The sequence below is a fragment of the Apium graveolens genome, chromosome 6 (genome assembly GCF_009905375.1).
Source record: "Apium graveolens cultivar Ventura chromosome 6, ASM990537v1, whole genome shotgun sequence".
NCBI classification, from domain to species: Eukaryota; Viridiplantae; Streptophyta; class Magnoliopsida; order Apiales; family Apiaceae; genus Apium; species Apium graveolens.
In genome coordinates, this window is record NC_133652.1 from 272,074,032 (window position 1) to 272,146,120 (window position 72,089).

Below are 72,089 nucleotides of genomic sequence, written 5' to 3' on the forward strand. Positions count from 1 at the left end.
CATGGACTTCATCAATTATTCTGAGAAGATCAATCTGTCAAGCATGAACAAAAAGAACCTGAGGAAAGAATGGTCCTTTGTTTTTGATTCAGTGATAAAGGCTTTCACTTGCAGAAAGTCAGAGTTTGACAACATATCAAGTATTGTCCAGAAGATGGTCTACTTAATGGCTCACAACAAACATATAAATGTAGGACACTACATCTTCGAAGAATTGAGCACCAGGATAACAATGTCATTAACATCAAGGGGTAAGGAAATATTTCTTCCTAGATTCGTTATGTCTACTTTGAACTATAAAGTAAATGACATACATTTGATAGATGGTATAGATAGATCATTAATAGGCAATTGTAAGCAAGTATCCAAAATTCTATTTGGATCACTAGTTACAAAGAACAAGGTAACTGTAAGTCTCAAATCACTCCATTCATGATGGAAAGGTTTAAGACTCACCCTTACCCCATGCCTGACATGAGGACAAATGCTCAATCTAGTACAACAATGGTCCCTGAACCCGTGGAAGTACAAACACAGGAACACCAACAGGGACCTTCCAATGCTGAGACATTTTCTTCTATACCTGTAACTACTAGGAAGCCAACCACTTCATCATCTCAAAAGGATGAATTGAGTAAAAAGAAGAGAAAGCAGACACCTTTACCAATTATAAATGAGAGTGGTGAGGAACAAACTGAACCTGAGTCACCTTTGGTCAAAAGAAAACCAAAGAAGGCTAAAAACTTAGAGTTGACCACTCAAGCCACCTCTGCATCCTCTCAAAAGGATGTAGTTGTAAACAAGGGATAAAAGCAGATTCTAGAGGCACCCTCTCAAAAGGATGTCTCTATTGAAAAGAGCATTAACCCAAATGCACCTTGTACAGAGTCTGCACAACCATCATTTGAACAAATTCAAGTGTATGGAAAGAGAAATAAGGATGGCATACACAAGGAGAGCACATCCCTTGAAGCTCCATTATCTATTCAGGGGGAGCTGCCAATACTCACTTCTGATCAATAAACTTTAATCTCTAAAATTTCTTCTTACACAGCACTTGAATCTAATTCTCAAGTGCAACCCCACTCAAGTGACTTTATTCAAGAAACCTTGCTCACCACCCATACACCAAATTTTGACGGTGAGAGGCTACTAGCTGGGATAGACGTTGATGATACCATCACAAACATGTGAGATTCATCAGTTTTTACTAAGACCCTATGGTGGTTACAAATACACCTTTATGTACAAATCAGCCTTCACAAGCTGTAAGGTTTGAGGGTAGTACTTCTGAGGGGGAGCTATCTAAATCCTCTCCAATTCAATTGGAGGTTCCTGTCACAGGAACAACTCCCCTCAAAACCCTAGCTGAAATTGCACTAACAGTTGAAGCTGGGAGTACAATTGTCAATGACCCTGCTATGGGAGAGGCAAGAACATCCCATTCATGTGATAGTGCTTTGCAAGAAGCACAAGGGTTTGAGTCTGGTGCACATGACAGTAGCCCAACCAAATTCTCTCCAATTCAACTGGAGGTTCCCACCACAAGTGGAGAATAACATCCTGTCATAACCACAAAGTAATCTGTGAGTAAAACTGTGACTCCTGTCACAGGTGGTTCAGTCACACTATCTCCTTCTCACCTAACCAATCAACCTTCCACTTCTCAACCACAAGGACCTAACCTCATATCCCAATGGATACAAGAAAGCTACATCTCAACCTTCCACAGTTGATGATCTCATGGTAGACCAAATTGGTGGCCTTGCTCAAATTTTTCAGCAGCTTCTCACATCAAACATATCTAATCAAGACTACCAAACCATCATGTTATCCTACCAGACAAATGTTGAAGAACAATAGGCCAAAATTGTTGATAAAGCCGGTCAAGATGCTAACTGTGATGTATGGCTAGACAAAGAATTTATAATTGAAATGGATATTGTATTAGCCAAATTCAGGGAGGAGTATTTAACCATATTGGGGAACAATGCTAGATCCTTATCCCCACAGGAAGTATATGATGCAGTGAATGAAGTATATAAAGCTCAAATCAAAGCTTTCCACAACTTTGGAAAAGCACTTCAAATTACTCTAACTGGGCATCAAGATAAGATTATGAGGATGGTTAGAGAAAAGATGGACCAAATCATTCCCTCACGGATAGAGATCAAGAACAAATTCACAACCTTTACTGATCAAATGTTTAGGTATGATCTAATTGTAGTGGAAACTAATGTCAAAAATCTGAGAACCTCATTTATAGCCCTGCAGGACCAAGTTCAAAATCATATCACTCACTCTAATGACTCAAGACTGAAGCTGGATCAAATGCACTCTAGCGGATACACTCCTTCGGCCTTGCTCATGGAAGAAATTAAGAAGGCGGTGCAGGATACTTTTGGGGCCTCTACTTCCCCCACATCTCACTCCTCATCAACCATGCAAATTCAAGAACTTCAACAGCAAGTCTCTTCTCTCCAAACCTCAAATGACTCACTAAATGCATAAGTACAAGCTCTCACATCTTTGGTGCAAAGTCAACAAACAGACATCAAAACCCTGGTGGACTCTCACAAGCATCTCTAAATACAGAATTCTGTAGCTTTAGCAGCCATCATGGGGAAGCTTAATATCCCATTGCCCTCCCTACCTGAAGATGTAAGGCCAGAATTACCAACTCCCCTATGCATACCTGTCACCAAGACTAAGGGGGAGATTAAAGTTAGGATTCAACAATCCAAGGATTCTGGTAAATCTAAATCTAAAGAGCCTATCACATTAATTCAACATGGTCAAAGTTCTTCACAAACTCAATAATTTCAAGATGTGGGAAAAGACAGACTCAACAAGGTTGCAGAAGGACCAAATCAAGATCAAGAATTTAGTGAACTTCTTGCAGTCCTGAGGATTTCTCTTCAAAACAACTACATCATCTACAAAAGAGCATTGGCCAAGACTATCAACTTTATTATGGCGGTGGTTATGAATGTTAATAACTACTTGCAGAAGAGGATTGTTGTCAATATTAATGATGGTGGTGTCGACAGATGTCTTCAGGTGTCTATTTCAAATCTCAGAACTCTAAGGGCATCTGAGCTAGATGTAGTGATTGACACTGTACATGTAGTCATCATAGAGGACACCCAGTTGTTTCATGAGCTCAAAAATGCACAGATAGCAGCTTTTCCTGAAGCCTATCTATATCCAAATAAAGGGGTGGCCTACATCTGTCCAAGAACCAAACAATGCAAACAGCTTATTGTTCCAAAAAATTATGTCAAATCAAAAAAGAGGCTGATCATGACTATTCAGTCTGATCTAAAGTACAAAAAGAATAAGAAGGCTGAAGATGTGAAAATGATAAGGATCCTGGACATGTATCTATTGAATGTTGATATCATGTTGCCAAATCTGTAATTTAATTTAAAAGATGACAAGGATGATGATGAGTAGAAGCATGATGAGCAAAAACCTTCTGGCTCAAATCCAAGTCAATCTTCTAGAGCAACTGGCAACAAAAAGAAGGAGAAGAAAGGGGATGAAAAGAAGAAGGAGGATGAGAGGAAGAAAGGGGAAGAAAGGAGAAGGAAGAAAAGGCAAGATGGCTCAGAACCACAAAAACAATCCATATCAATCCAAATTAACCAAGCTCAACCCTTGAAGCCAATAAACTCAAATACTAAACCACCTCATACCTCAAAGCCTAATTACTTGTACAAAAAAGCTGCTAATTCCTTTCTGAAAATACCAATCACCTCAAGCCAAACATTTCCCAAGAAAATCTCAAACCTAACTTCTGTTAAGCCATCAACCAAAATTCACTACAAGTATGTTGGGAGAAAATCAGAGAAAATGCAAGTTACTGAGAGGGCCATCTGGAACTGCTTCAATCAAAGTGATTTTCTACCATTAAACTGGTGCATCTCAGATGAAAACTACTTTCAACAATTATCTGAAGAAATGGTCAGAGTTTGGGTTGTAACATTAAGGGAAATAAGAATCTGCTATTAGGATGGATCCTTCATATTTATTGGCAGCAACTTAATAGACACCTTTTCACCCACAGAGATCAAAAGAGTGATAAGCTTACTGAAGGATAAGGATACTGCAACTAAAGCATGGAGGCCTGTTTTGGCTGAATGGTTGGTAGAAAGGGAAGAAATAAGAGCAAGAAATAAGGCTGAAATTGAGGAGGGGAAAAGAAAGTATGATGAGGAGATAAAAATGTAAATTCAAAAATCTGAAGTTCTCAAGAAAAAGGGTTGAGCAGAGTCACTAAAGATGGACAATTTCTAAATGTCAAAGATGGTAGATTCTCAAGGTTTAGGATTGATTTATTAAGTGGATACTCATTACATGACAAACTCATACTTGTAGAAGTTTTAAGGGGGACACCAATCATAGAAGAACTGGAAATTCTTGTAAACCTAAAGGACCTCATTAGAGAAGAAACAAGAGATGATACATTTGTCTGATGTATGTATCTGTCAAACTTAAGAAATCACCTATTGTATAAATGTTGTATTTCTGTCAATTTTTCATGTAAAGTTTATTTGTCCATTGTAGCTTGGGGTTAGTCTTGTTAACATGCATGAATTTGTGATAAACAATCTTCTCATAAATTGGGGGAGATTGTTGTGCAAGACATGCCTGTACTTTAATAAGACTAAGTTAAAATTGACAGCCCTAAGTAAGTTGTATGATAATCTAAGTTTGTGTTTTGTATTGTATCACTTAAGTCTGTAAAAGTGTAAATAGATTAAACTGGAGTATTTTTCTGTAAACAGTCTCAAGCCTAAGAATGAGCTCCGGAAGAAGATCATGAAGATCATGCCTCAGAGAAAATGTGAAGAAGTTTGGAGTTGAATAAATCTGTTTTGGGAAAAATATTCAAAGTCAAGAAATCTACAAGTCATAGATTAAGTCTTATAGAGAAGTCATTCGAGAACTCCAGAATGACGTATCGAGAAGTCAAGAAAAGCTCATAGAGAAGTCTCAGATATATAGACAAGTCAATTGAAGACATGAAGATTGGAGATATCGACAAGTCATTTCTTCACTAGAGAACTCTGAGATATCGACAAGTCAAAATATCACTAGAGAACTCAGAGATATCGATAAGTTAATTCTACATGCAAAGAAATGGAGACCTCGATAAGTCAAGTTCATTCGAGAACTCAGAAATCTCGATAAGTCAAGATCATACTCGAGAACTCAGAGATCTCGACAACACAATGTCACATTCGAGAACTCAGAGACTTCGATAAGTCAAAACAACTAGAGTAATAAGAGATCTCGATAAGCCATTATACTTAATGTCGAGTTCTCTATATACCAAACCGGAGATCTCGATGTAAAACTCAAGTACAGAATGCAGATCAGTTAAATGTCCAAGATTATCAATCAACAAACAAAATGAATCACTAATTTAAAAAGTCTATAAAAAGCAGCTTGAAGAGTACAAGATCAAAGGCCAAGATTAATTGACAAAGAAGAAGTCACAGACATGCATGATTTGCAAAGATATACACTAAGCCTGAAATAGAAAGTTTTAGTTAACTTAAAGTAGGGTTTAGTACATGATATTCTATGCTGTGTAAAACCAGCGGTTACTGTTCTATAAAGTAAACATTGAATGCTTTATTTCAGTTGTAACAAATAGATCTAAGATCTTGTAACTCTCAAGAGAGAAGCTGAGTTCTTAACATACCAAGAACCCAGAAATTTGTAGCAAAACACTAGCTTGATTTATATAAAATTAAGTGAGTTTTGAAAGATAGTGTGTTCATGTGCATGTTTTATTATTCCTATTAAAGCATATTATCTCTACAAGACAAATTACTTTGTTCACCATTCATAACAGTTCAAAAAGCCATTATAATTGTCCAAAACACATTCACCCCCTCTATGTTCTATTCATTACCTAACATGTGTTTTATATTAACTTAAGTAATATATAAACTCAAGTACGATACCGACTAACTGAACAAAAAAAATATAATATTTTGACGTGCAATACACGAATGTTTTATTTTTTATTTAACAAATATTTATTAATTTGAAATTGTTAAAAAATTAAATTAAAGTTCAAACAAACAAAAAAAGTACTGATTATCATTTGATTTTATTTCAGTTTTATCTTGATTTCTATAAATCAAATTTTAACGATTTTACGGCCCACACGAAGTTCACAAAATCATTTTTAATTCAGTGATGGGTTTAAAATTTTATCCAAATAGTATTATCCACAATTTAAAGAAAAAAATAATTACGAAATTTTATTTATTATTCAATTCAATGAAAGATACGTACTTTTTTTGGTTTAGATCATTAAAATGGTAGAAAATTATATTCAATTGAGAATACAAACTTATCATTATTTATAAAATATTACTTTATTTTAGATCCAGGGACTATGATCAATTTGTTCAAAATTCTAACAATCCATATTAAATTGGTAATAAAGTACCATAACTACAAAAAATTTGATAGGATCCCTTATGTATATTATATAATATAGAGGTTTTTTCAAAAATATGTTTTTTATTTGCAAAAATATGATTTTTTTTAATTTTAAATTACAAAAAATATGATTTTTACATTTGTTTTTGTAAAAATACGATTTTGCAACCCGCAACAACCAGAGCAACCACGCTGCAAGCACAAATGCAACCCAATGTAAACTCAATTGCAACTAAAAAAATCAGTACTTTTTAAGTTAAGTTGCATATTTGGTTGATTTTGGTTGCAAACGTATTTTTGTAAAAAAGAAAACTTAAAAAATAGTATTTTTGATTATTTTTTTTATAATATATAAGGATATAATTTTGAGTTAAGAGTTCATATAAAGATGATATTGGAGATACTGTTAGTACTTCCTTATTTAATTTTCAATAATAAAATAATCATTTACCTCCTAATTTTCATCTTTTTTCCATGACCCTTTGTTACGGGAATTTAAATATATTATTATTATCCATACTAATATATTAAAAACGAAATATTAAAAGTTTGGTTGTCGGTGGTTGTTGGTTATTGGTGGTTGTTGATCATTGATCACTCAATCCAGAGTCGTCAGATAATATCGACAAGAACCGTTAGATTTATTCTTAAAATTTAGTACTCTCTCCGTCCCTCCCAAATGTTTACATTTGGGTGGGGCGTAGAATTTAAGAAAAATGATAAAGTAGTGGAGAAAAGTTGAAAAAATGAGTAAAGTAGTGAGACCGATTAATATTATATGTATAAAGTGGGTATAATGGAGGAAAGCAGTGAATGTAGTTAATTTAAAAATTATAAAAACTTTACTATTTTTGGAAAATTTTGAAATGTAAACAATTGGAAGGGACATCCCAAAAAGGAAAGTGTAAACAAATGGGAGGGACAGAGGGAGTATTATTTAAGAGGTATAAAGTTCAAATTTTGGCGGCAACATATTAAAATTATAAAAAAATTAGTATTTTTTAAGAAATATAAGGTTTGAATCCTTGGGCAACATATTAAAATTATAATTTATAATATATAATTATAAAAACAACCGTGTATCGCAGCATATCTTTCTTCGGGATCAGAGCCGTGCACGCATTATATAATAGTATTTATACAGACTGTATAAGAAATATTGTTAGAGTTATCATATCCCATCCTAAATTAATAAGAGTTTTAAGGAATATACCGAGAGAGACTGTTGTTGACCTGCAGACTCTTGGACTTGCTATTATAAGTTTCTAGAAAGACACGTACTAGTAAAGAAAACTGTGCTTTATTGTAACTAGCTAGTAGTTGCTAGTATTGGCCCCAACTAAAAATTAGTTGATTTATTAATTGTTGATTGTGTAACCTGAACGGCTTTGCACTTTGCGTGTTTTGGGCGAAGAACTAGACCCCCTGTGGGAGTTTAATATGAATTGTAATTGCTGAATGTTGGTTTCTGTGGTTTACTTTACATCAAAAGAATGTTGGGTTTTCATAATAAAGTATATTTAGGAGAAGAATCATGAATTACTAAAACAATTGGCGTTTATACAAATAACTAAGCGAATGCTTGCCCTGAGGCCACATGCTGTTGACGAACTCCATCTAACCCTTCGATCCTTGGGTGACCTCCCGATACCAAGGGAGGCTACTTGATACTTGCACTCATTCCACTAATCCAGCGTATATCTCTTTCTCGATAATAAAAGGATGACAACTCCAAATAAGCTGCTATCGGATATCTTTTACTCAATAATAATGGGATGAAAACTCGAAAATATGATGTCGATGGAATATTTATTTCTCGATGACAATATGATGAAAATTCGAAATATAATACTTCAATATTTTAATATTTATGATTTAAAAAAATTTCGGCGTGAGCGAGAGTTAGACCTAAAAACTTGAATAACAAGCGATAAGCCCGTTAAGAAAAAAATTAATTTTATTGCCTAATTATAGCCTAATTTTGTAAGAGAAAATCCACTTGCTATTTAAGGAGTATTAGATTTATACATAATTGCATTAATGAAGTGTTTATGAATAGCTGAAGAAGTGCAGTTTGTCCTGAGTAATTACACCAAAATTACTGATTAGACTTTATGTTTTATAAAAGTAACGAGGCACAGACATACGAACATTATTTATTACACTTATCACTAATTAAATATCTCCTATCACATAATTAATAATAATAATCAGGCCTGGGATGATCAACTCCATCAACATTCCTCAGCCAGTATGTATATTCAAAGGATGCTGCATTTTCTGGTACATCTTCAATCACTTGTTCATGGCCTTTCGGAACATAAATTCCGGTACGAGCATCAGGCATCCAATACGATGTCACATTTTCATCATCACATTTCGACATTGATACATTATTATTCGATGATCTCTCTGTTTCATCTCTGATATGATTGCCAGACAGTTTGCTCATGTAACACCTCATCGACTTGGTATTCTTCCCCCTGCAGAATAAACAAAATCTGATGTAATCGAATTCGAACAATTTAGAAGCCTACAGGAGCTGCTTGCTTATTCGTACTTGCTTGTGTGCATGAGTATAGTGTACATAAAAAACATACAAACTAAGAGTAAGCAGTAGCAGTATGGATTGACCTGGAACTTAGGAACCTCGTCGCGACGAGAGCTGCAACTCTAACCATGGCTTCAAGTTGTTAAAGAAACAACTGCAGAAGGTATAAGCTACACTTTGATGATTTAAATCTCTACAAGAGATGTTGATAAGCCATAAGTTACCAACTTATATATAGAAAAACCTATCAGAGTACTTGAGTAGAGTACATCAGCGTACTGTAATCACGCGTTAATAAGAATAAATTCTTGAAAATGTACGAGAAAAAGCACCTTTCAGAAAAAGATAGGAGATTTCAAAGATTTTAGCTTTTTTCTAGTTTCGTGTTTTGTTAATTACCCTCCACTCAAACAAAGAAGAAGACATAGAATGGGGACTGATTATTCTAGGAGATTTAACATGTGAGATCACAGTGAGTTTGCACTGTTTCAGGGGAAGAATGTGCACCCTGTCCTGTCGCAATTCCAGTCTAACATCTGCTAAAAGAATATAACAAATTTTACACATTTTCAATTTTATGCTCGACAGAGAATATAATAATACTGAAGCTTTGCTTTCTGTTCAAATACATGAACTTGCGTGAGAATATAATCAACTTCGTACTATTTTTTGCGTAAATATTTTATAAATTTTGCCTGTTCATGCTCGTGTCATATACAAAGCTCATTATACGAATAAATTTAGAGTCTCTCGTGTTTTCAATCTTTATTACTGCTTCTTTATTTTGGTCTTTGTATTAATAGTATATTTTTTGTATTTCATTCTTGGCTCAGTTCCATTTCTTCCCACCAATAGAACAATGATACTCCATCTTTTTTTGTTTTGCTTTAACTTGTAAATTTGTTTGATCTCTAATTTTAACACCATTAAGTGCATACTCTTTAATACAATGTGTTATTGAGCAATTTGTTCAACTGGAATGTAAAAACATTGTTACCATTACCGGGTAAATCATTCAGTACTTCCTCCGAATTTCAACTCATTCTCCATCTCATTCCCAATCCCATGAACAATCCCAATGGAACATTTTAGTAATTTCTGGAGATAATTGAAAGAAGCTGCAGACAGAAAGAACATACGAAACGAATGTGCAACCACAAGCAATGGCTGAACTGCTGAAGTCTGATTCCCCGGTGTAGCATATAAAGCACAAACACACACTATGAAGGTGAGTAGAGTACACCGGCTACATTTCACGGGCAATGTAGCAGTATCAAAACTTTTTACAGCATGTGCAATGTCTACACTCAGTAGTTCTTGTTTACATAATAATTCCATAGAAAGACATAAGATCCACTCCGTACAACATCCTTTCCGATAAAAAGTAACAGAAATGATCTCTAGTTTATCTATAGCAACATCAGAACAATGAAGCAACATCAGAAGGAAAAAGAAAATTTGTAAACCAGTAAACGCGCATCTTAACTTGTCTGGTGTACGTATTAAAATGTTACTAAATACTGGCATATGAATATTATACACAGCTAGCGGACATTGTCTCATATGAGTTGAGAAGCTGTTTACTACAATTTCAGCCCCTTTACAATATGTAAGTGTGTCAACTAATGAACAACAATCATTTCACGGATTCATAATATCATAGCGAGATAATGCTAATGATTTTCAACATCTGAAATCGCCATCAAGCGGACATAGAAACATGTCCAGAATTTTTTCTGTATATACAAAAAACCATGACTTCCCTATACACCAGTAGTTCAATAAACAGTAGGTTTGGGTAGTTCCCTGTGATACTCAATCTGCATAAGCTAGTTATACGGAACAAGACTGACATCTGGGGCTCCCTTTCGAGTTTTCTATATACCAGTAGGTTTAGGAAGATGTCTACTTCACGTTTTCATCTTCAGTAGCAGCAACTGCGGATCTCTCATATAAGCGGTACATGAAATTTGATTTTGACATCTGGGGCTCCCTTTCGAGTGTTCTTATAACATCCTTCACGGAAACTACCCTCTTCGGAACCATCAGAAACTGGTCTTGGCGAGTCCTTTTTTCAGTACCTAGAGCACAAGGAACACCTTTACCCTCAAATTCTCAATTTACTAAATAACACTTCTTGCCTATGGATTTCTGAGTATAAGCTTATTATTCAAAGTTAATAGCTTTTTAGTTGCCTCGGTATTATGTATCTACTGCAAAGTGCAAACTACAATTTTGAGTCTTTATATGTCTCAATAATTCTGTCTAAAAAAACTAATCGTGATTGCCTGGACGAAAACAAGAACAATGGACATAAATAAACTGTAGAGCAGTGGTATATATACAGTTTAGGCTTTCCACTATAAAGTACTAGGATCTCAGTTTTACGTCCAGAAAGTTTAAATCTCTTTTAATCAACTTCCTGATATTTTTGCACCAAGTAAACTTCAGTAAAACATCTGACTTATTTTGTTTTATATATTAAACAATTATATGTAAAATATATTGATCTTTCAGTAACTCACCTTTTCCTCGAAACTTTTGTGTGGTTCCTTTTAAACTCTTGTTCATCAATTCACTGGGCTGATCACCTACTCCAGGGTCTTCCTCATGTTGAGCTTTTCTGCTTAGCAGCTTCCATTTTGATACGAAGTCATCTCCACCAAGAGATGCCCTGACAGCTTTATTTGTTCTTGCAGCTGTTTCTAGCCTCAAATCTGTTCCTATTTTCTTCTTTTTTGACTGGAATATAAATTTGAAAGAGGGGGGAGGGGTGGTACTTCAGTAAATGACAACCAAGAAAGATTAATGTATTCTGATTTAGATTAATTTAAATGGGGAGCTTTTCTTTAGCATTCATACCAAGTTTAAGCCTTACGAAAGAAACCCATGTAGAAACCGTTTATAAACCAATTTATTCGTCTTGGGAAGTTTCTCTAAACAAATTTCCAAGCTGATTGCTAGAAAAGGAATATCTATACATAAACCTTAATTTATGTTGTATTGTGTTTATCTATTTTTACCTCATAAAATAAGAAAAATCTCATGAAAATGTGCATTCCTCTCTCCGACCATCTTACTTGTATATAATTCTAAATTCTATATCATAAGGTCATCTTTTTCACTCTCATCACAGTTAATATAGTTCACTCTTCCCTTCTACCTATAGTTTGTTCAACAATCAAGTGCATCTCTCTTTCTGGTTCCATTCCAATCAACCAAAAAAAAGTACCAGTGTCTCTTACACTGCCTTTAGAGAAGATTTGTACATCAGTAGTAATAATTCCTTGGTTGTGGTCAGCAAAAAGAAAAAGTAATACCTTGGTTGCTACTGAGCTTTTTGCAGTCTTGCCTATCTCACCATCTGCTGAGCTTTTTGCAGACTTGCCTATCTCACCATCTGAAATATTTCTGTTTGGCTATATTCGGAAGCATAAAATTAGTCGATTTTGTAATAAAAAGCAAAAATATATAATATAGATTCATGTTTCAATTAACACTGTTAACCAAATGTGTTCAAAGGTGCACATATCACTCACGGAAAGATCAAATATCTTTATTAAAGATGCACGGTAACCATTTACAATTGTAACAGTGTTCCTACCTTTTCATCCTGTGGTTCCTTCTGGTTCTGACATTTTCGGTTCATTATCATAATATGACGATGAATATCTGATGTAACAAGAGTATGGTGCCTTTTCTTCTCGTAATCAACTCTCTGCAGAGACAACAACTAAGTAAGACAAAAAGCATGTTTTATAAGATTAGTTTCTTGCGAAAAGAAAAATTGATAGCGACCTGTTTTGACATCTTTATCATATTTCTGATCAATCTATCCATCATTTCCCCAAGTCCCTGATGATTTAATGAATAAGAAGTTAGAACTAGACTCCAATAGCAATTGTAACACTTTAAGGCATAAGAAATCCTCTCACCAGCAAGAGGCAGTTCTCCACATCTTTGCTTACTGCTTTAAGACCACATTTAGATACTGTCACAAGCAAGGCAAGTGTTCAATTAGATTTTAGTTAAAAGCAAATACTCTAACAATTAAGCAAGACTGGAATCAAAACAACTAATAACTGATATTATCCAATTTAGCCCGCAGAAAAGATTTTGATAGAAACATTTCTTCTTCCTGGTGTACAGAATATTGACGGTGTTGCAGTGATGTTGACGCCTTATTTCCTGCTGCCTTAGAAAACAATTGCTCTTGCTCCTCCTGATAAAAAAAGGATTTCATTAAATAAGTTTTGAAGTAACTTCAGTAAGGAAAATTTTCGGTGATATACATACGTCCAAGTCAATTTCAGCACAAGCAGTAACGTCGTTGAAATTCTCAAATTGGTGAGGAGCAACTACTTCAGCACTAGCATAAACATCTTTCACATTCTCCAATTGGTGAGGAGCAACTACTTTGGATGACTTTTGTCTTTTTCTGTTAGAATTAGGAAATACACAAGAAAGTCGTAAAGGCCAAAATTCATAAATACATGTACGATGATAGTCCATATGTAGCGAATTGTGTGTGCAGAGTGGTTAGGCTGAGAGAGCTTAACAACTTACAGTCTTACACTCTTAAGTCTTAACAAATGAACAAAACAGAATAGATTGAAATACCTTTGGATTTGCATAGAAAGATCAAATTCTTTTAACAGATCCTCTTTACTAAAACATCTCTTTGGAGCCATCTCTTCCACAGCTTCAGAACAATCGAAATAGATTCCTAAAAGAACATCCACTATACAAATTTGATAGTAGATGTATCATAACAAATTATGCAGGTCCTTCCAGTTGAAATAACGAATAACAAATTATGTGATCCAAAAGAACTAGCCATATTCCGCAACAAAAATATTCATCAATTCAATCCACAAACAGTATCACCAAAACTATGAAACAGAATTTACGAGAATATTTAAAATTTAGGAAAATATCGAGAACCCGAGAAAGTTAAATTTACAATGTTAATAAAACCGAGCAATGTCAAGAAACACATATCTACAAAAACAACTAAATAACAAGCCCTAATTCAAGAAACTATGCAACTTTCTTTTCAAAAAAAAACAAGAAACTTTGATAAATTTTATTTCGCGCGCACACACATACACACATCAGATCAAACAACTAATAAAGTAGAAAATTAAGAACCAATATATTACTGGAAATTACAGAAACAAGCAAGCAAGTTACATAAATTATATTATATATGTGCAAGAACAGGGTAAATGCACTCAAAATCATATAAATATATACCTGTTTTCGAGAAGAACAATTGAGGGGTACAGATAATCAGAAATGATGTATGTAATTGTGTTTGATAATTGTGAATTTAGAAGTGGGAAGGATCAACGACTGAGAGAGAGAGAGAGAGAGAGAGAGATTCAGTAACAGTGAGTTGCCTCTTTTGTCTTTGAATTTTGAGGTATTTATAGACCTTCTTAGTCACCGACTTTGTTTAATCTAGGCCGTCTATTTTTCAGTTCATCTAACGGTCGATATTATAGCATTTATGTCATTATGCTCCATAAATTTTGTACGCATTTATAGGCTTGGGCCTCACGTTTTAGACTACCTAGTTTACTTTACTTTTTGACTTAGTTACGGTATTTTATCTGACAATTATCTCATCTCTCGTATTTTCTAACTTCATTACACTTACCTCAAAATTTCTCATATTTTAAAATTTAAAATATAATAAGTATAAAATTAAATATAAAATGACATGTCATATTCTATCGATTATAACTCAAGCAAATGTGAACATGTAATCAACCCGGGAATATTAGGAGGGATGTTTACTAATAAAAATATTTTTCGTTTCACAACCAAATAATATGGAAGCATGTATATTACCATTTATCAATAATATTACCTAACAAAAATATTAGATAATCTCGCAACATTAACATCATATTATTTTATAAGAATTTTTAGTACCCAATTATATACGGCAACATTATTTTTAAAATTAATGACTACGTTATTTTTTAAAAAATAAATAAATAGGTTTATATGCCTTATAAAACGTGTATCGGTTTTTAACCAATCTCAAGTGTGAGCGAGAATGGAATTCAAAAACTGAGACGACAATAAATAAAATCTTATCACTTACTCGCTTATAACGCCCACTAAGTTATTAGTTACTTATTTCCTCCCTCACAATGAGTTATTAACGCATGAAACGAAGTGATCGACACATATTTAACACTGCTAGAAAAAGTAAAATAAACATTGCCTCTTTTACATCGGTTGCTTATTTCAACGATGTAAAAAAGTATTTTAGACATCGGTTTTGAGCAAGCGATGTCTTTTGTGCTTATAAACATCAGTTTGTTAGAAGAACCGATGTTAAATGTCTGTTAAAAAAAATTCAGCAGCGCGCCTTCCCCATTCCCCCTAGCCAAAATTTCATTCCCTCTTAAATTTCCCCCGTTTTGCCTTCGTTTATTTTCAACTCTTCCCCCTCTTTTCAACTTTATCCTCAAATATACATTTAAAAAAACACAAAATCAAAAATCAAAACTATCAAAACTCTCTCTCTGACGGAAGAACATCTCTCTCTCTCTCAATCACTCTTACTTCCCCTCTCCACCCATCTTTCTGAACTCTCAACGTAGAACCCTAAATTCAAAACCCAACTTTCCAAATTGAAACCAAGAACTCACAATTAAGATCCCTAATTTGAATTATATCTTTCAATTACATGAATCCTAACTCTTGTTTTCAATAAATCGTTCGACTTGTGTTACCTAGGTGTAGATGAAGTTCCAATCGGCCTATCTATGTTGTTATATATCCTTATTCCGCTCGAATTATTAAGTGGTTTTTAAATTTCAATTTTTAGTTTTTTAACAGATTTGTTGTTGTTTTCAGTTATATATATAACTGATTGTGTCTCTTTTTCTTTTATTTTTATTTTTATACTTTTGTTTTAGTTTTTTTGTTGTGTTTTTATTTTTTATTGGATGTGAATTATAAAGAACTAGTAGTGCTCATGGTGATTACTATGAAGAAAGCCCGTTGCCTGTTATCTGGGACGCGTTACCTTCAATTACGGTCGTCGGAGGACAGGGTACTCATATTTTCTCCTTGTTTTTAGCTCTGTCCATAACATTATCGTTATATTCAAGACGAATCTATGAGCTATGATAAGTCAGGTTTATACACCCGAACCTCGCTGCCGAATACTTGTATTCTTACATTATATATATAGAGAGAGTAAATGCACGAGATAAACACAATTTATTGTGGAAAGTTTGAGGTAATTTCTTGGAGTTAATATATTATATGTTCATTTGACTCTGTTTTCATTCTTAGTTCTGTAGTGAAGAATTTGAAATCAGCAAATACAATATTTTCCTTTGTGTGGTGGATCTTTGGATTTTATTGGTCTCCCTTGATGGGCAAGCTTTAGTTGAGCAATCCCCTCAGCTCTATTGGCTCTATTGGTTCGTTTTGATACTATTTCCTTAAATTTGAACTATCATAATAAAATCTAAATAAGTGATTATATGTGATCTTAACGCAGGCTTTGTATAATATATTGGCTTTTGATGTATTCTTTATTGTGTTTTGCGTGACACTGGCATGCATCATTGGCATTACGGTTTGTGCTGCCTTCCCTGCATCATCGCTGTCTTGTATGCTTTGGTGGATCAGGTGAGGTGTTTCTATGCTTAATTGATTATTCATTATGTCCATTTTTCTGATATCTTACTTGCAACCTGAAACACAACTTATATTGTAGGTGGAACCTGAAACAGCTTCCTTGGCCTTGCGGTATGCATCAGATTTGGCAGTATCAATAGAGTCCATGCTATCAACTTATTCACATGAGGTATCTTGATGTTTCAGTTAGCATTGTGTGGCCTGAGTGGCTGATTAAGTTCTACTACGAGATGCTGAATTTCCAGTGAGTTTGAGGCCTGGGGCACCTCCTTTTCCGGTTAATGCTGAAGATGTTGTTCCATATGATATCAAATCAGTTTGGTGACTGCTTGTCATATTTAACTGTTTGAAACTTATTAATTTATTGTAAATTTAATAAGTCATAATAAGGAGATGCTTGAAACTAACATTCTGCTATTATTTGCTGAAGCCTGGTGGCTCTGTTAGATATATTTGATAATGTCATGGATAATATATTTTATGTTTAGCTTTCAGATCTTGTGTAAACAGGATAGATCAGTACTTAACTGTTGATCAGTACTTATACTGGAAGTCAGGACTTAAGGATATCAGTATTTATATTATCAGGAGATAATCATCAGAAGATAGATATCAGAACATAAGTGCTGAAGGACAATCAGATAAGGACAGTAGCTGATTAAAGGAAAGAAGATCGAGATAAACATAAGAAGAGATATGCATGAAGAAGGAATTCCGTGAAGAATGGAATACTTGGAATAGAAGATATCTGATTGATATATTTTAGGAAGCAGAATTATATTCCATATCAATTAGCGATTATCTTGTAACTGTGTAGTATATAAACACAGGCATAGGGTTTACACTATAAGTGTTATCATTATCGAAGTTATTATTATATATAACCCTAGCAGCTCTCGTGATATTTGTTCATCACTGAGAGGTAACAGTTCCATATTGTAACAGAGTTTATTGTTTCAATAAAGTTTGTTTTCTGTTACTTAAGTTCTTTAAGTTCGATTTGAGTGTAATATACACTATATTCACCCCCCTCTACAGTGTGTGTGTGACCTAACAATTGGTATCAGAGCATATATGTTAACATACATACAGTTAAAGATCCAAACACAATCATGTCGGACACAGAAACTCCAACTAAGCCTACTAAAACTGAGGAACCACCGAAGACACAAATTCAGAGTCGGTATGAGACCATCAGAGTCCCCATACTGAGACCATCTGAATATCCCATATGGAAGGTAAGGATGACCATGTTCCTGGAAGCAACAGATCCAGAATACCTTGATAGAATCAAGGAAGGTCCTCACAAACCAACCAAACTCGCTGTTGCAGTTGCAGGTGAAGCAGCAATGACCGTACCAAAGGAGAAGAGTGATTATACTGTTGAGGACATATCATCAATTGCTAAGGATGCTAAGGTACGACACTTACTGCATAGTGCCATTGATAATGTAATGTCAAACAGGGTAATCAACTGCAAGACTGCTAAGGAGATATGGGATGCTCTGGAAACAAGATGTCAGGGAACTGACACAATTAAGAAGAACAGGAAGACAATACTCACTCAAGAGTATGAACACTTTGACTCAAAGACTAATGAGTCATTGAATGATTTATATGATAGATTTGTCAAACTTTTGAATGATTTGTCATTGGTTGATAAAGAGTATGATCTTGAAGATTCAAACCTTAAGTTCCCGTTAGCTCTTCCTGAATGCTGGGATTTGAAGGCAACGACAATAAGAGACAACTACAATCTTGATGAAACAACTCTTGACGAAATCTATGGAATGCTCAAGACACACGAGCTGGAGATGGAACAAAGAAGCAAGAGGAAAGGAGGAAAGTCAAGGACAGTTGCTCTTAAGGCTGAAGAAGAATTCCCCAAAGCAGCTTCCTCAAAGAAAGACAAGGGTAAAGCTCTTTTCATAAAGTCTGATACTGAGTCATCAAGTTCTGAGAGTGATGATGACTCAGACTCTGAAAGCTTGCCTGAGACTAATGCTGATGAGGAGATGATGAAGCTGTGTGCTCTTATGGTGAAAGGAATCACAAAGATTGCATACAGGAAGTTTAGGAAGGGAAAGAAGTTTTCCAGGAAAAGCATAAGTTCTGATAAGAAGAATTTCAGAAGATCTGAAGGCAGAGGAGGAAAGTCTGACAGAGGAGATTACACCAATGTTAAATGCTATAACTGTGGTGAGAAAGGCCACATATCTCCTGAATGCAAGAAGGACAGAGGCAAGGCTCTTGTCACAAAGCAGAAAAGCTGGACATACACTTCAGACTCTGAAAGTGAGGAGAACTATGCATTGATGGCAAATGCTGATAAAGAAAGTGATGAGAGCAGTTCTGAAGCTGCTGAAACAAAGATACCTCAGACTACTTATGCTTTTCATACTGATGATATTAATGAGTTGAGAAGATATCTTACAACCATGTTTGTTAGTTATAGAGATCAAACCTTAACATGTGAAAGATTAACTTCTGAAAATCTTGTTTTTAAGAAAAGAAATGATTTCTTAGAAAAAGAGTTAGTTATATTCCATCAAACTCAGAAGGATAGAGATGATGCTTTTTATGTTAGGGATGAAGTGCTAAAAATGAATGAATCTCTAAAAACTGAGTTAGGAAAAGGAAAGAGAGATAATCAGGACTTGGACTAACTCTGGCAGAACAACTCAAAATTTGCTAAGTAGTGAAAATTGGAAAGAGGGCTTAGGTTATGGAGAAAATAAGAATGATAAAGGAACTGAAGAAATTAAGCCTGTTGTTAAGCAAAAGCCAAAGTTAAAACCTGTTAAGTTTGTAACTGTAAAGTCCGATAATGAGAAATCAGAAGTCAAAGAGGAATTAACTTCTGACAAACTAAAACAGGAAAAGACAGCTGAAGTAAATATAGGCTTAATGACAAAGAAGCATCTTAAGCATAAGCTGAAAGATGTCAAGAATGCAAACAAGGTAAAATCACCTAGGAAAAATAGGAATGGAAAGGAAGGTGTGAATAAAAGCAATGATTATAAACCTGTTCCTGATGCTCCTAGGAAAACATGTCATAACTGTGGAAGTTCTAACCATCTGGCTTCTTTTTGCAGGAAAAATAAGAATATTAACTCCTTACCTTCAAAATTAGGAGTTAAGAGTCAGTCAGTTAGATACAAACCACAAAATCCTTGTTTTCATTGTGGTAGTTTATGGCATTCCATTTATACTTGTAAGGAGTATCATAGTTTGTACTATGATTATTATCAAATAAAACCTTCTTTGAAGAAAGTTTCCATTGTTCCTTCTAGTATAAATTCTGATTCAAAGTCTGATAATGTAAATTCTGATAAGAAAAATGTTAACATAAACTCTGATGCTAAATCCGCTGCAAATGTTAACAAACTTAATAAGGCCAAAGGATCCAAGCAAGTCTGGGTCCTTAAAACTAATAATTAGTGGTCTTTATGATTGCAGGGCAACAGGAAAAATATTCTAGTTCTGGACAGTGGATGTTCAGGTCATATGACTGGAAATAAGGCCCTGCTATCAGACTTTGTGGAGAAAGCTGGCCCAAGTATTTCTTATGGAGATGGCAACATTGGAAAAACATTGGGATATGGCAATATCAATCTTGGGAATGTCATCATTAAAGAAGTAGCTCTGGTCTCAGGACTTAAACACAACCTTCTGAGTATAAGTCAAATCTGTGACAGAGGTTATCATGTTGATTTCTTTGAAGAACACTGTGAAATTGTGAGTAAATCTAAAGGCAAAGTTGTTCTGAAAGGATATAGACGTGGTAACATTTATGAAGCTAAGCTTTCAACAAGTACTGATGGCTCTGCAATCTGTCTGTTAAGTAGAGCATCAATTGAAGAAAGCTGGAATTGGCATAAGAAACTCTCTCATTTAAATTTCAACAATATAAATGAACTGGTCAAGAAAGATCTTGTGAGAGGATTGCCAAACACAGTATTTGCTCCTGATGGTCTTTGTGATTCATGTCAGAAAGCCAAACAAAGAAAATCTTCATTCAAGAGCAAGACTGAATCATCAATTCTTGAGCCTTATCATCTTATACATGTTGATCTATTTGGTCCAGTAAATGTCATGTCTATTGCAAAGAAGAAGTATGCGTTGGTCATAGTGGATGAGTTCACCAGATACACATGGGTGTATTTCTTGCACACAAAAAGTGAAACTGCATCTATCTTGATTGATCATGTCAAACAGCTGGATAAAATGGTCAAAGATTCTGTGAAAATTTTAAGGAGTGATAATGGCACTGGGTTCAAGAATTTGATAATGGAAGAGTTCTGCAAAAGCCATGGAATAAAGCAGGAATTTTCTGCTCCTGGAACTCCACAGCAAAATGGAGTTGTTGAAAGGAAGAATAGAACTCTCATTGAAGCTGCACGTACAATGCTTGAAGAAGCAAAGCTTCCAACCTATTTCTGGGCTGAAGCTGTGCAGACTGCTTGTTTTACTCAAAATGCAACACTCATTAACAAGCATGGAAAAACACCATATGAGATGGTGAAGAAAAAGAAGCCAAATCTGAAATATTTTCATGTATTTGGATGCAAGTGTTTTGTTCTCAAGACTCATCCTGAACAGCTATCAAAGTTTGATCTAAAAGCTGATGAAGGAATCTTTGTTGGATATCCACTTTCCACAAAAGCCTTCAGAGTCTATAATTTGAGAACAAAAGTGGTCATGGAATCTATCAATGTCTCTTTTGATGACAAGAAGATCACTGGTCTTAAAGATTTCATTGACCATGATCAGCTGAGATTTGAAAATGAAGACTCATATTCTGATACTGAAAATCCTGACAGTCTAAGTCCTGATACTACAAACTCTGACGGATTAAACTCTGATGTTATTGAAACTGTGGTGACTATGTTAAAGGAAGATGCACCTATGCAGGGGGAGCATACCCAAGATCCTACCACATCTCAAGAAACATCAGAACATGCATCTGGCTCTTCAAGTTCTGATTCGTCAAGTTCTGATAAGCCAAGTTCTGATAGTGCTGAAAATCTAAATACTGAAGAATCCAACTCAGAGAGCATAGTTTCAGGGGGAGCATCAGAAAATGAAAATAAAGATAGCATGGATCATGGGGGAGCATCCAGTTCTAGAGAAAACATTCCATCTGCAAGGAAGTGGACAAAATCACATACACCTGATTTGATAATTGGAAATCCTGATGCAGGTGTCAGAACTAGAACAGGTACTTCAAATGAGTGTCTATACAATTCTTTTCTCTCTCAGACTGAGCCAAAGAAAGTAGAACAAACTCTTCAAGATGCTGATTGGGTGCAAGCAATGCAGGAAGAGTTGAATGAATTTGAAAGAAACAAAGTCTGGACCCTAGTGCCAAGACCAAAGAATAGATCTGTTGTTGGTACAAAGTGGGTATTCAGAAACAAAACTGACAGTGATGGCATAATTACAAGGAATAAGGCAAGGCTGGTTGCAAAAGGATACTCTCAACAGGAGGGAATTGATTATGATGAAACATTTGCACCAGTTGCTAGGTTAGAAGCCATAAGGATATTTTGGCTTATGCTGCTCACAAAAAGTTTACTGTCTTTCAAATGGATGTGAAAAGTGCTTTTCTCAATGGAGAATTGGAGGAAGAGGTATATGTTGAACAACCTCTAGGTTTTGTAGATATCAAACATCCAGATTATGTCTACAGGCTTGATAAAGCACTTTATGGACTTAAGCAAGCTCCTAGAGCATGGTATGAGACTTTAGCTCAGTTTCTTCTGGAAAGTGGATTCAACAGAGGGACAATAGACAAAACACTGTTCTACCTCAACCATGGAAAGGACTTACTTCTGGTCCAGATTTATGTTGATGATATCATTTTTGGATCTACAAATGACAAACTTTGCAAGAAGTTTGCCAAACTAATGCAGTCAAGATATCAGATGAGTATGATGGGGGAGCTTAGCTATTTTCTGGGCCTTCAAGTCAAGCAGAATGAGGAAGGCACTTTTATTTGTCAAACCAAGTACACCAGAAACTTGCTAAAGAAATTTGGAATGCAAGATTGTTCAAGTGCATCCACTCCAATGGCCACTGCAACAAAACTGGATAAGGATACCGGTAAATCGTAGATATTACTGACTACAGAGGTATGATTGGCTCTCTACTCTATCTAACTGCTAGTAGACCTGATATCATGTATGCTACCTGTCTTTGTGCAAGATTTCAAGCAGATCCAAGAGAACCTCACTTAATAGCTGTAAAAAGAATCTTTAAGTATCTTAAAGGGACAGCTGCTCTGGGATTATGGTATCCTAGAGAATCAGATTTTAAACTAATAGGTTACTGAGATGCAGATTTTGCAGGTTACAAAATTGACAGGAAAAGCACAAGTGGAAGCTGCCAATTTCTTGGAGGCAGATTGGTTTCTTGGTACAGCAAGAAACAAAAGTCAATTTCCACATCAACTGCAGAAGCAGAGTATATTGCTGCAGGAAGCTGTTGTGCACAGATTCTTTGGATGAAGAATCAGTTACTGGATTATGGGTTAACATATTTCAAAATCCCTATTTACTGTGATAATCAAAGTGCTATTGCTATGACAGGTAATCCAGTTCAACACTCTATGACAAAGCACATCAGCATCAGGTACCACTTCATCAGGGAACATGTGGATGAAGGTACAGTGGAATTGCATTTTGTTCCCACAGATCAACAGTTGGCAGATATCTTCACAAAACCATTATGTGAAGCTACTTTTACAAGATTGGTAAATGAACTTGGAATGGTTTCAGGTTCTTTCTCTAAATCTGCTTAGTCTTGTTCTGTGTTATCAGACTTTATGCTCAGTATTTACAGAATTAATCTCATTGTATATTCTGTGCTTAATTGATACATGTCTTTAAGTACTGACTGTTGTCTGATATATATTTCTAAACTCTGGTAAGTGATATGTCTGTTTAAGTAATTATTCAATCCTATGAGGATAACTGTGCTAGATACTGATCTAGTAGTCTTCAATAAACAAATGATTCCATGGAAGAAGTAATTATTTCAGTGGAAATCTTATGACACTAGCAAATTCTGATAATTGAGCTTAGTTAAGTTCACTTTGTATATTTTATTACTAAGTCACAAATTAGAATAATGCTACTCATCTGTTAAGTTCTGATACTAGTAAAACTGCTGAATGCACTAAGTGCTGATAGACCTCTCTTATCAAAAGAAAAAGCAAAAAGATCAAAGAATAAAATCAGGTACTCCTTTGAGATCTAGAGTAAAAATGTGGAAGGGACGACCCAAGTGCATTGCTGGTATTAAGTAAATATGCATCAGAAAAGCAAAATATTTTCTTGGTGACTTTTCACACTCTATGATTACTGGAGAAATACTCTGAAAATAGCATAAATTCTGATAAACAGTCGTGACTCACTTACACTGAGAAGCCACTGTACAATAGAATTTCAAAAGATGCATAAAATTAGCACAAAATAGGTGAGGTGGACTCAAGCATAAACTCATTCTTCAGTCGGTTTCAGGACAATGACAGATCTTTAGCAAAATTTTAGTTATGCCTTATTTCTAAAATGTACTGCAGTGAATCAGACTTTACTCTTTGTCTGTTTTTAGCTTAATGCACACACTAATCACTCCATCTGAATGATGAAAATTTCTGTGGTGGTCTATGTTATTTTAGATAAAACAGTCAATGTGTCATTATTGCACAAATTCTGAGGACAAGTTCTAAGTTACACGTTCTGATGATTAAGTTCTGACGTTCATAACTCAGAACTTGTATGAGGATTTACTAAGATGGGCATTCCTTTTTCGAGTTAAGAAATTATGTTCTGATGACTGTTAAGTTCTGGTATAGGTCTAAGTTCTGATTTCTCAGTCTAATCCTTTACTTGGCTTATCTTTGAATAAAATTTGATAACAGTCTCAGTTTGTACTCAAATATGTTGAAGTGGAAGATTAATAGTCACTATGATTAGGATTAATGGTTTTGTACTTGAACAGTCCACTATTTCTTGTGTCTTGTGCGGTCTAGACCATGATTCCTCTTTCCAATGACTGTTATTCTTTTTCAAAGTCTAGGGAGACGAGGTAGAATTAATTCTACCTGTCAGCATTAAATATCTTTGCGTCTCTTGGCATTCTCTTGCCTATATAAGCAACCACTTCACATCAGTCTTTCCATCACATTCTTCTCACACACTTATCCTCCTTCTTCTGTCAAAAACACAATGGTTCGATACAACATGTTTTTGAACACACAAACCTTCACAATGGAGCTCAGTTGTGCCGAGTGGCAGCAGGAGTGGCATATAACAGCCATTCCTGAGGAGATCTGGGACTCTGTCCCACAGGAGGTGCTGGCTCACCTTCTATTCTTCGAGATGGATTACCATCGCCATCTGGAGCGCCTGGAGGAGGAAAGGCGGGAAGCTATCCGTCAGCAAGAGCGAATCATACGACTCGCCATCTTGTTCGTCGAAGATAGGAAGAGGAAGATGACTTAATCTTGTCTTCTTCCCGTTCTTCTTCATCCTCAGCTTTGTCAGGCTTCTTAGCTAGGACTAAAGCTGTTGACGTTAGGATTAGAAGCTTAGGGAAAATCTTGTATAAGTATTGATGTAATTTCCATTTCATAAATGTATTGACTTGATATATTAATGAAAACTGTTTTTTCTTCAAGATTGTGTCTCTGAGTTATTTTATCTTGAGTTGATAAATCCTGATTGATATTCTGATGACCATTTAAATTGTACTTTTCAGTTAAGTTTTGATTCTCTGTCAACACTTATTCATCGACTTTATCTCGGTCATTTTTAACATGATTTATTTTCAGAATATTAATGTTGCAGTGACAAATAATTCAATCAGTGATAACGGGTTAAAATTTGAATTGTTTCCCTTGATAAATGGAACAGTTTTTCCTTGAAACTCGGCAAATGGGTAAGTCATGATTACTGTTTTCTCGAGCCCAGTAACTATCCGTTATTACTGCATATCTGACAGGTGTCCAACGGTAATATTTTTTTTGTATAAGTACAGCAGAGAGAAGATTTCTTTAATCTTTTTAATTTCTTCATCTTCTATCTCTCTTCTTACTTTTACTCTCCTTCACTTTACTATTTCCGTTGTTTTCATACAGATATTATATCAAACACCTATCAGGCATACTTAACTCTAAATTTTTTCACATGGGACCAAAGGATTTAATCATTGATGGAGCTAAGTTTGTTCCAAACAACTATGCTGCAATTCTTGATCATGCTGAAGCTCCATCTGAATTACACTTTGTGCAAGATCTTCTTGCACATAGTGAGGTTGGGTATGCCTTAACTCACCCTGAATTATTTTCAAGTCAACAAGTTCTGAGGTTCTGGAGGACTGGCGTTTTTGATGATGGTGGTAACCGTGGAACTCCCAGTATTATCTTCCAAGTGGGTGATTCATCTTTTGTAGTCACTCCTGGTACAGTACGCAGGGCTTTACATCTTCCAGAGGATTGTACTTTCTCAGTTCCAGAGGACTCAGCCCTTCGGGAGTTAATGGCTGAATTGGGATATGAAAAGAGTCTGACGAAACTTGGACAGTTGAAACGGGCTAATATCAGAAGAGAATGGAGTTTCTTCTTTGATTGCATCACCAAAGCTTTTGGGAACAAATATTCAAATTTTGATACTATCCCAATTCTGAGTCAGCACATAGGGTATGCTATTATTCATCAAACTCATTTTGATTTTGCAACTAGAATAATTGGTTTTATTGGGGATAGGATGACAGAGGATAGAGATGTTGTTTATTTTGCTAGATTCTGTCAACTTATTTACACTTACTGTACTGATGAACCCCAGTTAGTCAGCACTCAAACCCCACCTTTTAAGGTTGCAAAAAGGTACTTTAACGACCTGATAAATGCTGACACAAAGAAATCAATGGTGAGACAATTACAGATCCCTCAGTCTGTAAAACAGATTCTGGTAAATGCTGATCCTGTTACTTACAAATCTGTTTACTCAAATGTTCAACCAACTCACCATAACCAAAATCCATCAACCTCAGTACCTACCTCTCATTCTACTCAACCTACCCTCAGAACTTATCTCAAATCCTATCTCTCCACTTCACAGACTGCTCAACCTTCTTCTTCAACACCTATTGTGAAGCCTACATCCTCTAATCCAAAGAGAACAAAGACTGTTCCTCAAACACCTCAAAAGAGGAGGAGAATTACTTTGAGAGATGAATCAGATTCTGAGGATCAGATTCCTTCTTCAGAACCTGTGGTAGATGAAGCTGAGAAGGCAACTTCTCAGAAGGATTCTGCAATTGGGGGTTCTAGGCTTCTCAAGAGGCTAAGACGTATGACAGTTCCTGAAACTCCCAAGGAATCTAACTCAACAAGGAAGTACAAGAAACAGAGGGCACAAAGGCCAGTTTCAGATGATGAGGAGGAAGCAGCTAAGGAAGGGGATCAGGAATCTCTGATCTCACAAGACAAGGAATTTGCTCCAGTCACTTCTTCTCCATCAACTCCATCTCAGGAAGCTGTATCTGACAAGGCTAATTCACCTTCTGTGTCTCTTGTTGATCCAGGCACAAGTGCTGAAATTGATATTCAGAACCTGGTTGTGCCTGAAATACTTTTCTTAGAAGCTCCAACAGCAAATAATCCTTCCACAACACCTGTTACTGATGCTGTTCAAACTCCTGAGTTATCACCAACACCTTCTCTGCATCAAAATGCTGATGATCAGATTTTAGGTAAGCATCAGGATATGGCTGTTGATCAGAACTTAGTATCAGATCAGCAATTAGAGGATGCTGAAGCCTCCATTGCTACTCACACTGTTGTCTTATCAGATGATACTGATTCTCTAAGTTCTGATGCTGCAAATGCTGGAGATACTGGTGAGGCTGCTACAACTGTAGATGCTGATGAAGCAGGTCCTTCAGGACATACTCCTCCACTGACTCTTCCTAAGTCTGAACTGGTAAAGGAGTTTGTTATCAGGGATGCACCAGTACCTTGGAGTGAAACTCCTGCAGGTCAGGAGTGGACTAAGGAATGGAACTCAGTTTCATGTGTTCCAAATGCTTTACATCTTGCTGAGCACTTGACTAAAGCTGATGAAATGTTACATTCTGATGATTTTAAAACCCAGCTTAGAGTCACTGCATTGAGTACTAAACATCTACAAGGTCTTCATTCCAACACTCATGCAGAGCTACACAAGATTCAGGAGAACTTTATCAAACAGGAACAAGTTTGGAAAATTGATAAGAAAAAGTTCTTCCAACCTACCATTGACAGGGTTGCTTATATTGAGAAAACTCAAGAGAAGCAACAAGCTCGGATTGATCAAATTCTGACAAATCAAGCTTCTCAGCAATCGCAACTTACTGAAATCCAGACCTCAGTGGAACTACTTATCTCTCTTTTATTACCTGCTGATGCCAAAAAGGGGGAGAAGGTAATTAAGTCCAAATGCAAAACCAACAAGACACTGCAAGGAAAGGATGATGGAAAAGATGACCAAGGAACCTCTGGAATGGGTAGTGGTCATAGTCAAGGTAGAAGGTTTACATCAAGACAAGCTAGTCACAGAACAAGTTCTGATACTGGGAAAAGAATAAGTTCTGCTGCTGGTAAAAGGATAAGTTCTGATGAACTTCTAGATCTTGATGAGGAAATGTCAAGACAGTTATTTCTTCAAGAAAATCCAGGGATGGACTTGGAAAGTTTAAAGGAAGAAGAAGCCAGACTTAAATCAGAGAAAGTCACATCTAAATCTGAAGCTTCTGGTAAAAAGTTACTTCCAAAACCTAAAGGCATTGTGATCAAAGAAAGGATACATACTGAAGAAACTTTGGCTAGATCACAACCACAGATAGATCCAAGATCCAAGGGTAAAGAAAAGGTTGGTGAACCTATCAAGCCTTATGTACCTCCTGAGGAAGAAGAAATTACTGATGGAAAAGATGATCTTGCTCTGACTTCAAGAAAAGTTCTTAAAACAACCTCTGACATGGCTCAAGTTGTTCAGAGTCAAGAAATTGTAAGTTTTGATATTCAGAAGAAGCAAGTAACCTCTGACAGTGCTCAAGTTAACTTGATATCAGAAAATAGATCTAAAACCCTCCTACCAGGATTCACTAAAGCAAAACAGACTCAATCTTTGAAGACTACTCCAAGTGGTTTTGAAGCAAGAGTAGTTACTGGAAAGGAAGCTAGAGATAAAACTGGATTGGGAAGTGCTGATGAAAGAAGAGTACATAACACTACCGATGATCCAACTTCCTTGAGTGAACCAGGTATTGGAGCAACTCCTGAGAGATTGAATCAACTGGAATCTGTACAGATGGTTTACCATACCTACTTGAAAGAATACATCATGTTGTATTTCATGACAGATGGTAGGGTTTATCATATAAGACAAAATGTCATTCCTTTGAAGTACTTTGAAGAATTGGAGCATGTACTTTTCTTACTTCAAGTGGATGACAGAATAACAGGGACTGCTGCAAACTACTTAAAAGAATAGATTCAGAGACAGAAAAGGCTTTATTCTGTTAAGTCTGACAGCAGATATGTTCCAAAGTACAGAGATCACAATGGTGATATTGTTGATATGAAGCCTAATACTGCACAGATCAGAACGTATCTTGGTATTAAGGGACTTGAATTCAATCTTGAATCTGACAAAGCTTATGTTATAAGACTAGATCAGGAGTTGAGAAAAGCAAAGATTAATGATCTCAGAGCTGCAATCTTTCAAACTGGTGAAGATACTGCAGAGCTTAAAGGTGTTAAAAGGAGAATAATTGATGAACTAAGATATGCTGAGAAATGTTTGTTGAAGAACTATCTCAGAACAACTCCTGACATCAGAGAGATCAGAAGATGATGAAGCCAAGTCGAAGATCTACAACTGCTTAAATTCTGATATTTATACAGATTGAAGTTGTTATCAGAAGTTGAAATTGGTAAAACTTTAAGGACTGTAAGTTGTAGTTATCTAGTCTATTTCTCATGCATTTGTACTTAATGTTTTTGACATCATCAAATATCTGTTTAACTTGTATATTTTGTTAATTTACAAGTTGGGGGAGATTGTTAGATATATTTGATAATGTCATGGCTAATATGTTTTATGTTTAGCTTTCAGATCTTGTGTGAACAGGATAGATCAGTACTTAACTGTTGATCAGTACTTATACTGGAAGTCAGGACTTAAGGATATCAGTATTTATATTATCAGGAGATAATCATCAGAAGATAAATATCAGAACTTAAGTGCTGAAGGATAATCAGATAAGGACAGTAGCTGATTAAAGGAAAGAAGATCGAGATAAACATAAGAAGAGATATGCATGAAGAAGGAATTCCGTGAAGAATGGAATACTTGGAATAGAAGATATCTGATTGATATATTTTAGGAAGCAGAATTATATTCCATATCAATTAGCGATTATCTTGTAACTGTGTAGTATATAAACACAGGCATAGGGTTTACACTATAAGTGTTATCATTATCGAAGTTATTATTATATATAACCCTAGCAGCTCTCGTGATATTTGTTCATCACTGAGAGGTAACAGTTCCATATTGTAACAGAGTTTATTATTTCAATAAAGTTTGTTTTCTGTTACTTAAGTTCTTTAAGTTCGATTTGAGTGTACTATACACTGTATTCACCCCCCTCTACAGTGTGTGTGTTACCTAACAGGCTCTACCTCTTGCATTTTTTGATGTTCTGTATATAAAAAACCAGTTTTCAATGTCAGAATGATGGAATGATGGGTGACAATCGCGAGATGTCAAGCGATTTCAGGCTTAATTCACCATTAGTTTTTAATGAATCCATGTGGGAAAAAGTATTAGGGGTAATCATTTATCTTTAATTACAAAAACTCGTGTTTAAGATAGCATGTGTGGAATTATTTGCCAGCTGCTGGTTTAGGTGTTTGGAACTAGCTAATATAGGAATACTTGTATATAGACAAAAGCATATTGGCCGAGTCTTACTGAATGCTTGTCCTCTTCTCGGACCTTTAATTGTTCTCTTATATATTTATATGTTGTATATCTGTTATGCTTAGCAGATCTGAGGTTTTTTTCCTACGCTTTGATGCAGCCTCCACGCTTTGATGACAAAGAAACTGGAGAGCGGGTTGCAGCACCCGTGATATCACTTATCAGTTGGATTGGTATGGACTGCATTCAGAGGAGAGGTTCATTTTGTGGAAGCTACGTCTATGGCGGGGAAGGGTGACCAGCATCTCACTGGTCAACTTGGTGATGTTATTAAAGAATCGGCGCAGATTGCACTTACTTGGGTAAATCTGTTGCATTTTTTTATGCCAAGCAGATGCATATATATATATATTAAGCTAACATTTTCCCAGAAAAGTAAATCTGATCTGAGTCTTGGTCAATTTTTTTATTAAGAAAATACGACAATAAGCATCTATTTATAGCTACTTGCAAGTTGTGGTACCATATTCTAGACATGACATAGCAATTCCAAATATTTTTTGAGATTATGGCATTTTATTCCAGATCAAGAGAGGATTTAAGTTGTGTAAAACTATTGTGTGTTTCGGTACAGTAATGGTATTTTGGTATTGTGTATAATGCCATGAAGTAAAAATGGTTTCACTCGTAGATAAGATACTCATTTACTCATATTAATGTTTTCTATGTGTGGTTCTGGATGCGTGTTTTATTATGTCATGTCATGTCAGTGTCATATATATTTTCTCAGTGCATAATTTATTTGCAACATCACTATAAAGTTTCAAGCATAACAGATCAACTACCAAAAGATGTATAAAATTACTTCACATGACATATACTCTTTCCTAGTGTGATTCTTAATTTAGGTAAGATTAAGGGCCACTGAGCTTAAGTTCGCCGCTACGAAGGAAACAAATCTGTTGGAAGGACGGGATGTTCACATTCATTTTTCTGCTGGTGCGATACCTAAAGATGGTCCCTCTGCAAGTGTGACCCTTTTAACAGCCCCGGTGTTACAGTTTAGTCATACAAAAGTAAGATCAGATACAACAATGACAAGGGAAATGACATTATGAGGTTTAGTTTTACCTGTTGGTGGTGTTAAGGATAAGGTGCATATTCTGCCTGTTTCTGTCTACTTATTAACCTTTTATGGTTGCCCGTGATAGACGCTCATCTTAGAGAATAGAGTTAAAATTTCTAAATGCCTAAACTGATCTCTTCTTGTCGCATTTTTACAATGCCTTCATTATGGAATTAGGCAAGTTTGATATAAGTTAATATTGCTGTCTATCCGACCAGTTCAATTATTCTTTATCTATTATTGTTTCTTTCATTTAATACCAGGTTTTTTGCTTGAGTATAGATTGTTGAATCCCAAGATTGGCCTGCGAATACGAAGTATGCTGTATTGGTTTGTGCCCAAGCCTATAGAAAGGTGGACCTCATCCAGGATTTGTACAAGAGCTGGAAGAATCCAAACATGGGAGGGACTGAAGTACACGGTGGCACGATAAGGTACGCACACATCAATACAAATGATAGAAAGAAGAGTTCTGTTATTCTTTCTTCAGAATAGTAAAGATATAAATTACTTTGGTTGTTATTTTTTAAAATAGATATCGGATTGTTATTGTTGTATTTTTAAAAATTATAAGTTTCTGGTTTTTCGTCATTGTAAGACTTTATCATCTTGATTTGGTAATGATAACTGAAGTTTTGCAACTAAAAAATATATTAATTTTGAAATGTGCATTAAGAAAAAAAGTACATACATCATTGCAGTGCAAAATGATGTCTATCAAAGTTTAATACATCAGTTTTAGTTGAACATTTACATCAGTTGCATCAAACAAAACTAGACATCGGTTTATGATCAATAGGTATTGGTTTGAAATAAAGAACCGATGTCAAAAGTTATGTTTACATCGGTTTATCTTTTAAATCGTTGTTACTGGTATAAGTAACATCAGTTTAATGAGTAAATGGAAATATTTTTCTTATCTCACATATGTTTAAATTGATAAAAATATCATATTATGATAATATATGAAGATTAGATATGCATAAGAAATTTAACATCTTTAAAAACTGATGTTATACGTCTTCTTTAACATCATTTTAAAACCGATGTTAAATGGGGGGTCTTTAACATCACCCACGAAGACATCAGATTTTTTTGTTCATAGACATCAGTTTTTAGCCGATGTCTATTCTACTTTTTCTAGTAGTGTAAAGACTAAATGTCAATAATAATCAAATCACCATTGTAGAAGCACAAGAGATAAGACCAATAAAGAATAAACAATACTTGAAGAAGAAGACATACATTCAACTTGCATTATCATTTCTAGCCCAGGTACTTTTATAATGAGAGTAATAAGACAAAAGCAATTAACAACCTTGTCCCTTCATACAATGGGCTTAACATGATAACAAACATAAAAGAGTAATTGGACTAGAGAAATGCATAACAACCCAGTGGGCCTTTAGATGATAAAAATATGATTTTCCTCCTCATAATACTCCCCCTCAAGCTGGAGAGGGAGAGGGCAGTGAAGCTCACAGCTTGTGAATATAATTACAGTCAATGTCAAAGTGTGTAGTACACTCATGCATAACTGGGTTTGCAGAAATGGCTATATTTGCTTGGTTATCACACTTGAGTATGGCAGGAGGGAGATTTTTGATGCCCAGATCTTTCAGCAAATTAGAAAGTCAAGAAACTTCACACGCAGTAAAGGTCGTGGCCCTGTACTCGGCCTCAGTGGATGATCTTGAAATCACGGATTGCTTTTTTGTTTTCCACGAATATGTGATTCCCCCAGAAAGATACATTAACCTGAGGTCAATTTACGAGATGACACACAACATGCCCAATCGTTGTCTCAATACGTAGTCAACTTTGTAGCACTGGAGGAAGCAAGAAGAACTCTTTGTCTATTGTGCCAGATATATACCTTAACAAACATTTGGCATATTGCATATGAACCGTTGTGGGATGTTGCATAAATTGAGTAAGAACTTGTACTGAAAAAGCAATGCCAGGGTGCGTTATTGTGAGATAAATGAGTTTACCAATAAGACGTTCATACAGAGAGAAGTCCGGTAAAGGGTCTCCAATCTCAGCTATCATTTTTAACTTGATGTCCATTGGTAGTTGTAGTGGGTTAGCATTGGTCATGCCAAATTCGTGCAGAATTTCTTAAGCATATTTTCTTTGCGATAAAAAGAACCCACCTGCTGATCTATGTATCTCGATGCCCAAGAAGTAGTTGACAGGTGTAACACCCCCAGATCCGGGGTCGGGGATCCGGGTTGTCACGGTCTTTCTTTCCACAATATCACTTCACTTAATTAATAATAAATAACCTCATGCTGTGACCCCATACTAACACACACCACAACCCGTTATAGTCTCAGAGATGAAATTGAAATAAGTACAAGTCTTTAAATCCACCATTTAACAGTTATTACAACCCAAAATGATTACTTGATAAATTTACAGTTAATTGCCATTATCTGCCACAAGTTATAATTATACATAATTTGATTCTCAAAAGTAGATGGTCTGAACTACAATGGATCTACCTCTGCAGCTATAGCAGCTACAACATCATCGGGAAGACGCGGGACGCTTCCCACGCGCTTGCGCTGGGTCTGCTGGAGTCTGGCCATCTCTCCTAACTGTTGTTGTGTGATGAAGAAATAAAGCAAGAGTGAGCCTTACAGCTCGCAAGATAATACATAGTGATAACAATAATATAAGTATCTAAATGGATACTTAATAGAATCTCTATCATGTGTAAGATAATTACTTACTAGATATAAGTAACAACAAGGAATGAAGTTACCAATACTTCACCACACTTATATCATTTATAAAGCTACTTGAACTACCACCGTTCAAAGTATTATAAGTTTTAAGAAAAACATCCCATAGATGAGACCACAAGTTAAGACTTGAATAGATTCAATCTTTGAAATATTATTGAATGAAAAAAAATTACGAGATACTTTATTTAGTCCCGATATATATATATATCCACATATATATCTCTTAAACATTTCCTGGAACCTCTGTTATGTAAAGTATGAACAGAGTTTGAAACATCCAATAAATTTTGGAAAGGAAAAGAATTTTGGCATAAACCAGATATCTTGCTGATCAGGCAAAGATACCAATAAGTAACCTTTTCTACTAGTAGATGGATGAATCCCCCACCGGTCATCACCCTGGCCTCATAAGGACCTTGTGCTGGACCGCCACCCGGCCTCTTACGTGTTGATGGACTGCCACCCAGCCACTTACACAATAATAGACCGTACCCCGGCCTGTCGCTTATGCCGACTCAATTAGATGGGCTTACTTCCCGAACATTGGGCAAGTAATCAATTTATTTACCAAAACTGCAACCTCGTTGCGAATATAAAATACACCACAGAGCCGGATTCCCCAGGTTTTGAGCGAGTATTTAAATCCCCTTTAAAAAGGAAGATCTTAAATATAAAAATGAGTTTTGGGATCCGCTCTAACTTTAAAAATCATTTTGAAGACTCGAAAACACTTTATAGAGTGTTTGGAGTAAAGCTGATTTAATGAAGTAAATCAGTCCCCAGAATATTTAGAAAATGACTGAATATTATTATTTAAATAATATTCCCATAAAGAATAATCTTTATAAAAATAATTGAAGTAGAAGTATTAAAACTTATACTTGAAACGAGTATTAAATAATCAAAGATATACTTATATGAAAGTATTATCTTTATTTGAATAATCGAAAATAAGTTTGATTATTGACACCTTATTCTTTAATAAAATAAAGAATATACCTCAGCAAATAATCGGAGTCATAGATCCTCAAATGAATATTCAAATAATATTCATTAAATAATATAAACTGAGTCATAAGCCCTCGAATGAATATTCAAATAATATTCAGATAAATAAATAAAAGGGTCATAAGTCCCCGAATGAATATTCAAAATAATATTCATTAATAAAATAAAAGGAGTCATACGCCTTCGAATAATATTCGAAATAATATTCAATAATAAAATAAAGTTAAAGTTATCGAATAAACCTTATTCGATTAATAGTTTGGAAAACTATAACCATATATATATATATAAATATATATATATATATCCATATCCATATATACAAAATCTACTCGGGATCCTCGACTCCCGGTTTTAGAAAATATTTTCACCTTTGGGTCCCTATACTAAGGGTATATGCAAGTTACCGCTATTCTCTAGCATAGGTATTATCAACTGAACCAACAGATATATATTTCAAGAATATGAAACAGGCATGCATATATACCATATCACATGCTTCAATATATCGCAAGAATTTGCTAAATAACCAATATGCATTTATCGCAAGATCATGCATATACAAATGTATATATCACAACAACAGTATAACGGATAGAATACTTGCCTGAGCGACTGGGGTTACGAATGGCTCGGGACGAGTCTGGTAACCTATAAACAACAAGTAAGTTGGAATTAAACCAAAGTCACTTGTAAATCTATACTTTAACTAACTTAGACTCTAACGCTTGTTTTGCGCTCACTGATTCGCTTAAGTCACTCGGGTACCCTCGGCTCCACCATTTTTAATAATTTAACCTTTACGAGTTTTAAAGCGATTCCTTCGCGAGTGTCTTACCAACTGCCTAACACACTTATCATAAATGTTTCATACATTAATTAACCCTTTTTGGTCTTTAACCTATGTTTCAAAGTAAGGCGAGGGGAAAAGTTTCGTTCGCGAAACGCCGTTACTTGAAACGGTCGTTTCTCCTAAACCGTGCATCGGAATCGAACGAACTACATATCAAAACGAAGCTCGTATCATGAGCTATCTAAACATGGCAGTGGTCATAATCTAGCAGGGGGTTCTCGGGTCCTAATGTTATGCACAAAAACAGTCTACAGAAAATCGGACGTTACGACGGCTATGTTTACGCGATTTCCCAAATTTTAAACCATTCAATACCAACCACAAATCAACCCCAATTCAATCATACAACCAATATTCCTCCAAACCACATCATAACAGCCCCAACAAATCCACATTAACCATTTATACTTATTCCTCACATGAACTAAAAGCTTTACTTAGGTTCTTTAACTAATTACCAAGATTTACAACTCCAACAATGCAACAAAACCAACTAATCTCTACAAACTCAACCAAACTTCAACCAATCAAGTATCATGCTTCACATATGCTATATCAAACACATTCAATCCTAATTACTCAAAACTAAAGCTAGGGTTTGTAGTTTATACCTTCCTTGGAGAGTGGAGAATCAAGAGAATGGCTTGGAATCACCTTTAAAGCCCTTATCCAAGCTTAATCTAAACAAAACTTCAAGAACACAAATTTTAGTTCTTGAAAACACTATTCACCATCTTCTTTCATGATTTATAGAAAAAGATTGGCTTGGAATTAGAAGCTTAAACTTATAGGAAGTATGTAACTATCCATGGGGAAGCTTAGATAATTACCTTGCTAAATAGTAAGTGGAGGAGCTTGGACTTCCCATTTCTTAAGAAAGAAGCCGAGAGCTTCATGAAGAAATGGAGGATTTGGTGTTTTGTGATTTGTTTTGCTTGGTTGCTAGGTTTTTGTTTTGTTTGATTTAGTCAATTACCTTGTTGCCCTTGAATTTGTGTGGTTCTCATTCAACCACACCTCCTTCCTTCCCATGTCATGCCTACATCACTTTGTGATGTCATCACCCCTCCTTTGTCCTCTTTCTATTGGTTGGATGACATCATCCCCACTAATCCCTTTGATTAGCTTTTAATTGTTTGCCTAATGACCGCTGATCTGTTATACGGTTCGCTTAACTTTCGTTCTCGTTTATCATTTGAGGGATCATACCCGGGATCTTATTACTTAGGTTCCCTTAACCTTTCTCAATATATTGTATTCCTTCTATGATCCTCTCTTATAATCCTTTAATTTAAATCCTCTTTATCCTGTTACCTTTTTCTCAATTCTCTCCGTATCTTGTGGATTTCCGGGAAAAACCAAAGTGTTCGGAATTGGATTCTGACGATCTTTACATACACTTATATACTTCATAGAGTACTAATAATATCCCATAAGATCAATAACAGAACCCCTACATAGCGTGGCATGAAAAATTTTCTCGTTCAGCAAAAACACTATTCATAAGGGTTTCAAAATTTCTCAAAAATTGGGGTTATTACAACAGGGCCTAGGTCCTTCATTTTGAATGATTGAGATAACATGAGCTTAATATCATCAATTGTAGACTGGGAGTTCCCACATATAAGCACATCGTCAACGTAGACCAGGATTATTGTGATGGTAGAAAGAGAGTACAGAATGAACATGCTATAATCTGCTCTCAATTGCAAGAAGCCCATTTGCTGATTTTTTGATAAAAATATTGAGATCCAGGGCCTGGGAGATTGGCGAAGACCATATAATGACTTTAGAAGCTTGCACATTATCTTTGGGTTTATTTTAGAGGCTGGAGTGGGAGGCTGATTTGGTTGAATACGGCAACCCATGTGAGTGTATCCCTGAGGCAATGACATGTATACAGTTTCTGAAATCTCACCATATAGGAAAGCGTTGGTCACATCCATTTGGATAGTGTGCCACCCTTACATAGCTTCTACGGCGACAAGTGTGTGAACAGTGGTCATCTTCGCTACAGGGGCGAAGTTTTCATGGTAGTCCAGACCATATTGTTGCTTGCATCCAAATATCACAAGTCGAGCTTTGTGTTTCATAATGGAGCCATCAGGATTGAGTTTGATTTTGTAGATCCATTCTGATCCAATGGTATGTTGCCAAGAGGGTAAAGGCGTGAGATCCCAAGTGTGATTTTCCTCCAGTGCCTCGAGTTCTGTGTTCATAGCTTGGACCCAATGGTTATGTTTGATAGGATCCTTGAAGTATATGGGATCAGAGGTAGCAGTGATTATTGAGAGGAAACAATGGAACTGTGGATTAACCATGGTGACAGCTACATTGCTTATGTGAGATGTTGGTTGAGTAACATAGTCTTTATGCCAATTGGGTTGCTTGTGAAGTTTGTTTGATCTTCCAAGGGTCTGATCCAAGGTGTTGTCTATGATGGGGTCAGTTTCTGGAACAATATTTTGGACTTGAGATATATATGTATCAATAGTGTTTGGAAAAGGAAAATAGTCTTCATATGCTAAAAGGTCAGGGGTGGAAAGGTTGAGTTATGGTAATGGTTTTATATAGGTGGTGTCAGATGTTGACTTGAGGGGAAATACCAGCTCATGGAAAAGAACATCTCTAGAATCAAAGGTTTGTAAGGTTATTAAATTAAGTAGTCTGTACCCCTTTTGTTGAGCTGGGTATCCTAAAAAAATGCAAGGGACCCCCTTTGGAGCGAATATATCAGTTGTGTGGGTGGGGTTGTTAGATATATTTGATAATGTCATGACTAATATGATTAATGTTTAGTTTTCAGATCTTACTTAAACATGACAAATCAGTACTTAACTGAAATCAGCACTTATACTGAAGTCAGAACTTAAGTCATCAGTACTTAAGGTTCAGGAGATATTTATCAGAAGATAATATCAGGACTTAAAGGAAACGTTCAGATAAGGAAGGCGGCTGATTGATTGAAGAGATGATCGAGACAAACATAAGAAGAGATATGCATGAAGAAGGAATTCTATGAAGAATAGAATACTTGGAAGAAAAGATATCTGATTGATATATTTTAGGAAGCAGAATTATATTCAATATCAATTAGCGATTATCTTGTAACTGTGTAGTATATAAACACAGACATAGGTTTTACACTATAAGTGTTATCATTATCGAGAATATTATTCGTTGTAATCCTAGCAGCTCTCGTGATATTTGTTCATCACTGAGAGAGGACAGTTCCATATTGTAACAGAGTTTATTGCTTTGAATAAAGTCTGTTTTCTGTTACTTGTGTTATTAGAATTCGATTTGATTGTGCTATACACTGTATTCAACCCCCTTCTACAGTGTGTGTGACCTAACAAGTGGTATTAGAGCCTATCTGTTAACACACAAACAGTTTAAGATCCAAAAACAATCATGTCTGAAGTAGAAACTCCAACTAAGCCCACCAATACTGAAGAACCTCCAAAGACACAAATCCATAGTTGATATGAGGCTATTAGAGTTCCCATATTGAAACCGTTTGAATATCCCATATGGAAGGTGAGGATGACTATGTTTCTGAAAGCTATAAATCCAGAATATCTTGACAGAATCAAGGAAGGACCTCACAATCCAACAAAACTCGCAGTTGCAGTTGCAGGTGAAGCAGCAAAGTCTGTACCAAAGGAGAAGAGTGATTACACTGCTGAAGATATCGCTTCAATTGCTAAGGATGCTAAGGTACGACACTTGCTGTATAGTGCCATTGATAATGTAATGTCAAACAGGGTAATTAACTGCAAGACTGCAAAGGAGATATGGGATGCCTTGGAAACAAGATGTCAGGGAACTGATTCGATTAAGAAGAACAGGAAGACAATACTCACTCAAGAGTATGAACACTTTGAGTCAAAGGCTAATGAGTCATTGACTGATTTATATGATAGATTTGTCAAACTCTTGAATGATTTGTCACTGGTTGATAAGGAGTATGATCTTGAAGATTCAAACCTTAAATTCCTGTTAGCTCTTCCTGAAAGCTGGGATTTGAAGGCAACAACTATAAGAGACAACTATAATCTTGATGAAACGACTCTTGATGAAATCTATGGGATGCTCAAGACTCATGAACTTGAGATGGAACAAAGAAGCAAGAGGAAAAGAGGAAAGTCAAGGACAGTTGCTCTTAAGGCTGAAAAAGAATCTCCCAAGGCAGCCACCTCAAGGAAAGGCAAGGGTAAAGCGCTCTTCAAAAAGTCTGATACTGAGTCATCAAGTTCTGATAGTGATGGTGACTCAGAAACTGAAAGCTCTCCTGAGATGGATGCTGATGAAGAGATGATGAAGCTGTGTGCTCTTATGGTGAAATGAATCACATGGATTGCATACAGGAAGTTCAGGAAGGGAAAGAAGTTTTCCAGGAAAGGTGCAAGTTCTGATAAGAAGAATTTCGTAAAATCTGAAGGTAAAGGAGGGAAGTCTGACAGAGGAGATTACACAAATGTCAAATGCTACAACTGTGGTGAGAAAGGCCACATATATCCTGATTGCAAGAAAGTGAAGAGTGACAAATGCAAGGCTCTTGTCACAAAGAAGAAAAGCTGGACAGACACCTCAGATTCTGAAAGTGAGGAGAACTATGCCTTGATGGCAAATGCTGATATGGCAAATACTGAAAGCAGTACTGAAGCTGCTGAGTTAAAGGTACCTCAAACTACTTATGCCTTTCATACTGATGATATTAATGAGTTGAGAAGATATCTTAAAACCATGTTCATTAGCTATAGAGATCAAACTTTAACATGTGAAAGATTAACTTCTGAAAACCTTGCTTGTAAAAAGAGGAATGATTATCTAGAAAAAGAGTTAGTCATGTTCCATCAAACTCAGAAAGATAGAGATGATGCTTTCTATGTTAGGGATGAAGTACTTAAAATGAATGAATCTCTAAAAGCTGAGTTAGAAAAGGAAAGAGAAATTATCAGGACTTACTAACTCTGGCAGAACAACTCAGAATTTGTTAAGTAGTGAAAACTAAAAAGAGGGCTTAGGTTATGGAGATGATAAGAATGATAAAGGAACTGTAGATATTAAGCTTATAGTTGTTAAACAAAAACCAAAGTTAAAACCTGTTAAATTTGTAGTCGTAAAGTCTGATACTGAGAAATCAGAAGTTAAAGAGGAAGTAACTTCTGCAAACTAAAACAGGAAAAGACAACGGAAGTTAACATAGGCTTAATGACAAAGAAGCAGCTTAAGCATAAGCTGAAAGATGTTAAGAATGCAGACAAGGTAAAATCACCTAGGAAAAATAGGAATGGAAAGGAAGGTGTAAATAAAAGCAATGATTATAAACCTGTTTCTAATGCTCCTAGAAAAACATGTCATAACTGTGGAAGTTCTAACCATCTGGCTTCTTTTTACAGGAAGAATAAGAACATAAACTCCTTACCTTCAAAGTCAGGAGTTAAGAGTCAGTCTGTTAGATATAAGCCACAAAATCCTTATTTTCATTGTGGTAGTTTATGGCATTCCATTTATACTTGTAAGGAATATCATAGTTTATACTATAATTATTATCAAATAAAACCTTCTTTAAAGAAAGTTAGCATTGTTCCTTCTAGTGTAAGTTCTGATTCAAAGTCTGATAGTGTAAATTCTGATAAGAAAAATGTTAACATAAACTCTGATGCTAAATCCGCTGCAGATGTTAACAAACTTAACAAGGCCAAATGATCCAAGCAAGTCTTGGTCCTTAAAACTAATCATTAGTGGTCTTTGTGATTGCAGGGCAACAGGAAAAATATCCTAGTTCTGGACAGTGGATGTTCAGGACATATGACTGGAAATAAAGCCCTGCTATCAGATTTTGTGGAGTAGGCTGGCCCAAGTGTTTCTTATGGAGACGACAATATTGGAAAAACATTGGGATATGGCAATATCAATCTTGGGAATGTCATCATTAAAGAAGTAGCTATGGTCTCAAGACTTAAACATAATCTGCTGAGTGTTAGTCAAATCTGTGACAGAGGTTATCATGTGGATTTCTTTGAAGAACACTGTGAAGTTGTAAGTAAATCTACAGGCAAAGTTGTGTTGGGAACCACAGACTTAGGGTGTTACTACACTTTACGATAAAGATTACGAAAAGAGGATTACCTTGTTAATGGTTGATTTCACGCTCTTCTATTATATTCCCAAATTCCCTTGAGCGAAGTGTGGCCTCCGTCTTCTCAAGTTATCCTCTCTTGTTGCTCCTTGGTGGCTACAATATGTTTTCACATAATTCTAAGCAAGAAGAGAATAAGAATATATATAGGCTACAATAGGGACCATGGGTAATTAGGTTGGGCCTTCTAATTACATCTTGAGCCTAGCCCAATGTAATTAAATATTAATTCAATCCACTAAAGAATTAATATTTGCACTACCTTTCCTAATACCGTAATTTAATTAATTCGGTTCCAATATTATTTGCTTATTAAATTTCCCATGTTTAAAATATCATATGTCCATTAATTAAATAAATTACTGATTATTTATTTAATTAATATCTTTTATCCTTGATCATCCACTCAACCTTTATTTAATTATGCCAGAATAAATTCCACCTGCAGGGTTTCACATAATTAAATCTTTTTGAGCTTTCAAGGGGACATCATTAACCCGAATATTATCAGGACATAGATTCCTTCAATAAATAATATCCACCATGTATATAATTTCATCACCCAAAATATAATGATATAATTCAAAAGAATTATTTCATATATAAATCAAAGCATGTAAATAATATACACGTGTCAATTACTATTTCCGGATTAAGAACCTAAGCATTAATAATAACATAGAATCTTAGTTCTCCTTAATCAGTATTAAGGGAACAATTCTAAATTTGATCCTGTTCAATATACACAAAGTATACTAGTATTATTTATTAGTCAATATAAACTAATCTAAATAATACTACAGCCATACCAGTGGATTGTCCAACACCACTTGTGCTGTGAACCTTATTATATTATATAACCGTATTTAACAATCTAATATTCTGTATCCCATTTGATACTAGATTGTTCACAATATATAATATTAGACAACATGTAAACATTCAAATGATTCTCAAATAAACTGGCCAGAAATAAATGTACATACTTCAAATAAATATTTTCAGTATACAATAACAATCTCCCACTTATACTCAAAATATTTTATGTGTACATCAGTGTTTATTTAATCCACTATTACATAAAAATCTATGTGTCCATCCATCTGACTCCTATCGCTTCCACATGCTTGTCAAAAACCTTGGTTGGCAAGCTCTTTGTGAAAGGATCTGCTCGGTTATCTTCTGATGATATGTGAGCCACAACTATATCCCCTCGCTTTACGATTCCTCGTATGAGATGATACTTACGTTCAATATGTTTAGCTGCTTTGTGGTCTCGCGGTTCCTTTGAATTTGCCACAGCACCAGTGTTATCACAATACACCGTCAAGCTCCTAGGCAAATTAGGTACCGCATCTATGTCCAAAAGGAAGTTCCTGAACCATACAGCCTCCTTGGCAGCCTCAGAGGCTGCCACGTACTCGGCCTCCATGGTGGAGTCTGCAATGCATTTCTGCTTTACACTCCTCCATATAACGGCTCCACCTCCCAAAGTAAAAACATATCCCGAGGTTAATTTCCTCTTATCCCTATCTGATTGGAAATCTGAATCAGTATATCCCAAAGGAAATAGATCTGAGGCCTTGTAAATTAACATATACTCCTTAGTCCTTCTCAGGTACTTGAGTATAGTTTTTACTGCACTCCAATGTTCCTGACCTGGGTTCGACTGATATCTACTAACCATGCCTACAACAAAGCAGATGTCAGGCCTCGTACATAACATAGCATACATTAAGCTTCCACATGCTGAAGCATAAGGAACTGCTTTCATGCTCTCTATATCCTTAGGTGTCGAAGGACACTGCTTCTTAGATAGAGCAACTCCATGCTTAAAAGGTAAAAAACCTTTCTTGGAGTTCTACATGTTAAAACGAGCTAATACTTCATCAATGTAGGGCTCTTGAGATAAAGCCAACATCCTTTTCTTGCGATCCCTTATAACTTTGATCCCAAGGATGTATGCCGCTTCACCTAAGTCCTTCATGTCAAATTGTTTGAACAACCATGCCTTTACTGATGACAACATCTCAACATTGTTTCCAATGAGTAAAATATCATCTACATATAGTACTAGAAAAACCACTGCATTACCTTCACTTCTATTATACATGAACGATTCACTTGAACTTTGATTAAATCCATATGACTGGACTGCCTGATCAAAACGAATATTCCAGTCTCTAGAAGCTTGTTTAAGTCCATAAATAGACCTCTTAAGCTTACATACCAGATGCTCTTGGCCTTCCTTAATGAATCCTTTTGGTTGCTGCATATAGATGGTTTCTTCAAGACTTCCATTAAAAAAAGCTGTCTTGACATCCATTTGCCAAATCTCATAATCGAGATGAGCTGCTATAAATAAAAGAATATGGATTGACTTAAGCATGACTACCGGTGAAAAGGTTTCCTCATAATCGATACCTTCTTTCTGAGTATACCTTTTCGCAACAAGTCTTGCTTTCCAGGCTTTCACCTTTTTATCTAATCCCCTCTTTTTCTTGTAGATCCACTTACATCCAATAGGTTTTATACCTTTGGGTGGTTCCACGAGCTCCCAGACCTGATTAGAATACATTTATTCTATCTCAGATTCCATCGCCTTTTGCCAAAGATCTGCATCTTTGTCTTGTACTGCCTCTTCGTATGTACGGGGATCATCATCATGTTCACCAGGGACCAAGTCTGAAGACTCTCCCAAAAACATGAATCTATCAGGCTGTTGAACAACCCTCCCACTACGACGAGGCACTGGTGCGGTATTAGTGACAAGTTGTACATTATGTTGTGGTTGTTTTACTTGTACTACAGCTTCATGGGTATTATTTGTCCCTCCCACTAGTTCCTCTAAAATGACACTACTCATGGGTTTGTGATTCATTATATAGTCCTCCTCCAAGAATCTTGCATTGGTGCTAACAATGACATCCCGATTCTTCGGACTATAAAATAAATATCCTTTCGTTCCCATGGGGTAGCCTATAAACAACTTTACTTCTGTACGAGATTCTAACTTAGTCGCGTTCTTGTTCAGCACATGTGCTGGACAACCCCATATTCGAATATGTCTTAGACTCGGTTTATCCCCGGTCCACAATTCTAAGGGGGTTTTAGGAACCGACTTAGAAGGTACTAAGTTCAGAAGATAAGCTGCTGTCTCTAAGGCATATCCCCAAAACGACTTGGGTAAATCCGAATAACTCATCATCGATCTAACACTCTCTAAAAGAGTCTGGTTCCTTCTCTCTGCTACACCGTTCTGCTGGGGTGTGCCTGGTGCAGTTAACTGGGATTCTATCCCATTTTCTGATAAATATTCCCTAAATTCTCCAAGCAAGTATTCGCCACCACGATCTGATCGTAGTTACTTGATACTTTTATTAAGTCATTTCTCTATTTTAGCTTTGTACTCTTTGAACTTATCAAAGCACTCAGACTTACGGCGCAACAAATAAACGTACCCATATCTAGAATAATCATCAATGAAAGTGACGAAATATTCATAACCACCTCTTGCTTGGATATTCATGGGTCCACATAAATCAGAGTGAACCAATTCTAATACTTGTTTGGCTCTATTCCCCTTTGCCTTGAAAGGCCTATTAGTAATTTTACCTTCCAAGCAGGATTCACAAACTGGAAATGGCTCCACTGCCAATGAGCTTAAAGGCCCGTCTACTACCAGTCTTTGAATCCTCCTCAAGTTAATATGACCTAATCTCAAGTGCCAAAGATATGTTTGGTTCAAACTAGAAGGTTCCTTTCTTTTAGTAGAGTTAGAAGATGTGTTGTTCAATTCCCTAAATTGCAGTTGCAGTGCAGGTTGACTAGGATTAATTATATACAAATTGTCTTGCAATGTACCAGAACATATAATTCGTTTATTCATCATAATAGAAACATTACGATCCAAACAAACATTATAACCATCCAAAGCAAGTTTAGAAACCGAAATTAAATTCCTTCTAAAAGAAGGTACATAAAGACAATTGTTCAAAACCAAAATCCTATCAGAACCAAAAGATAAATGAATAACTCCTACTGCAACTACTGCTACTTTCGTAGCATCTCCCATGAACACGTATATCTCACAATCTCTAAGCATTCTGGATAGCTGGAACCCCTGCATAGAATTACAAACATGATCAGTGGCTCCTGTATCTACACACCAAGTGCTCGTAGATATAGCCACTATAAATGTTTCTATAACTAGAGAAAGAGACATACCAGTATTGTTTGTCTTCTTAGGAAGAGGACAATCCTGTTTCCAGTAACCTGACTGTTTGCATCTGAAGCACTTTCCCTTAGGCTTTTTCACACCACCCTGAACTCCCACTGCCTTCACAGCTTTCTGTGTCTGAGCCTTTTTCTTCTTCTTAATACCTTTCGGCTTAGAGGAAGAACCTTTCTCAGCTACATACACTTGAACACTCTGCCGAAATAATCCTTCAGTTGCCTGAAGTTCTGTCAGCAGTTCCGCGAGACTATACTGCCTCTTGTTCATGTTGTAATTCAAGCGGAACTGCTCAAAACACCATAAGCTTCTGGTACGCCACGATGTGTGACATGTATACCACCTAATTTTGTTTAAATGTTACTTCGGTCCTATTACTAAACAATATGCCACGTTGGGGTGGACTATATTATTTTTCATAGCTAAGTGTATACCATCATCAAATCTTAAATTATTCGAAATCTATGGAACTTGGTACGCCACGATGGGTGGCGTGTATACCTTCCAATATTCGTAATTTTGCCTTGAATAGAATACTTCAATTCAATATTCATCAATGGTTTGATTTCCAGGTAGTGGAGGAGTCACATCGGTCTCGCTTAAAACCCACAGCCTTACAAGTTCGATGAACCCGTTTTTGACAAAATCGCCCCAAATCAGAAATAAAGAAAATCCGTATTTATTCCTTTCATAATTTATTAATTTAAGAAGTTTGTTCTAGTAATTTCTATAACATTCTAGACACCATAAATTACATGCCACGATGGGTGACGTATATATAATTTATATTCGTCTTTATGTTAAATTACCTACAACCAATAATGGAGACCATGGGATTTAATTTCATATTAATTCCCTCTCCCAATTAGAATTTTTTTTTAATTAAAATTGAGAAATTTTAAAATTAAATGGGGCCCTATGTTGTTATAATTATGTCTAATCATGCATTCAAAATACACACATAATTTTAGCAACATATAACATTTAATTAAAGCAATAAATAAATTTTATGTCCATGTCGTCCTAATTAAGTTAAACATGCAATTTTAAAAGAATTACACACATAATTAACGACACACATAATCAATAAATTAAAGCAATAATTAAAATTTAATGGAAAAAATTAAAATAAATTTTCCACTATTATGGCCCTTGAAAAAAAATCCAGCTCTCAAAAAAAATCTGCCCCAAGCGCGCCCCGACGCCCCCAGCAGCCCCAGCAGTCCCAGCTGCCCCAACAGCCCCAGCAGTCCCAGCTGCCGCAGCAGCCCCAGCAGCCCCAGCTGCCGCAGCGCGCACGCCCGTTGCTTTTCTGTGAGTTTTGTTTTGATTTTGTTCGATCCAAACATCAACAGCAGCCCCTTGTAATCGCACAGCGGAACAAAAAACTACCGGAATTGATTTCCGATCGCACATAACTTGTTACAAAATACCCGGAACAATTATAAAAAAAATAGATCTAATACAAAACTAATTTTGTAAAATCTATTCTAACACGATCAACCCTCGTGTAAATTACAACCACGATTAAATCACGTGGAAACAAAACAAAAATTAACCACAATTAAATCACGTGGGATCCAAACACATAATTAAAATATACATGGCCATAATAGTGGATTAACAACCTGCATCAAAAACAATACAAGCAAAACACTATATACACGCATATATAATTACGACATGGACATTATATCATAAAACGTAGAACCCATTACCAGGCTCTGATACCAATTGTTGGGAACCATGGACTTAGGGTGTTACTACGTTTTACGATAAAGATTACAAAAAGAGGATTACCTTGTTAATGGTTGATTCCACGCTCTTCTATTGTATTCCCAAATTCCCTTGAGCGAAGTGTGGCCTCCGTCTTCTCAAGTTCTCCTCTCTTCTTGCTCCTTGGTGGCTACAATATGTTTTCACACAATTCCAAGCAAGAAGGGAATAAGAATATATATAGGCTACAATAGGGACCATGGATAATTAGGTTGGGCCTTCTAATTACATCTTGAGCCTAGCCCAATGTAATTCAATATTAATTCAATCCACTAAAGAATTAATATTTGCACTACCTTTCCTAATACCGTAATTTAATTAATTCGGTTCCAATATTATTTGCTTATTAAATTCCCCATGTTTAAAATATCATATGTCCATTAATTAAATAAATTACTGATAATTTATTTAATTAATATCTTTTATCCTTGATCATCCACTCAACCTTTATTTAATTATGCCAGAATAAATTCCACCTGCAGGGTTCACATAATTAAATCTTTTTGAGCTTTCAAGGGGACATCATTAACCTGAATATTATCAGGACATAGATTCCTTCAATAAATAATATCCACCATGTATATAATTCCATCACCCAAAATATAATGATATAATTCAAAAGAATTATTTCATATATAAATCAAAGCATGTAAATAATATACACGTGTCAATTACTATTTCCGGATTAAGAACCTAAGCATTAATAATAACATAGAATCTTAGTTCTCCTTAATCAGTATTAAGGGAACAATTCTAAATTTGATCCTGTTCAATATACACAAAGTATACTAATATTATTTATTAGTCAATATAAACTAATCTAAATAATACTACAGCCATACCAGTGGATTGTCCAACACCACCTGTGCTGTGAACCTTATTATATTATATAACCGTATTTAATAATCTAATATTCTGTATCCCATTTGATACTAGATTGTTCACAATATATAATATTAGACAACATGTAAACATTCAAATGATTCTCAAATAAACTGGCCAGAAATAAATGTACATACTTCAAATAAATATTTTCAGTATACACTAACAAGTTGTTCTGAAAGGATACATGCATGGTAACATTTATGAAGCCAAGCTTTCAACAAGTACTGATGGTTCTGCAATCTATTTGATGAGTAGAGCATCAATTGAAGAAAGCTGGAACTGGCACAAGAAACTCTCTCATTTAAATTTCAACAATATAAATGAATTAGTCAAGAAAGATCTTGTGAGAGGACTGCCAAAGTCAGTATTTGCTCCTGATGGCCTTTGTGATTCATGTCAGAAGGCTAAACAAAGTAAATCTTCATTTAAGAGCAAGATTAAATCATCAATTCTTGAGCCTTATCACCTACTACATGTTTATCTATTTGGTCCAGTGAATGGCATGTCTATTACAAAGAAGAAATATGCTATGGTCATATTGGATGAGTTCACCAGATACACATGGGTGTATTTCTTGCACACAAAAAGTGAAACTGCATCTATCTTGATTGATCATGTCAAGCAACTGGATAAATTGGTTAAAGACTCTGTGAAAATAATAAGAAGTGATAATGGCACTGAGTTCAAGAATTTTATAATGGAAGAGTTCTGCAAAGACCAGTGAATCAAGCAGGAATTTTCTGCCCCTGGAACTCCACAACAAAATGGAGCTGTTGAAAGAAAGAATAGAACTCTTATTGAAGCTGCACGAACAATGCTTGATGAAGCAAAGCTTCCAACCTATTTCTGGGCTGAAGCTGTGCAGACTGCTTGTTTTACTCAGAATGCAACACTCATTAACAAGCATGGAAAGACACCACATGAGATGGTGAAGAAAAAGAAGCCAAATCTGAAGTATTTTCATGTATTTGGATGCAAGTGTTTTGTTCTTAAGACTCATCCTGAACAGCTATCCCAATTTGATCTAAAAGCTGATGAAGGAATCTTTGTTGGATATCCACTTTCCATAAAAGCTTTCAGAGTCTACAACTTGAGAACAAGGGTGGTCATGGAATCTATTAATGTCTCTTTTGATGATAAGAAGATTACTGGACTTGAAGATTTCAATGATCATGATCAGCTGAGTTTCGAGAATGAAGAATTAAATTCGGATACTGCAAACCCTGACAGTCTAAGTCTTGATACTGCAAACTCTGATGGATTAAACTCTGATGTCATTGAAACTGTGGTGACTATGTAAAAGGAGAATGCACCTGTGCAGGGGAGCATACTGAAGATACAACCACATATCAAGAAGCATCAGAACATACAACTGGCTCTTCAAGTTCTGATTCATCAAGTTCTGATAAGCCAAGTTCTGATAGTTCTGAAAACTTAAATACTGAAGGATCCAACTCAGAGAGCATAGTTTCAGGGGGAGCATCAGAAGATGTTGATGAAGATGGCATGGATCATGGGGGAGCATCCAGTTCTAGAGAAAACCTTCCATCTGCAAGAAAGTTGACTAAATCACATACACCTGACTTAATAATTGGAAATCCTGATGCAGGTGTCAGAACTAGAACAGCTACTTCAAGTGAATGTCTTTACAATTCTTTTCTTTCTCAGACTGAACCAAAGAAAGTGGAAGAGGCTCTTCAAGATGATGATTGGGTGCAAGCAATGCAGGAAGAGTTAAATGAATTTGAAAGAAACAAAGTCTGGACCCTAGTGCCAAGACCAAAGAACAGATCTGTTGTTGGTACAAAGTGGGTGTTCAGAAACAAAACTGATAGTGATGGCATAATTACAAGGAATAAAGCAAGGTTGGTTGCAAAAGGATATTCTCAACAGGAGGGAATTGATTATGATGAAACATTTGCACCAGTTGCTAGACTGGAAGCCATAAGGATATTTTTGGCTTATGCCGCTCACAAAAAGTTTACTATCTTTCAAATGGATATGAAAAGTGTTTTTCTCAATGGAGAATTAGAGGAGGAAGTGTATGTTGAACAACCTCCAGGCTTTGTAGATCCTAAATATCCAAATCATGTCTACAGGCTTGATAAAGCACTTTATGGCCTTAAGCAAGCTCCTAGAGCATGGTATGAGACTTTAGCTCAGTTTCTTCTGGAAAGTGGATTTAATAGAGGAATGTTAGATATATTTGATAATGTCATGGCTAATATAATTTATGTTTAGATTTCAGATCTTACTTAACAGGACAAATCAGTACTTAACTGTTGATCAGTACTTATACTGGAAGTCAGGACTTAAGGATATCAGTACTTATATTATCAGGAGATAATCATCAGAAGTTAGATATCAGAACTTAAGTGCTGAAGGACGATCAGATAAGGACAATAGCTGATTAAAGGAAAGAAGATCGAGATAAACATAAGAAGAGATATGCATGAAGAAGGAGTTCCGTGAAGAATGGAATACTTGGATGAAAAGATATCTGATTGATATATTTTAGGAAGCAGAATTATATTCCATATCAATTAGCGATTATCTTGTAACTGTGTAGTATATAAACACAGACATAGGGTTTACACTATAAGTGTTATCATATTCGAGAAGATTATTCATTGTAACCCTAACAGCTCTCGTGATATTTGTTCATCACTGAGAGGTAACAGTTCCACACTGTAACAAAATTTATTGTTTCAAAAAAGTTTGTTTTCTGTTACGTAATATCGATTTGATTGTATTATACACTGTATTCACCCCCCTCTACAGTGTGTGTGACCTAACAAGTGGTATCAGAGCCTATCTGTTAACACACATACAGTTAAAGATCCAAACACAATCATGTCGAACACAGAAACACCAACTAAGCCTACCAAAACTGAGGAACCACCAAAGACACAAATTCAGAGTCGGTATGAGACCATCAGAGTTCCCATACTGAGACCATCTGAATATCCCATATGGAAGGTAAGGATGACCATGTTCCTGGAAGCAACAGATCCAGAATACCTTGATAGAATCAAGGAAGGGCCTCACAAACCAACCAAGCTCGCTGTTGCAGTTGCAGGTGAAGCAGCAAAGACCGTACCAAAGGAGAAGAGTGATTATACTTCTGAAGATATAGCATCAATTGCTAAGGATGCTAAGGTACGACACTTACTGCATAGTGCCATTGATAATGTAATGTCAAACAGGGTAATCAACTGCAAGACTACAAAGGAGATATGGGATGCTCTGGAAATAAGGTGTCAGGGAACTGACACAATTAAGAAGAACAGGAAGACAATACTCACTCAAGAGTATGAACATTTTGACTCAAGGACTAATGAGTCATTGAATGATTTATATGATAGATTTGTCAAACTTTTGAATGATTTGTCATTGGTTGATAAAGAGTATGATCTTGAAGATTCAAACCTTAAATTCCTGTTAGCTCTTCCTGAATGCTGGGATTTGAAGGCAACGACAATAAGAGACAACTACAATCTTGATGAAACAACTCTTGATGAAATCTATGGAATGCTCAAGACTCATGAGCTTGAGATGGAACAAAGAAGCAAGAGGAAAGGAGGAAAGTCAAGGACAGTTGCTCTTAAGGCTGAAAAAGAATCCCCCAAAGCAGCTTCCTCAAGGAAAGACAAGGGTAAAGCTCTTGTCATAAAGTCTGAAACTGAGTCATCAATTTCTGAAAGTAATGATGACTCAGATTCTGAAAGCTTGCCTGAGACTGATGCTGATGAGGAGATGATGAAGCTGTGTGCTCTTATGGTGAAAGGAATCACAAAGATTGCAGGGGAAATACCAGCTCATGGAAAAGAACATCTCTAGAATCAAAGGTTTGTAAGGTTATTAAATTAAGTAGTCTGTACCCCTTTTGTTGAGCTGGGTATCCTAAAAAAATGCAAGGGACCCCCTTTGGAGCGAATATATCAGTTGTGTGGGTGGGGTTGTTAGATATATTTGATAATGTCATGACTAATATGATTAATGTTTAGTTTTCAGATCTTACTTAAACATGACAAATCAGTACTTAACTGAAATCAGCACTTATACTGAAGTCAGAACTTAAGTCATCAGTACTTAAGGTTCAGGAGATATTTATCAGAAGATAATATCAGGACTTAAAGGAAACGTTCAGATAAGGAAGGCGGCTGATTGATTGAAGAGATGATCGAGACAAACATAAGAAGAGATATGCATGAAGAAGGAATTCTATGAAGAATAGAATACTTGGAAGAAAAGATATCTGATTGATATATTTTAGGAAGTAGAATTATATTCCATATCAATTAGCGATTATCTTGTAACTGTGTAGTATATAAACACAGACATAGGGTTTACACTATAAGTGTTATCATATTCGAGAAGATTATTCATTGTAACCCTAGCAGCTCTCGTGATATTTGTTCATCACTGAGAGAGGACAGTTCCATATTGTAACAGAGTTTATTACTTTGAATAAAGTCTGTTTTCTGTTACTTGTGTTATTAGAATTTGATTTGATTGTGCTATACACTGTATTCAACCCCCTTCTACAGTGTGTGTGACCTAACAAGTGGTATTAGAGCCTATCTGTTAACACACAAATAGTTTAAGATCAAAAAATAATCATGTCTGAAGTAGAAACTCCAACTAAGCCCACCAAAACTGAAGAACCTCCAAAGACACAAATCCATAGTTGATATGAGGCTATTAGAGTTCCCATATTGAAACCGTCTGAATATCCCATATGGAAGGTGAGGATGACTATGTTTCTGAAAGCTATAAATCCAGAATATCTTGACAGAATCAAGGAAGGACTTCAAAATCCAACAAAACTCGCTGTTGCAGTTGCAGGTGAAGCAGCAAAGTCTGTACCAAAGGAGAAGAGTGATTACACTGCTGAAGATATCGCTTCAATTGCTAAGGATGCTAAGGTACGACACTTGCTGTATAGTGCCATTGATAATGTAATGTCAAACAGGGTAATTAACTGCAAGACTGCAAAGGAGATATGGGATGCCTTGGAAACAAGATGTCAGGGAACTGATTCGATTAAGAAGAACATGAAGACAATACTCACTCAAGAGTATGAACACTTTGACTCAAAGGCTAATGAGTCATTGACTGATTTATATGATAGATTTGTCAAACTCTTGAATGATTTGTCACTGGTTGATAAGGAGTATGATCTTGAAGATTCAAACCTTAAATTCCTGTTAGCTCTTCCTGAAAGCTGGGATTTGAAGGCAACAACTATAAGAGACAACTATAATCTTGATGAAACGACTCTTGATGAAATCTATGGGATGCTCAAGACTCATAAACTTGAGATGGAACAAAGAAGCAAGAGGAAAAGAGGAAAGTCAAGGACAGTTGCTCTTAAGGCTGAAAAAGAATCTCCCAAGTCAGCCACCTCAAGGAAAGGCAAGGGTAAAGCGCTCTTCAAAAAGTCTGATACTGAGTCATCAAGTTCTGATAGTGATGGTGACTCAGAAACTGAAAGCTCTCCTGAGATGGATGCTGATGAAGAGATGATGAAGCTGTGTGCTCTTATGGTGAAATGAATCACATGGATTGCATACAGGAAGTTCAGGAAGGGAAAGAAGTTTTCCAGGAAAGGCACAAGTTCTGACCAGAAGAATTTCAGAAGATCTGAAAGCAGAGGAGGAAAGTCTGACAGAGGAGATTAGACCAATATTAAATGCTATAACTGTGGTGAGAAAGGCCACATATCTCCTGATTGCAAGAAGGCAAAGGGTGACAAAGGCAAGGCTCTTGTCACAAAGCAGAAATGCTGGACAGACACCTCAGAATCTGAAAGTGAGGAGAAATATGCATTGATGGCAAATGCTGATAAAGAAAGTGCTGAGAGCAGTTCTGAAGCTGCTGAAACAAAGGTACCTCAGACTACTTATGCTTTTCATACTGATGATATTAATGAGTTGAGAAGATATCTTAAAACCATGTTTGTTAGCTATAGAGATCAAACTTTAACATGTGAAAGATTAACTTCTGAAAATCTTGCTTTTAAGAAAAGAAATGATTTCTTAGAAAAAGAGTTAGTCATGTTCCATCAAACTCAGAAGGATAGAGATGATGCTTTTTATGTTAGGGATGAAGTACTAAAAATGAATGAATCTCTAAAAACTGAGTTAGAAAAGGAAAGAGAGATTATCAGGACTTGGACTAACTCTGGCAAAACAACTCAAAATTTGCTAAGTAGTGGAAACTGGAAAGAAGACTTAGGTTATGGAGAAGATAAGAATGATAAAGGAATTGAAGAGATTAAGCCTGTTGTTAAGCAAAAGCCAAAGTTAAAACATGTTAAGTTTGTAACTGTAAAGTCTGAAAATGAGAAATCAGAAGTTAAAGAGGAATCAACTTCTGACAAACTAAAACAGGAAAAGACAGCTGAAGTGAACATAGGCTTAATGACAAAGAAGAAGCTTAAGCATAAGCTGAAAGATGTCAAGAATGCAAACAAGGTAAAATCACCTAGGAAAAATAGGAATGGAAAGGAAGGTGTGAATAAAAGCAATGATTATAAACCTGTTCCTGATGCTCCTAGGAAAATATGTCATAACTGTGGAAGTTCTAACCATCTGGCTTCTTTTTGCAGGAAGAATAAAAATATTAACTCCTTACCTTCAAAATCAGGAGTTAAGAGTCAGTCTGTTAGATACAAACCACAAAATCCTTGTTTTCATTGTGGTAATTTATGGCATTCCATTTATACTTGTAAGGAATATCATAGTTTGTACTATGATTATTATCAAATAAAACCTTCTTTGAAGAAAGTTTCCATTGTTCCTTCTAGTGTAAATTCTGATTCAAAGTCTGATAGTGTAAGTTCTGATAAGAAAATTGTTAACATAAACTCTGATGCTAAATCCGCTGCAAATGTTAACAAACTTAATAAGGCCAAAGGATCCAAGCAAGTCTGGGTCCTTAAAATTAATAATTAGTGGTCTTTGTGATTGCAGGGCAACAGGAAAAATATTCTAGTTCTGGACAGTGGATGTTCAGGACATATGACTGGAAATAAGGCCTTGCTATCAGACTTTGTGGAGAAAGCTGGCCCAAGTGTTTCTTATGGAGATGGCAACATTGGAAAAACATTGGGATATGGCAATATCAATCTTGGAAATGTCATAATTAAAGAAGTAGCTCTGGTCTCAGGACTTAAACACAATCTGCTGAGTATAAGTCAAATCTTTGACAGAGGTTATCATGTTGATTTCTTTGAAGAACACTGTGAAATTGTGAGTAAATCTAAAGGCAAAGTTGTTCTGAAAGGATACAGGCGTGGTAACATTTATGAAGCTAAGCTTTTAACAAGTACTGATGGTTCTGAAATCTGTCTGATGAGTAGAGCATCAATTGAAGAAAGCTGGAATTGGCACAAGAAACTCTCTCATTTAAATTTCAACAATATAAATGAACTGGTCAAGAAAAATCTTGTGAGAGGACTGCCAAAGTCAGTATTTGCTCCTGATGGCCTTTGTGATTCCTGTCAGAAGGCCAAACAAAGAAAATCTTCATTTAAGAGCAAGACTGAATCATCAATTCTTGATCCTTATCATCTACTACATGTTGATCTATTTGGTCCAGTGAATGTCATGACTATTGCAAAGAAGAAATATGCATTGGTCATAGTGGATGAGTTCACCAGATACACATGGGTGTATTTCTTGCACACAAAAAGTGAAACTGCATCTATCTTGATTGATCATGTCAAACATTTGGATAAATTGGTCAAAGATTCTGTGAAAATTTTAAGGAGTGATAATGGCACTGAGTTCAAGAATTTGATAATGGAAGAGTTCTGCAAAAACCATGGAATAAAGCAGGAATTTTCTGCTCCTGGAACTCCACAGCAAAATGGAGTTGTTGAAAGGAAGAATAGAACTCTCATTGAGGCTTCACGAACAATGCTTGAAGAAGCAAAACTTCCAACCTATTTCTAGGCTGAAGCAGTGCAGACTGCTTGTTTTACTCAAAATGCAACACTCATTAACAAGCATGGAAAATCACCATATGAGATGGTGAAGAAAAAGAAGCCAAATCTGAAATACTTTCATGTATTTGGATGCAAGTGTTTTGTTCTCAAGACTCATCCTGAACAGCTATCCAAGTTTGATCTAAAAGCTGATGAAGGAATCTTTGTTGGATATCCACTTTCCACAAAAGCCTTCAGAGTCTATAATTTGAGAACAAAAGAGGTCATGGAATCTATCAATGTCTCTTTTGATGACAAGAAGATTACTGGTCTTGAAGATTTCATTGACCATAATCAGCTGAGATTTGGAAATGAAGACTCAAATTCTGATACTGAAAATCCTGACAGTCTAAGTCCTGATACTGTAAACTCTGATGGATTAAACTCTAATTTTATTGAAACTGTGGTGACTACGTCAAAGGAAGATGCACCTATGCAGGGGGAGCATACTCATGATCCTACCACATCTCAAGAAACATCAGAACATACATCTGACTCTTCAAGTTCTGATTCATCAAGTTCTGATAAGCCAAGTTCTGATAGTGCTGAAAATCTAAATACTGAAGAATCCAACTCAGAGAGCATAGTTTCAGGGGGAGTATCAGATAATGAAAATGAAGACAGCATGGATCATGGGGGAGCATCCAGTTCTAGAGAAAACCTTCCATCTGCAAGGAAGTGGACAAAATCACATACACCTGATTTGATAATTGGAAATCCTGATGCAGGTGTCAGAACTAGAACAGGTACTTCACATGAATGTCTCTACAATTCTTTTCTCTCTCAGACTGAGCCAAAGAAAGTGGAAGAAGCTCTTCAAGATGCTGATTGGGTGCAAGCAATGCAGGAAGAGTTAAATGAATTTGAAAGAAACAAAGTCTGGACCCTAGTGCCAAGACCAAAGAATAGATCTGTTGTTGGTACAAAGTGGGTATTCAGAAACAAAACTGACAGTGATGGCATAATTACAAGGAATAAGGCAAGGCTGTTTGCAAAAGGATATTCTCAATAAGAGGGAATTGATTATGATGAAACATTTGCACCAGTTGCTAGGTTAGAAGCCATAAGGATATTTTTGGCTTATGCTGCTCACAAAAAGTTTACTGTCTTTCAAATGGATATGAAAAGTGCTTTTCTCAATGGAGAATTGGAGGAGGAGGTATATGTTGAACAACCTCCAGGCTTTGTAGATTCCAAACATCCAGATTATGTCTACAGGCTTGATAAAGCACTTTATAAACTTAAGCAAGCTCCTAGAGCATGGTATGAGACTTTAGCTCAGTTTCTTCTGGAAAGTGGATTCAACAGAGGAACAATAGATAAAACACTGTTCTACCTCAACCATGGAAAGGACTTACTTCTGGTCCAGATTTATGTTGATGATATCATTTTTGGGTCTACAAATGACAAACTTTGCAAGAAGTTTGCCAAACTAATGCAGTCAAGATATCGGATGAGTATGATGGGGGAACTTAGCTATTTTCTGGGCCTTCAAGTCAAGCAGAATGAAGAAGGCACTTTTATTTGTCAAACCAAGTACACCAGAAACTTGCTGAAGAAATTTGGAATGCAAGATTGTTCAAGTGCATCCACTCCCATGGCCACTGCAACAAAACTGGATAAGGATACTGGTAAATCAGTAGATATTACTGACTACAGAGGTATGATTGGCTCTCTACTCTATCTAACTGCTAGTAGGTCTGATATCATGTATGCTACCTGTCTTTGTGCAAGATTTCAAGCAGATCCAAGAGAACCTCACTTAACAGCTGTGAAAAGAATCTTTAAGTATCTTAAAGGAACAGCTGATCTGGGATTGTGGTATCCTAGAGAATCAGATTTTAAACTAATAGGTTACTCAGATGCAGATTTTGCAGGTTGCAAAATTGACAGGAAAAGCACAAGTGGAAGCTGCCAATTTCTTGGAGGCAGATTGGTTTCTTGGTTCAGCAAGAAACAAAAGTCAATTTCCACATCAACTGCAGAAGCAGAGTATATTGCTGCAGGAAGCTGTTGTGCACAGATTCTTTAGATGAAGAATCAGTTACTGGATTATGGGTTAACATATTTCAAAATCCCTATTTACTGTGATAATCAAAGTGCTATTGCTATGACAGGTAATCCAGTTCAACACTCTATGACAAAGCACATCAGCATCAGGTACCACTTCATAAGGGAACATGTGGATGAAGGTACAGTGGAATTGCACTTTGTTCCAACAGATCAACAACTAGCAGATATCTTCACAAAACCACTGTGTGAAGCCACTTTTACAAGATTGGTAAATGAACTTGGAATGATTTCAGGTTCTTTCACTAAATCTGCTTGGTATTGTTCTGTATTATCAGACTTTATGATCAGTACTTACCAAATTTAATCTCTTTCTGAGATTACTTGCTAAATGTTTTTAAGTACTGACTGTTGTCTGATATATATTTCTAAACTCTGATAAGTGATTTGTCTGTCTAAGTAACAATTCAATCCTATGAGGATAACTGTGCTAGATACTGACCTAGTAGTCTTCAATAAACAAATGATCCCATGTAAGAAGTAATTATTTCTGTGGAAATTTTATGACACAAGCAAATTCTGATAATTGAGCTTAGTTGAGTTTACTTTTTTATCTTATTACTAAGTCACAAATTAGAATAATGCTACTCATCTGTTAAGTTCTGATACTAGTAAAACTGCTGAATGTACTAAGTGCTGATAAACCTCACTTATAAAAAAAGGATCAAAGAATAAAAATCAGGTACTCCTTTGAGATCTAGAGCAAAAATGTGGAAGGGAAGAGCCAAGTGCATTGCTGGTATTAAGTAAATATGCATTAGAAAAGCAAAATATTTTCTTGGTGACTTTTCACACTCTATGATTACTGGAGAAATACTCTGAAAATAGCATAAATTCTGATAAGCAGTCGTGACTCACTTACACTGAGAAGCCACTGTAAAATAGAATTTAAAAAAGATGCATAAAATTAGCACAAAACAGTTGAGGTGAACTCAAGCATGAACCCATTCATCAGTAGGTTTCAGGATAATGACAGCTCTTTAGCAAAATTTTAGTTATGCCTTATTTCTAAGATATACTGAAGTGAATCAGACATTACTCTTTGTCTGCTATTTAGCTTGATGCACACACTAATCACTCCATCTGAATGATGAAAATTACTGTGGTGGTCTATGTTGTTTTAGATAAACAGTATTGTGTCACTTTGCACTAACTCTGAGGACAAGTTCTGGTTGCATATTCTGACAATTAAGTTCTGAAGAGTATAACTCAGCACTTGTATGAGGATTTACTAAGATAGGCATTCCTTTTTTCGAGTTAAGAAATTATGTTCTAATGACTGTTAGTTCTGAAATAAGTCTAAGTTCTGATATTACAGTCTAAATTCTTTACTTGACTTGTCTGTGGATAAAATTTGATAACAGTCTCGGTACAATCTAGAACATGTGAAGTGGAAGATTAATAGTCACTATGGTTAGGATTAATGGTACTCGTACTTGAACAGTCAACTTTTACTTGTGTCTTGTGCGCTTTAAACCATGTTTTCTCTTTCCAATGAATGTTATTCTTTTTCCAAGTCTGGGGAGACAAGGTAGAATTAATTCTACCTGTCAGCATTAAAAACCTTTGTGTCTCCTGGCATTCTCTTGCCTATATAAACAGCCTCTTCACATCAGCCTTCCCATCACATTCTTTCTCACAAACTTACCTTCATACTTTTTCTTTCAAAAACACAATGGTCAGATACAACATGTTTTTGAACTACCAAAACTTCAATATGGAGCTAAGCTGTGCCGAATGGCAGCAGGAATGGCACGTCACGGCCATTCCTGAGGAAATATGGGACTCTGTCCCACAGGAGGTACGGACCCACCTCCTGTTCTTCTATATGGACTACCATCGCCATCTAGAGTGATTGGAGGAGGAAAGGCTGGAAGCTCTCCGCCAGCAAGAGCAAATCATCCGACTCGCCATTCTGTTTGTCGAGAGTAGGAAGAAGAAATGATTTAATCTCGTCTTCTTCCTGTTTTTCTTCATCATCAGCTTTGTCAGGCTTCTTAGCTAGGACTAAAGCTGTTGATGTTAGGTTTCGTAGCTTAGGGAAATCTTGTATAAGTACTGATGTAATTTCCATTTCATGAATGTATTCTCTTGATATATTAATGAAATTTGTCTTTATTTCAAGATTTTGTCTCTAAGTTATTTTGTAATGCATTGATAAATCCTGATTGATATTCTGATGACCATATAAATTTTGTTTTAATTTAAGTTCTGACTTTCCTTTATCAGTACTTACTCATTTGATTTATCTTGGTCATTTTAACTTGATTTCTTTTCAGAATATTAATGATGTAGTGAAAAATAATTAAATCAGTGGGAACGGTTTCAATTTTAAATTAAAACTGTTTCACCTTGATTAATGGAATATCTGGGTAAATGGAACGGTTTGTCCTTGAAAATAGGCAAGTGGGCAAGTAATGATTCCTGTTTTCTCGCGCTCAGTAACTATTCGTTATTACTGCATGTCTGACAGGTGTCCAACGGTAACATTTTTTTAGAGTATAAATACGATAGAGAATGGATTTCATTAATCTTTTATTTCCTTCATACTTTTTCTCTCTACTTGCTTTTACTCTCTCTTTCTCTCACGTTGGTTTTTCATACAGACATTTTATCAAACACCTAACAGGCACTTTTAAATCTCAATTTTTCACATGGCACCTAAGGATTTAATCATTGATGGAGCTAAGTTTGTTCCAAACAACTATGCTGCAATTCTTGATCATGCTGAAGCTCCATCTGAATTGCATTTTGTGCAAGATCTTCTTGCACACAGTGAGATTGGGTATGCACTGACCCAGCCTTCAGTCTTTTCGAGCCAACAAGTTCTGACGTTTTGGCGGACTGGGCATTTTGATGATGGTGGTAAACATGGCACTCCCAGTATTGTTTTTGAAGTGGGTGATTCATCTTATGCAGTCACTCCTGGTATAATACGCAAAGCTCTACATCTCCCAGAAGGTTGTACTTTTTCAATTCCAGAAGAATCGGCTCTTCAGGAGTTAATGGCAAATTTGGGGTATGAACGGAGTGTGGCAAAACTTGGGCAGTTGAAACGGGATCATATCAGAAGAGAATGGAGCTTCTTCTTCGACTGCATCACCAAAGCTTTTGGGAACAAATGTTCGAATTTTGATGCTATCCCAATTCTGAGTCAGCACATAGGGTATGCTATTATCCATCAAACTCATTTTGATTTTGCAACTGGAATAATTGGTTTTATTGGGGATAGGATGACAGAGGATAGGAATGTTGTCTATTTTGCTAGATTCTGTCAACTTATATATACTTTTTGTACTGATGAACCTCAATTAATAAGTTCCTCAACCTCACCTTTTAGAGTTGCAAAACGATACTTTAATGACCTGGTAAATGCTGATACTAAGAAATCAGTGGTTAGACCATTACAGATTCCTCAGTCTGTAAAACAGATCTTAGTAAATGCTGATCCTCATACTTATAGATCTGTTTACTCTGATGTCCAACCAACCACAAACACCCAAAAACCATCATCCTCAGCACCTACCACTCATTCTACTCAACCTACCCTCAGGACATATCTCAAATCCTATCTCTCCACTTCACAGACTGAACAACCCTCAGCCTCAGCACCTACTGTGAAGCCTTCTTCCTCCAAGCCAAAGAGGACAAAAACTGTTCCTCAAACACCTCAAAAGAGAAGGAGGATTACCTTGAGAGATGAATCTGATACTGAGGAACAGGTTCCTTCTTCAGAACCTGTTGTAAGTGAAGCTGAGAAAAAGACTTCTCAGAAGGATTCTGGAATTGGGGGATCTAGGCTTCTCAAAAGGCTTAGAAGAATGACAGTTCCTGACACTCCCAAGGAATCCAAATCCACAAAGAGATACCAGAAACAGAGGGCAAAAAGGCCAGTTTCAGATGATGACGAGGAAGCAGCTAAGGAAGGGGATCAGGAATCTCTGATCTCACAAGACAAGGAATTTGCTCTAGTCACTTCTTCTCCATCAACTCCATCTAAGGAAGCTGCTACTGGAAAGGCCAACACACCATTTGTGTCTCCTGTTCAAAAGCCTGTATCTCCTGTTGATCCAGGCCTAAGTGCTGAAATTGATATTCAGAATATGGTTGTGCCTGACATACTTTTCTTAGAAGCTCCACCAGCAACTAATCCTTCTACAACACCTGTTCCTGATGCTGTTCAAACTCCAGAGTTATCAACAACATCTTCTCTGAATCATGATGCTGATGATCAGACTTTAGGTGAGCATCAGGATTTGGCTGTTGATCAGAACTTAGAACAAGATCATCAATTAGAGGATGCTAAAGTCTCTATTGCTACTCACACTGTTGTCTTATCAGAAGATACTGATTCTTTAAGTTCTGATACTGCAAATGCTGGAGATACTGGTGATGCTGCTCCAACTGCAGATGCTGATACAGCAGGTCCTTCAGGACATGCTCCTCAATAGACTATTTTAAAGTCTGAACTGGTTAAGAAGTTTGTTACCGGAGAAGCACCAGTACCTTGGAGTGAAACTCCTGCAGGTCAGGAGTGGACTAAAGAATGGAACTCAGTTTCCTGTGTTCCAACTGAAAAGTATCTTGCTGAGCACTTGACTAAAGCTGATGCAATGTTAAATTCTGATGATTTCAAAACCCAGCTTAGAGTCACTGTATTGAGTACTAAACATCTACAAGGTCTTCATTCAACTACTCATGCAGAGCTCCACAAGATTCAGGAGAACTTTATCAAACAGGAACAAGTTTGGAAAATTGATAAGAAAAAGTTCTTCCAACCTACCATTGACAGGATTGCTTATATTGAGAAGACTCAAGATCATCAATAAGCTCAGATTGATGAAATTCTGAAAAATCAAGCTTCTCAACAATCACAATTAACTGAAATCCAATCATCAGTGGAATTGCTTATCTCTCTTCTACTACCTGCTGATGCCAAAAAGGGGGAGAAAGTAATTAAGTCCAAATGCAAGACTGACAAGACACTGGCAGGAAAGGATAATGAAAAAGATGATCAAGGAAACTCTGGAATGGGTAGAGGTCATAGTCAAGGTAGAGGATTCACATCAAGACAAGCTAGTCACAGGATAAGTTCTGCTACTGGTAAAAGGATAAGTTCTGATGAACTTTTAGATCTTGATGAGGAAATGTCAAGACAGTTATTTCTTCAGGAAAATCCAGGAATGGACTTGGAGAGTTTAATGAAAGAAGAAGACAGGCTTAAATCAGAGAAAGTCACATCTAAATCTGAAGCTTCTGGTAAAAAGCCACTTCCAAAACTCAAAGGCATTGTGATCAAAGAAAGGACACTTACTGAAGCAATATTTGCTAGATCACAACCGCAGATAGATCCAAGATCCAAGGGTAAAGAAAAAGTTGGTGAACCTATCAAGGTTTATGTGCCTCCTGAGGATGAAGAAATTTCTGATGAAAAGGATAATCTTGCTCTGACTTCAAGAAAAGTTCTTAAAACAACCTCTGACATGGCTCAAGTTGTTCAGAGTCAAGAAATTGTAAGTTCTGATATTCAGAAGAAGCAAGTAACCTCTGACATAGCTCAAGTTAACTTGATATCAGAAGATAGACCAAAAATAATCCTACCAGGATTCACTAAAGCAAAACAGACTCAACCTTTGAAGACTACTGCAAGTGGTTTTGAAGCAAGAGTAGTTACTGGAAAGGAAGCAAGAGATAAAACTGGATTGGGAAGTGCTGATGAAAGGAGAATACATAACACTACCAATGATCCAACTTCCTTGAGTGAACCAGGTATTGGAGCAACTCCTGAGAGATTGAATCAGCTAGAATCCGTACAGATGGTTTACCATACCTACTTGAAAGAATACATCATGTTGTATTTCATGACAGATGGTAGGGTTTATCATATAAGACAAAATGCCATTCCATTGAAGTATTTTGAAGAATTGGAGCATGTACTTTTCTTACTTCAAGTGGATGACAGAATAACAGGGACTGCTGCAAACTATTTAAAAGAACAGATTCAGAGACAGAAAAGGCTTATTCTGTTAAGTCTGACAGCACATATGTTCCAAAGTACAGAGATCACAATGGAGATATTGTTGATATGAAACCTAATACTGCAGAGATCAGAACATATCTTGGTATTAAGGGACTTGAATTCAATCTGGAGTCTGACAAAGCCTATGTCATAAGACTAGATCAGGAGTTGAGAAAAGCAAAGATCATTGATCTCAGAGCTGCAATCTTTCAAACTGGTGAAGATACTGCAGAGCTTAAAGATGCTAAAAGGAGAATGATTAATGAACTCAGATATGCTGAGAAATATTTGTTGAAGAACTATCTCAGAACAACTCCTGACATCAGAGAGATCAGATGATGAAGCCAAGTCGAAGATCTACAACTGCTTAAATTCTGATATTTGTACAGACTGAAATTGTTATCAGAAGTTAAATATTGGTAAAGCTTTAAGGACTGTAAGTTGTAGTTATCTAGTCTAATTCTCATGCATTTGTACTTAATATTTTTGGCATCATCAAATATCTGTTAAACTTGTATATTATGCTAATTTACAAGCTGGGGGAGATTGTTAGATATATTTGATAATGTCATGGCTAATATAATTTATGTTTAGATTTCAGATCTTACTTAACAGGACAAATCAGTACTTAACTGTTGATCAGTACTTATACTGGAAGTCAGGACTTAAGGATATCAGTACTTATATTATCAGGAGATAATCATCAGTAGTTAGATATCAGAACTTAAGTGCTGAAGGACGATCAGATAAGGACAGTAGCTGATTAAAGGAAAGAAGATCGAGATAAACATAAGAAGAGATATGCATGAAGAAGGAGTTCCGTGAAGAATGGAATACTTGGATGAAAAGATATCTGATTGATATATTTTAGGAAGCAGAATTATATTCCATATCAATTAGCGATTATCTTGTAACTGTCTAGTATATAAACACAGACATAGGGTTTACACTATATGTGTTATCATATTCGAGAAGATTATTCATTGTAACCCTAGCAGCTCTCGTGATATTTGTTCATCACTGAGAGGTAACAGTTCCACACTGTAATAGAATTTATTGTTTCAATAAAGTTTGTTTTCTATTACGTAATATCGATTTGATTGTATTATACACTGTATTCACCCCCCTCTACAGTATGTGTGACCTAACAAGGAACTATAGATAAAACATTGTTCTACCTCAAACATGGAAATGACTTACTTTTGGTTCAGATATATGTTGATGATATCATCTTTGGTTCTACAAATGACAGACTTTGCAAAAAGTTTGCCAAATTGATGCAGTCAAGATATCAAATGAGTATGATGGGAGAACTTAGCTATTTTCTGGGCCTTCAAGTCAAGCAGAATAAAGAAGGCACTTTTATTTGTCAAACTAAGTACACCAGAAACTTGCTGAAGAAATTTGGAATGCAAGATTGCTCAAGTGCATCCATTCCCATGGCCACTGCAACAAAACTGGATAAGGATACTGGTAAATTAGTAGATATTACTGATTACAGAGGTATGATTGGCTCTTTACTCTATTTAACTGCTAGTAGACCTGGTATCATGTATGCTACCTGTCTTTGTGCAATATTTTAAGCAGATCCAAGAGAACCTCACTTAACAGCTGTGAAAAGAATCTCCAAGTATCTTAAGGGAACAGCTGATCTGGGATTGTGGTATCCCAGAGAATCAGATTTTAAACTAATAGGTTACTCAGATGCAGATTTTGCAGGTTGCAAAATTGACAGGAAAAGCACAAGTGGAAGCTGCCAATTTCTTGGAGGCAGATTGGTTTATTGGTTTAGCAAGAAACAAAATTCAATCTCCACATCAACTGTAGAAGCAGAGTACATTACTGCAGGAAGCTATTGTGCACAGATTCTCTGGATGAAGAATCAGTTACTGGATTATGGGTTAACATATTTTAAAATCCCTATTTACTGTGATAATCAAAGTGCTATTGCTATGATAGGTAATCCAGTTCAACACTCAATGACAAAGCACATCAGCATTAGGTACCACTTCATAAGGGAACATGTGGATGAAGGTACAGTAGAATTACACTTTGTTCCAACAGATCAACAACTAGCAGATATCTTCACAAAACCACTGTGTGAAGCTACTTTTACAAGATTGGTAAATGAACTTGGAATGATTTCAGGTTCTTTCTCTAAATCTGCTTAGCTTTTGTTCTGTTGCATCAGACTTTATGATCAGTATTTACAGATATTACTATCTTTGTGTATTATGTGCTTAATTGAAAATTGCTTAAGTACTGATTGTTGTCTGATGTGTATTTCTAAACTCTGATAGTGATATGACTGTTTCTGTGACTATTCAATCCTATGAGGATAACTGTGCTAGATGCTGACCTAGTAGTCTTTAATATACTAAAGATCCCATGTTAGAAGTAATTATTTATGTGAAAATCTATTGACATAAGCAAATTCTGATATTAATCTTAGTTAAGTTTACTTTGTCTATCTTATTACTAAGTCAAAAACTAGAATAATGCTTCTCATCTGTTAAGTTCTGATGTTAGTAAATCTGCTAAATGTACTAAGTGCTGATAAACCTCACTTATCAAAAAAAAAAGGAAAAGAACAAGGAATAAAAATCAGGTACTCCTTTGAGATCTAGAGTAAAAATGTGGAAGGGACAACCCAAGTGCATTGCTGGTATTAAGTAATATGCATCAGAAAAGCAAATAATTATTTTTCTTGGTGACTTTTCACACTCTATGATTACTGGAGAAATACTCTGATAATAGCATAAATTCTGATAAGCAGTTGTGACTCACTTACACTGGGAAGCCACTGTAAAATAGAATTTCAAAAGATGCATAAAATAAGCACAAAACAGCCGAGGTGGACTCATGCATGAACTCATTCGATAGTAGGCTTCAGAATAATGACAGATTTTAAGTAAAGTTCTTAGTTATGCCTTATTTCTAAGATGTACTAAAGTGAATCAGACTTTACTCTTTGTCTGATATTTAGCTTAATGCACACACTTACACTCCATGTGAATGATGAAAATTACTGTGATGATCAATGTTGTTTTAGATGAACAGTTTATGTGTCAGATTGCATACATTTTGAGGACAAGTTATGATGGAAGTTCTGTTGATTAAGTTCTGAAGAACCGAAATCAGAATATGTGTGAAGAATTACAGAAATAGGCATTCACTTTTCGAGTTAAGAAATCATGTTCTGATGACTGTTAAGTTCTGATATAATTCTAAATTCTGATATTAAATTCTGATCCTTTACTTGACTTATTTGTGGTTAAAATCTGAAACAGTCGTATTTGAAATCAGAATATGTTCGGGTGAGATATTAACAGTCACTACAATTAGAGTTAGTTGTATACGTCCATGCTAAGTAATTTTTACTTGTTTCTTGTGCTCATTAAACCCTGTTTTACACTTCCAATGGCTGTTTTTATTCTCCTCAGTCTTGGGAGACGAGGTAGAATTATTTCTACCTGTCAACATTAAATTTCCTTTGCGTCTCCTGACATTCTATTGCCTATATAAACCAGCACTTCATTCCAACCAGTACATCTCTCATTTACACTCAAACTCTCAAACTCATTTCTTCTTCACTCATCACAATCATGGTTAATTACAACTTAGCCCTGAACTATGATACTTTCTCTCTCACCATGAGCTGTCCAGAATGGCAGCAGGAATGGCATGTTACTGCCATTCCTGATGAGGTTTGGGACTCTGTTCCCCAAGAGGTTCTGACAGACCTCTTGTTCTTCTATATGGATTACCATCGCCATGTTGAGCGACTGGAAGAAGAACGGTTGGAAGCTCTTCGACAGCAGGAGCGAATCATTCGTCTCGCTGTTCTTTTTGTTGAAAGTAGTAAGAAGAAATAGGTTTTGTAGCTTAGGACAATCTTGTAATGTTGTGCTGTAATTTAAATTTCATGAATGTATTTTCTCAATATATTAATGAAATTTTCTATTTTTGCAAGATTTTGTCTCTGAGATGTTTGAAATTCTGATGCATTTTTAAATCCTGATTTACCATATTCTGATGACCGTTTTTATATCTCATACAAATCAAATTCTGATTCTGACGTGGCAGTACCTGTTTACTTGATTTATTTTTTTGGTCATTCTCTCACTTAGTGTATTTTTACAGAATATTGGTTTCACAGTAAAAATGATTTAATAAGTGGGAACATTTTAAATTTTAAATTAAAACTGAACTACCTAAATTAATGGGATTACTTGGTAAATGGAACGATTTTTCCTTGAAAAACTGCATGTGATAAGTAATGAATACTGTTTTCCCGTGCCCATTAATTATTCTTTACTGCTGCATGTCTGACAGGTGTCCAACAGTTACTTTTTCTACCGTGTATAAGGAAAGGAGAGAGAAGATTGTAAAATCTTTTATTTACTTTCACACTTTATCTCTCTTTTCTTTACTTCTATTCTATCTCATATCCTGACGTTTTTTTTCATACAGACATTTTGTCAAACACCTTACAAGCAAACTTATTTCTCAATTATTCTCATGGCACCTAAGGATTTGATTATAGATGGAGCCAAGTTTGTTCCCAACAACTATGCTGCAATCTTAAACCATGATGAAGCTCTATCTGATTTGCACTTTGTGCAAGATCTTCTAGCACACAGTGAGATTGGGTATGCATTAACCCAGCCTCAAGTCATTTCCAGTCAACAAGTTCTGACGTTCTGGCGAACTGGGCATTTTGATAATGGTGGTACTACTGGTACTCCAAGCATCATTTTCGAAGTAAATGATGTTGAGCATGTGGTAACTCCTGGAGCAGTTTGTAAAGCTCTACACTTACCAGAAGGCTGTGTTTTCTCAACATCGGAGGAACCCATTCTACAGCAGCTCATGGCCAATTTGGGTTATGAGAAGAGTTTGGCCAAGCTTGGACAGTTGAAAAGAGCACATATCAGAAAGGAATGGAGCTTTTTCTTCGACTGCATCACTAAAGCATTCGGCAATAAGTGTTCCAACTTTGATGCCATTCCGATTATGAGTCAGCACATCGGGTATGCTATTATTCACCAAACTCATTTTGATTGTGCAAGTGTTGTGCTAGGCTTTGTAGGGGATAGGATGACAGAGGATAGGAATGTAATTTACTTTGGTAGATTTTGTCAGCTTATATATACCTTCTGTTGTGCTAATGACACTCAACTAGCCAGTTCTTTATTTCCACCCTTTAAACTTGCAAGACGGGCGTTTAATGATTTGGTAAATGCTGACCTTAAGAAAACGGTGGTTAGACCCTTACAGATACCTCAGTCTATAAAACAGATCTTGGTAAATGCTGATCCTCTAACCTACAGATCTGTTTACCCTGATGTTCAACCCACCATCCCATCCCAGATACCACAACACCCTTCAGAACATACCACACATACACCTCAATCTACTCAACCCTCTATCAGAACACATCTCAAATCTTCATAGATACCTTAACCTTCATCATCAGCACATACTGTGAAGTCTTCATCTTCTAAACCCAAGAGGACAAAGACTGTACCTCAGACACCACATAAGAGAAGGAGGATTGTTCTGAGAGATGAGTTAGACAGTGAGGAACAGGTTTCTGCATCAAAATATGTTGTTAAAGAAGCTGAGAAGGTCCCTTCTCAGAAGGATACTGGAATTGGGGGATCTAAGCTTCTCAAAAGGCTTAGAAGAATGTCTTATGCTGAAACTCCCAAGGAATCTTCTTCTTCAAAGAGATACAAGAAACAGAGAGCTCACAGGCCAGTTTCAGATGATGAGGAAGCAGCAGCTAAGGAAGGAGATCAGGAATCTCTGATCTCACAAGAGCCAAAATTTGCTGAAGCTACTGCATCTTCACCTCAAATGTCACCAACTCAGGAAGCTGCTACAGATAAAGCAACTACACCACCTGTGTCTCCTATACATGAACCTGTATCTACTGAAGACCCAGGCACAAGTGCTGAAATTGATATTCACAACCTAGTTGTGCCTGAGGTTCTCTACTTAGAAGCTCCAACAGCTCCAATTAATCCTTTAACAACACCAATTACTGATGCTAATGAAACTCCAAAATTGTCTACAACACCTTCTCTGTATCTAGACATTGAAGATCAGACTATAGGTGAGCATCAGAATATGGCTGTTGATCAGAACTTGGAAGCAGATCAGCACTTAGAGGATGATGTTGAAGCTTCAATAGCTTCTCATACTGTTCTTTTAACAGAAGATGCTGACTCTGTAAGTTTTGATGCTGCAAATGTTGATACTACTGGTGATGCTGCTATCAATGAAGATGCAACTGCCGTTGGTCCATCAGGACATGCACCTCAACAAACTGTTCACAAAAGTGAGATAGTCAAGAAGTTTGTTACAGGGGAAACACCAGTACATTGGAGTGAAACTCCTAAAGGACATGAGTGGACTAAGGAGTGGAACACAGCTACTTTTGTTCCTTCTCAATCGATTCTTGCTGAGCACTTGGAAAAAGCTGATGAGATGCTAATTAATGATGATTTCAAGACACAACTTCGAGTCACTGCATTGAGTACTAGACATCTTCAAGGT

At 36.0% G+C, this 72,089-nt stretch overlaps 2 protein-coding genes and 1 pseudogene across 4 annotated transcripts; 1 reads left to right on the forward strand and 2 right to left on the reverse strand.

Moving 5' to 3' along the window:
- Window positions 1–8,563: 8,563 nt before the first annotated feature.
- On the reverse strand, window positions 8,564–9,263 carry LOC141667725 (uncharacterized). The gene is made up of 2 exons (XM_074474330.1): window positions 9,100–9,263; window positions 8,564–8,948 (listed from the first exon to the last, which is right to left on the reverse strand). Exons 1-2 carry the CDS (start codon window positions 9,144–9,146, stop codon window positions 8,663–8,665), a joined length of 333 nt encoding a protein of 110 aa, XP_074330431.1. The 5' UTR covers window positions 9,147–9,263; the 3' UTR covers window positions 8,564–8,662.
- A 684-nt stretch (window positions 9,264–9,947) lies between these two features.
- LOC141667395 (transcription initiation factor TFIID subunit 4-like) lies at window positions 9,948–14,408 on the reverse strand. Of its 3 annotated transcripts, none has more exons than XM_074473876.1 (10): window positions 14,273–14,397; window positions 13,637–13,742; window positions 13,313–13,454; window positions 13,100–13,238; window positions 12,952–13,007; window positions 12,815–12,871; window positions 12,621–12,734; window positions 12,337–12,435; window positions 11,542–11,758; window positions 9,948–11,097 (listed from the first exon to the last, which is right to left on the reverse strand). In XM_074473876.1, the coding sequence occupies exons 2-10, from the start codon at window positions 13,705–13,707 to the stop codon at window positions 10,922–10,924; spliced, it is 1,071 nt and encodes a 356-aa protein (XP_074329977.1). In that variant the 5' UTR covers window positions 13,708–13,742; window positions 14,273–14,397; the 3' UTR covers window positions 9,948–10,921. The 3 variants fall into 3 exon arrangements, with proteins under 3 accessions (XP_074329977.1, XP_074329976.1, XP_074329975.1); XM_074473874.1 differs by having other exon boundaries at window positions 9,949–11,097; window positions 13,637–13,757; window positions 14,273–14,408; XM_074473875.1 differs by lacking the exon at window positions 14,273–14,397 and having other exon boundaries at window positions 13,637–14,263.
- Window positions 14,409–16,606: 2,198 nt separating this feature from the next.
- LOC141666047 (lon protease homolog 2, peroxisomal-like) lies at window positions 16,607–32,514 on the forward strand (annotated as a pseudogene).
- The last annotated feature ends 39,575 nt before the right edge of the window (window positions 32,515–72,089 follow it).

What these genes read in the sequence shown, in the direction of transcription:
- LOC141667725 (XM_074474330.1), bottom strand. Translation starts at nt 9,146, where the DNA reads ATGGTTAGAGTTGCAGCTCTCGTCGCGACGAGGTTCCTAAGTTCCAG. An exon ending in ACGAGGTTCCTAAGTTCCAG is followed by an intron (nt 8,949 to 9,099) that starts GTCAATCCATAC and finishes TTTATTCTGCAG; the next exon opens with GGGGAAGAATACCAAGTCGA.
- LOC141667395 (XM_074473876.1), bottom strand. Translation starts at nt 13,707, where the DNA reads ATGGCTCCAAAGAGATGTTTTAGTAAAGAGGATCTGTTAAAAGAATTT. An exon ending in GGCTAAATTGGATAATATCA is followed by an intron (nt 13,008 to 13,099) that starts GTTATTAGTTGT and finishes TGCTTGTGACAG; the next exon opens with TATCTAAATGTGGTCTTAAA. An exon ending in TGATAAAGATGTCAAAACAG is followed by an intron (nt 12,735 to 12,814) that starts GTCGCTATCAAT and finishes TTGTCTCTGCAG; the next exon opens with AGAGTTGATTACGAGAAGAA.